At 39.0% G+C, this 72,089-nt stretch overlaps 3 protein-coding genes across 3 annotated transcripts; 1 reads left to right on the forward strand and 2 right to left on the reverse strand.

The window, feature by feature from the left end:
* Positions 1–2,197: 2,197 nt before the first annotated feature.
* LOC138190023 (neurotrimin) lies at positions 2,198–23,151 on the forward strand. The gene is made up of 5 exons (XM_069132434.1): positions 2,198–2,912; positions 11,326–11,477; positions 15,866–16,076; positions 17,201–17,497; positions 18,316–23,151. Exons 1-5 carry the CDS (start codon positions 2,843–2,845, stop codon positions 18,498–18,500), a joined length of 915 nt encoding a protein of 304 aa, XP_068988535.1. The 5' UTR covers positions 2,198–2,842; the 3' UTR covers positions 18,501–23,151.
* A 3,349-nt stretch (positions 23,152–26,500) lies between these two features.
* On the reverse strand, positions 26,501–28,989 carry Kdsr (3-ketodihydrosphingosine reductase). Its single transcript, XM_069132433.1, has 5 exons — positions 28,855–28,989; positions 28,392–28,545; positions 27,762–28,191; positions 27,444–27,685; positions 26,501–27,372 (listed from the first exon to the last, which is right to left on the reverse strand). The coding sequence occupies exons 2-5, from the start codon at positions 28,506–28,508 to the stop codon at positions 27,160–27,162; spliced, it is 1,002 nt and encodes a 333-aa protein (XP_068988534.1). The 5' UTR covers positions 28,509–28,545; positions 28,855–28,989; the 3' UTR covers positions 26,501–27,159.
* A 768-nt stretch (positions 28,990–29,757) lies between these two features.
* pck (Claudin superfamily protein pickel) lies at positions 29,758–31,176 on the reverse strand. Its single transcript, XM_069132435.1, has 4 exons — positions 30,847–31,176; positions 30,718–30,784; positions 30,235–30,572; positions 29,758–30,159 (listed from the first exon to the last, which is right to left on the reverse strand). Exons 1-4 carry the CDS (start codon positions 30,881–30,883, stop codon positions 29,897–29,899), a joined length of 705 nt encoding a protein of 234 aa, XP_068988536.1. The 5' UTR covers positions 30,884–31,176; the 3' UTR covers positions 29,758–29,896.
* Between the last annotated feature and the right edge of the window lie 40,913 nt (positions 31,177–72,089).

The following is a 72,089-nucleotide window of genomic DNA, read 5'->3' on the forward strand; positions in this document are numbered from 1 at the left end:
CGTTTAAGCTGTCGCGATGAAGGCATCTAAAATGAAGTTGATGACGAACAATTAAAGCACTTCTGCGTTTCACGATGCAACGCGGTGGAATGTAATACACCGTTGCATATTTCATTCTCGCGGGAATACGCGACGGCGTTTCTTTAGGAAAGACATTTTTAAAATATGTTTCGTCGAGCAAAGGGCAGGAAGATGGAGGTGCTGGTGCTAGGGGCAGGAGAAAAAAAAAGGAAGAGGAAGAAACGAAAGTACTTCTTTTACGAGAAAATATGTAGCATTTCGGTCTACCGGGAATAAGGTTAACGTCGTAAAGGACACACAATTTGTCCGCGACAAAAAAGAAAGTCGGGGCTTACAGGAGAAAAACCGGCAACGGAGAAACGCTCAAAATACTGAACTCGAAGTAATGTTTGTCATAATTAAGCCGGGGACTAAATAAACCACCCGACCGAGCGGCGGAATGATCAGTCTACGCTGGCGAGGTCTCTCCGCGTTTGTTTTTGAGAAAAAACAGTCGGTGCAATCCAACTTGCACGGATAATGCACAATGAAGAGAGTCGACGCGAGAGCAGTAGCGGAGAAAGAATCGAAAGAAAAAGAAAAGAAGAAATATCGGAGAGAAGAGAGCGGCGAATAGGAGGAAAGAAAAGAAGAATCGAATAAGAGACTGAGCGTAATTGAAGATAGAAAGAATAGAGAACAGAGTCTGACTTTTATTAGAACGAAATTAATTCGAAATCCTCTCGTTGGGCCGAAAGACCGGCCATTAATCACGATCGACCTTAAACGTATGTACCCTCGAATTCTAGCCGATGAAGATCAATTAATTTCGCCGGCGAGGTATCTCTAATACCGTGGGCCGATCCGGTTTTCCCAATTGAATAAGATTAACGCGGCAAGAAGCTGGAGATCGGTATGGGCGGAGGAGCGAGAACCCGGAACAACGCGAGCCGAGCTACCGGAGAAAAATGCAATAATCCTAAGCGACCCGAAAACGACAGAGAGAGATAACAACGGCGGCGAAACTAATGGTAATCACAGGGAGTCGAAGAGAAACGGAAGAAAAGAAGAAACGACAGCTCGACCGTGGGCGAAAAATAGGTCGAAAGAATTCTACGGAGGATTCATTGCGCTTTTCATGGACGCCGTCTACCAGTTAATCTTCACCGGCGACAAAAAAAGAAATAGACGCGGCAAGCCGTGCGATATTTTCGATGAGATAAAATTCCATCGAATAAGAGGCAGGCTGACCGGCCGCAATCCCGCGGATCGTTTTCTCCAGTTGCTCCCTACTAAAGATGATACAAAGCGTGGAGAACTCATTGAGGATAAAACGACGCTAAGAAACTATGAACTTCCGCGGGAGGCTGATGCCACGTTAAAAAGGAACGAGAGGAAGCTACATGGAAACGGAGATGGTATTAAAAGCGTCAGGGAACAGTAATCAGCCGGCTAAATTAAGAATCGTAAACACCGAAAGAGACCAGGCAACCCAAAGCGAAAGCTGATTAAAAGACTGTCGTAGAGGACGGAGCAGGCCGAGTCGCTTCCAATCGGTCAGAATTTGTTTAAACTCGAAGCCGCTGACTAACGAAACCGCTCCTGGTCAATCGACGAACCGCAAATTTACAAATCTCCCCGAGACTTCGTAAAAGAAAGCCAACAAAAACTTTTCGGAGCCTGTTATTTTCAAGCTGGGTAATCCTGATCGGTCGAGCCGAGACGAGAATACAAAGGTTAACATTGTAAGAAGCGTAAAATTTGTTCAAAAGATGCACGAAAGACGTCGCAGAGGTCAGAAAGAGGAAGAAGCGTGGAAGATGACGAAGCAACGGGACAGCGACAGAAGCAGCGGAAACAGCAAAAGCAGCAATAGCAGGAGCCACGTTGATCAGTGGTAGTAGTACGGTGAGCAGCAGTAGCACTGTCGGTGGCAGTAGTGACGACGACACAACGAGAACAGCGAGGAGGAGGACGACGTCGACGACGACGACGACGACGACGAGGACGACGACGACGACGACGACGACGGCAACGACGGTAGTGGTAGTAGTAGCGGTAGTAGTAGTAATCAGAGAAGAAGATCGAGAAGGAGAATGGAGTAAGAAGAGACGAGGATAGGACGAGAGTAGGAGGCCTGGAGGAAGGAGGAGGCTGACTGATCGGCAGAGTAGAGGAGAAAGAGCACGCCTGCGCGGAATCCCCGGGCGGGCGCGGGCAGTGCCACTGGAGGCCCGGCGGTTTCAGAGCTTCGCCCGGGACGACGAACCGCAGACGACCCGTACGCAAAACTCGGTCGTAGTTAGCCGTGTTTGAAGGATCGGTCGGAAAAGGGGCCATATCACGCGACGACGTATAAGCCCCCGTAGTGACAGCCTCGCGTATACGACGTCGCGTTTCGGTTGTCCGCCGTCGAGAGGAAACGTGCTACAACCTTTGAACACACACGTTGAGGAAAACGTACCACGTCGCCTCGAGCAAACACGACACGGTGTATAAGAGGTACATCGTTCAGGATTGGCGTGCCTAATCGACGACTAATTGGGAGATAATATGTGATCAGTGCGACACCGATACCACGGTGGTGTATCCGTATAAGAGGCATTGTGCGTGACAAACGAAAGAGAAAAAAAACGTCGAGGGTGATAAAGAATCGTACTATGCACGAGGTCTGGTAGCATCGAGTCAAGGAGGATGAACAGAGTGATGACGGAGGGTTAGGAGTGAGAGGGTGCACCGATCTTTGGTGTGCTGGTTGTTTTGAGATGTCAGTGGACCCGTCGAAGGCAACTGCGTCGTCGTTCTCGTCGTCGTCGTCGTCGTCGTCACTGTCTTCGTCATCATGAGGAGATCCTCTTACGTGAATTACTACGTCCTGTGCCTCGTGTGCTGGATTCTCCTAGGCATCACCGGTAAGATCAATTTCACCCGCGTGACATATGTTCGTTCGCTCTCGAAAGAGGGTTCGAGCTCTCGCGGATCGTGCATCGATCTTTCGAGATTCCCGCGGGAAAGTGCACACGCGTTGACGTCTGGTAGTCGCGTCATAGGATGGCTGGCAAATCACCTAACCAGGTGGTTTCTGGTAATCGTGAATCTCGCGTATCCTAGGTTCGGATCACTGATGGACTAGCAACACGCGCGTCTTTTCAGGGTGATAAGGGGGGGGCCGCGTGACGTGAGAACGACGAGGGGGGAGGAAAGGGGCCAGGCGGGGCTGTACTGAAGACTTGTACTGCGGATGGATCGATCAGATTTTGGGGTGTAACTGTGCGTACGTGAATTAGCACGCGTGCATACAAACCTGTGTCGCGTAGGTCCGACTCAAACGTGAAGAATTCGGCAGCTGATCGTGTGTATTCGCGATCGATGGACGCGAGAGGATCGAGATACGCGAGTGGAGGGAAAAAGGAGGACTCATAGGCAGGAGGAGGGAGGGGGCTGCTTCCGGACCCGGTCCAGGGCTGTATCTAGCGCCACCCTTGTTTGTCGCGGCGACAGTATTGTATTTTCCCTATTCTTCCCTTTGTCTCTCGGATCGCTAGATTTTTTTTACTCTTCGCCATCCTTGTCGGGTCACCGTGTCGACTCGATGATTCCGTCATCGTGAACTAGGGGGCGAGGTGATGACAGAAGGGTAGCGTGTTCCCTCATCTTCGCTCTGACGTCGTTCAGGGACGTGTCTATCGATTTCATCTCTCGCGCGGCTGCATCGCGATGATACGGTTAGTTCCTTTTTATATACACTTTTCACTGAAGATTTTCGTAGTTTGTCGATCGATCCGACTCTAACATCACAGACGAGTAATGCGAACGAAGATCGTGGCAGTCGATCGTGTGAAACCGCTCGTATCTATGTTGCTCAGTTTACACCTGATAGCCTTCCTGGCGACAAAATAATAACTTCAAACTTAATTATATCAGTTAAAACGCTATTCGCGTTTACTGCTTCCCGTTTATGGTGTTACGCCGGTATCAAAAGAATATAGTCTATGGTCCGTCTCTTAAACAGGTCACGCCGCGATAACCGTGCAATTACCCACATCTTCGTAGCAGCGAAGCGTCGATCTCGAGGCTTATGTAACTCTTATGAAAATCCCTGTTAGTCGCGCCATAAGCGTGTTAATTACTTCTTCCCTCCTCGCGTTAGTTCTTTCCTTCTTTTTTTTTTTCTTTTTTGCTGATTCAATGGATAGTCCATTAATTCACGGATCGCTACCCTCGACATGTTTTATCTTAATGATCTTCCAGGATACCGTTTCCCCTTGATACAGAGACTACCAGCACCCTCGTCGGTCTTGCAATAATTTCTCCTTTGTATTGGAGAACTCTTCTCAGGACTCTTGTATCTTGCACGAGAAAAAAAGAGAAGGGGCCCGATAAAAAGGATTTATCAAGCACGGCCGTATCAAACGGTGCTTTTTTCTTATCGATCGACGTAGATGCATGTAACGTGGAAACATTTTAGTATGCAAAGTGGGCATCAAGTTGTTGTCGATCGGGTCGTTCATTATCTGCGTCGGTCGCTTTATAAATACGTTCCATTCGTCGCTTTCGACGCGGTTGTTATCGAACGAACCGCGACGGAGTAAGAGAGAAAGCGGGAACCGTTGAAACACACACGAAAGGCTGCCAAACCGCGAACTAAACGACACTCGTAGAACTTGCGAACGGAGCACAAATCGATGCCATTAACGCAACTGACGTACAGTCGGTAATTTTGTTAAACAATTTACCGTATTCTGGCCCACGTCGTTTTCTATCCCCATCTCATACTCTTAATTGGATTCGTCTACACGCCCAACCGTACTCGAATCCGCAACACGAAAACAATTTCTATTGTACGTATCGACGGGATACATTATGCACTTTCCACTCGTAACATAATCGTAGCACAGCCACTGATTATACCCCAGGATGATTAACCGACCAACATTGTTACCTCCGAATGAGAATTTCGGTGTTTCAACCATCGCCACAGGAAATCGCTTTCTCGGATGTCTGCTCGTCTAAACTGTATCGGGGTTTGATCTTACACGATGTTTCGGTTCCATTATTCATGAACTCTGTGTTGCGTTAATACGTTACATTGCTCTTGTTCAAACAGATTTTTATCAAACAACGTGAAATTAAATGCAATTATTAACGCGTTTTGTACCGCGTATCGGTGATTGATCGTTCGTAGTAGTCACTAGAAAGTGAGGAAAATGTTCTTCGAGATATTACAAGTAAATATGTTCGATCGAAAGTGAAAAGAGATGAAAACGTCGAGCATTCCTTGTTATTTCTCTTCTTATACAATTAAAAATCGTAACTTTGGATTTTGTTTGAACCAAATCGGACGATATCGCTGGGGACGTAAATAATTATTCGCTTAATATCGGCGGTTTTAAGCGACAATCGAACGATAACCATTAACTCGACGTGCAGCGTGGAAAATGTACGATGGAAGTAGTGGAACGTAAATGTTTGATGAACTAGTAAGACAGAAAATCGAGTTAGCCTCACTGGGAGGGCTAGGAAGAGCGATCTTCGAGGGAACCGAGAATCCAGATTTATGTCTGAGATTAGTGTCCGATGACGTCGTAAAATTACATCGAACACTTGTACGTGTAGTTCTAATAAAGCGGCGAAAACGCAACCCCGTCGATGCTCGATTTTCCGCATCGACCGTGCTCTATCGTCTCCTGGGAAATATCTGTCAGAAATCCTCTTTCTGTTTCCAAGAAATTTATTTCCACTTTCACCCATCTTTCGACGTAGATTCAGGTATTTTTCTTTTTTTTCCCCTTCCTTTTTTATCTTTTATTATTTTTACGGACCATTTCATTTGATTGCGCAACATCCAACAGAAACCTATCCGCATTTATAATGGTTCACAGTTAATAATAATCTATCGGTGCATCATTCTCTTTGCGCTCAAACGCACGATAAGCGCATTAACATTAATCAGTACGTTGACACGCAGATAAGCCATAAACATGTTTTAATTACATATCGGTTTAATTCGTAATTTCACTCAATCGTAATTACGACGAAACAAGACACATGTATGTATAACTTTGCCGAGAGTTTCGTTTTGACACGCGCGTTTAAATTTCTCACGGATAACCATCGTTCATGTCAAAACAATCTAGATTCGACATTACTCAAGGAAATTTATGGAATATGCAAACCTCTCTATGTTGGCGTAGTACCGATGAATTCTCAGATCTACCAGGTTATTTGAAATGTAGCAGTATCGTTGGGCCATTTATTTTCTAAAACAACATAATTTATGGATCAAAAACATTTAACAGTTTTGATCGTGGATTCCTGTGTTGTTACAGATTCAATTCTCCCTGCGCGATTATTTCTCTTTGTATGAAAAACAAATAGTTATTAATCTTCAGTTTGCAATTCATCTTTCCTTCCTGAATATACCTTTCAAGAATCTCTCTTGTAATCACATACTCTTTTTCGTAATGGGTAAGAGGATGGTTACATAGTTCCGCAAATACACGCTTAGTACTGTTGATCATAGATTGCTATGTTATTGTAATTTGAAAGTTTCTCTCATAACATTATATTCGTTTTATTTTAAAACAAATAATTTTTATCAGTCTCTATGTTGTAAATATTTACTTCAAAAATCTTTCTCTTTCGAGTTGCACTCTTTCTTCTAAACCGTAACAAAAACAGGAATGTAGTTTCATCACCCGATGTATATACAATTCATGTAAGTACATTTCCGTGGTAACTGTATCTCTTTTGTTTAAAGAACAAACGCTTATTAATTTCATTTTGTACTTAACCTTTCTTTTCGGTACGCTTCCTTCAAAAATCTCTCTCATAATTATACTCATCTTCTTTCAAAGAAATACTCACGTACTCTTAGTTACATATTCCTTATAAATGCAGCAGAGATAGAAATATAATTACACCTGCAGACGTGCAATTCGTGTTACGATTCAGTGTAGTGCACAGCTCTATCGCTAACAACTTCAACCCCCTTCTGTTTGCCTTCGTGAATGATTCATTCCCTCTGAAATTTACGAACGGTCATAAGCGACGCGTTGCACCAACCACACAATCAGCCGCTTTGTTCCTCTTTCTCTCTTGCTTCTCTCTCTACCTCCCATCCCACCTTTGTTCTTTCTCTGTAATCTTGGCGTGAAACATGATTTCCAGGAATGTCGAGAACGATAATCACCGAGCACGTCGAAATAATTCAACTCGCAGCTTAGAACGACTCTGAGAAAAAGAACAGAGACACACGGTAACGCTACGTTCACGTCTACTTATATTCATTTTACGACGAGTCTCAGCTTTGCGGGATTCCAGTTCGAACCGTAACCCTTGCGCCTAATATTTTGCATTCCTGAAGGATTCTTTAGTCCGGAGGACCGAGTGTCCTAGAAGGATGAGCCTCGATTAGTCGTGCGCGTCTCCAGTATTCGCGATACCGGGTCGGTGCGCACTGATTGCCAATCCAATTCGCGCCGTCTGAACGGAAACGCGTTGGCAAATCGATTCATCGAGCGTGTAGCGATTGCCCGAGATGCAGTTAAAAGGATATCGGTTCGAAACCGTGAATTAGCGGGATACGATCTGATAGACTCGTTCATGGATCGATCATCGAGTTCGCACGACTTGGACGCTTGTCTGTTACCAAGTTCTCTCTTACTGGTTTTCTATTGATTAGAAAAGCCATCGTTCACTATGTCAGCGATAATATTTTTGTCCTCGGGATTCTAGCGACGTTCCTTTAAGCTTCTCATTCTTTCGAGTGGTCAATGGAATTTCATCCTCCGAGTGCCCAGGCGGCTTGACTCGCTCGAAGTTAGTTCGAATCGTTTTCAAACAACGATGAGCAAGATGAACGTCGCTAATGCCCTGTATTCTCGTTGCGGTTGTGTACGAGCCATTGTGACAGAAACGATAACTTCCGTGTGTTTAAAATCACGTTCGAAAATAGGAGCTATTTCGTCGACGACGTAATGCGTCACATCGGTGCATTTCGCCTCGCTGTTAAAAACCGGATGCGCTCTGGACGACGAAACGCTTCCGTAACGGGACGTAAGTAGCGAGCAGCTAAGCATTCGTTGAAACGTAGTCGTATAATATCAGACCAGAATTGCATCGGCCAATTGCGGATATCACGGACCTTCGATATATGCAACTGGCGAAAGCTCGGGCGCGCGCGCCGACGTGAGCCCGGTTTGACACACTCGACCCGACCGCTCGAACGTTTACCCCGATCAAGCGATGCCAATAATGCAATAATCCGTGCACTCTAAATGTTATGAATACCGGCATTATTGAAAGGGTGTGGATTTATCTGGCCGGATGTTATTTGCCAATGCGGACGTTCGATTTTTGCAGACACTGCTCTGCGCGATGCCGCGTTTTCGATCGATTGAACGTCGCAGGAGTTCCTATAATTCACCGTGTCTCGTTGATCCTGTTTTGTCTTTGATCTCACTAAATCCTTTTCTGTATAATTCTATCATATAGGTAACATCGATCTGTACGATAATGTAAAATTAGTATTTGTATGATATATGAGTCGTTCGAAAGCCACGCATGTTATAGTCATAGATTCAAAAATAGAGGAAAGTAGACGATTAGCTTAGACACTAAATGAATAGCTTAATGTCTGAAACAAGTTTCTATGTAAATTCTATTTCATTAATTGTATTTTTACAAAAATACGAATTCGCACAAATATCTGCAATATCTAGTGAAATTAGTCTTTCAAATTTATCTTGGAATTGATTTATTTATTTATATTATTTATTAATGTCATCTATCAGCGATAAATTTTATAAAACTAATTTTAATGGCAATCAATTTTCTTATTTTTGACAGCAAATGGGCTTTATTATTATACAATTTCTAAAATACCGAAATAACATTATTCAGGTATTCTATATGATTTGTAGAAATCAGTAGATATATAACAGATACTTATGTAGCGTGTCATGATACATTCACATTTTACTTCGTTCGTGGTTAAATACAGAAATACTTTCTTTATATTTTCAACAACGAAAACGTTCTGTCATTACAAGATATCCAAAATGACGAAGGAATGTTATTCAGTCCTTAGGCGTAATATGCAGAAATTAGTGTAACTGAAATATATCGTCAACTTCCTTATCTACTCCGTCGGCTGTCATAATACATTCTCATTATACTTCGTTCGGAGCAGCGCCAACATAAAGAGAAAGTACGAACACGATATCAGTTTCTTTTACCATTCTTTCATTCGGCCGCTTAAAATATGTTGAATAATACAGCAATACGGTTAATGCGTTCTCCTTATACTCCCTTAACACGTTCCCTGCAATGACGTCATTTGCGGCCGACCCGGAACTTTTTGTTTGTAATGCGGCAATGACTGGCACTACTTGCTAGAAGCAAAACTACGTCTAGAGGAAAAGTCACTACGTCACAACTAAATCGTCATATTACGTTATTAATTAATCCCGATAAACTTACAAGGTCTTTACTCTTCCACTGAAATAGAATAAATAGGAAAAATAAAAAGCAAATAAAAAGAAATATGACACCAAAGGAAAGAACAATAATATCAGTTAGAGCAGCGAAATGTAGGTTCCACGATTTGTCACCGGGGCATCAAAAATACAGCAAGGAAACGTGAAAAGTAATACGTCGATAGCAGCTATTTTCGAGCAGCAGACCGGGAAGAAAAAGTTGTTGATGACCTGAATAACTCAATCAATAGAGCGGTCGTCCAATAAATGAAGGAACCGTATCCGAGTCCCCGCGTCGGCCAATTGTTTTTCTCGTTACGGATGCCATATAAATAACTATGAATTCGTGAATTACTGCAAGAATGGATACCTCGGTCTCAGGCAATCCCTTATTATCATAAACTCTTTATCACGATGTGTCGACATTCATCGAATATTTCCTCTATTCCTGCATAACATCCTGCAGAGTCGTTTTGGCATCGGCGTTAAAAACGAATAAACCTCTGTTAAGCGTGCGACGAGTTGCCAACGGTATCTTACGAAGCGAGTGCAAGAAAGTTCCATCGAATAGCTGTTTTATCGAGTTCTTCCACTTCGACGTTTCTCGCATGTTCTCGTGTGGACTTTCGAGACTTTCAGTCGACGATAAATCGAAAGGCGCCTTTCAATCCCCGCAGACACACGGGACGCACGGATTTTCTACGCGCCGTGATATCGTTCTAAGCTGTCCATGAACGTTCTCGACGAAGCACCCGTATGTCGAACCTAGTAATTTCCGGATATGCGTTGATTTTCTGATACATTTCCAGAAGATGCGTTCGAAAAAATAAACGTAGCCAAACGCAGAATACATACGATACCATATCGCAGTGCAACGCATGAACGAGTACGGGTTTCCTTTTATCCCCCGAACGCTAGTCCGGAAGTGGGTCCTCAAGGTCGTTGGAACGAAGCCCACGGTTGCTTTCCCGGGGCGAATGCTGATCCGACTTTGGATACCCAGGATCGGAATCCCCTGGATTAGTATCCATTTCCTCGATGCACGATGGCCTGGTAGAAGCTCTCTGATAGGATTTATTCCGGAAGGTAAAGGGAAAAGGAGCATAGATGCGGCCACAGAGAGAAAACGGGACAGGATGGCATCGTACATGGACGTCACGAATGCGAAATACAGTATAGTACCGCGATCCTTTTATTATTCCATCATGGAAACGCTACCCGTACAATGTAAATTCGTCAAGAATAACCAGCTCTCGCGGTCTAGCCGCCGTGTTAATGTATTCTTCTTAAACGTAACAAACGTTCGGATTAGAAGCGAACTGTGACGGAGATTCGTGCAAATGTTTCGTGCCTATAAAAAGATTATGTGGAAAGAGAAGGTGTTGAGTGTTGCAGTGGCATTCTGTGAATTTAACAATTTTTGGTAAAAATACGACGGATATGACACGGAAGATGTTTTTAAGTTTGAAACGGACATTTTAAATTAGCGACCAGAGAGATAGCTTTTCTGCATACCTTACGTCAAATAAATGAAGAGCAGAATATAAATACCGAAACTTATATTAAGATACAGTCACAGAAATACATTCTTCGACTGTTTAATTTTTCAAATCCTACAGATGAAAAATGTTATGTTTGATTCTACATTCGTGGAAGATTAAACATTCCGTCTAATAGAACATGGATACAATTTTAACATATCTAAAATACCTGAATTAAATAAATTGATTTATTAAAATGGAACTTCTTTACTACTTTATATTTAAGTTTTTGATTAAACCTGTGAAGAATATACATTTAGCCTGTGTACATACGTCTTCGTCTGAAAATCGATGAAATCTTGCAGGGGTGAGCACAAGATCCCATTCGTTAGTGAAAAGGTTCGACGGGATTTACACGGGGCCGTACTTCGATTCAAACACCCCCACGAACATCACGGCTCAACTGGGAAGTCATGCTTACTTGCCGTGCAAAGTACGGCAGCTTGGTAATAAATCGGTAAGTCCTTTGCTCCTAATTATTCTCATTTTCCCCTTTGTGTCCTTCCATACAACAAAACGCTACCAATTAAAACTTGGAACATTCGCGTAACTCTCGTTATATACAAATCTTAAGATCAGACAAAATTTACTGAAAGTTCTACGAACGTTTGCAAACGTTCAAAACAAGTACGAAAAGAAGTAGTTGCGGCAGACAGGACAGGTGAACGATTGCGGATGGTGCGCGGTCAAAATTACGAATCCCTAAATTACAGATTCCTTAATTTCGATTCAACTCCGGCGAGAAACTTTGGGAAAACTGTTATCTCATCCCAGTTCCTTGCAAAAAGCACGACCGGATACCGACGCCGCCTGCTCGCAGATAAAGCGAATTTATTTGCACGCGAATACCCAGTTTTCTGTGAGGTGACGGTGGTGTACCGATAGTATCGTGCCGTTGGTTTCCATGAAGCCGCTGATTCGCCATCGAAAAGTTGTACTATCGGTCCTCCGTTTCCGTCGATATTCCGCGTCGCTAAACCGTCCGGTTCGCGCTATTACAATAATCGAAATGGCCGCGATAAACCGCCGATCCCGATACACATCCTGACTCTATCTGCGTGGGAATTTATGCGAAACTATAAAAGTCTAATCTGTCTGCGTTCACGACCGTTAGGACGGATTATACGAGCCGCGTGAATTTTACGATTCACGAAAGAGAGAGAGAGAGGCGAGGAAGAGAAAGAGAGGAAGAGAGAGATTGAAAGGGAATAAAGAAGAAAAGAAGAGAGAGAAATGGCCCCCACATGGAAGTAACCCAGATAACGGTGACAGGGGGCTGGTTCTTTTGGGAGACTGACGAGAGGACAGAGCGGTAAATGTTTTTGTGCGCGGCCTGTATCACTCGTTAGTGAGATTTTACCTTCACTGGCGTGTGCAATAACGAAACTTGTATGTCGAAACAGGCAGGACTAAGTGTCTGGCGACACGCGACCCTTGTATAATCGTCCGATTGCGTACTTAAGGGCCGCGAACCCATAGAGTCGCGACCCCTTTACACCCCCTTACCTTTTTATTCTTTTGATATTTATCGCGCGTAAAATTAAACGTACCTTTACCACTGACTTTCTATCGGCGACCATTGTACCACGCTACCAAGAAACACGATTGAAAGCGATTACTCTCTACGGACGATTTGCGGAACACGGTCGTGCCGGTGACTTTGCATTTGTTTCCACGTCTTTCGTTCGGTGGAATGTGAGTGGAAATATACGAGACGTACCTGAGCTATAAATCAATCAGGCGGAAGGCGGAATATTTTTGTCCAATATCACATGTTCGATCTTGCTTTACATTTTAACTAATTTAAAAATCCAATTCTTGGACGTTGGTCGTTTAGATAAAACATTTTGTATTGTGTTATATACTTATTCGAAGATTATGTTGTTTCATTTTCACAGTTAACTCACTAACTTCTACAGTGTATACGTGTATACTTGGTACAATTAAAAACTATTAATAATATTAAAATTGAAATTTAGATAAATTGATTTTAGTCTTCGTAAGTATAAATGTGATGTAATTTATTTTGACAAAAAATGAGAAGATATATCAAAGAATAGAAGATCTATTTTTACATGAAATTTTATTAGCCTCTGCTAAGATAATCGAAATATGAACAGTTGCTTATCTATAGATTCCTAAAACCTAACATTTTGAAGTTTTGCCACAACACTAAAGTATAGAACAAAAACGAACGTTTGTATACTAAACAAATTACGCATACTAAACATTCGTTCATCCATTCGTCCTTTAATCGATCTGTAATTATAAGACACCTCATATATTAGATTGCAATAGAGAATAAAATAGGATAATCGGTCCGTGTTCGTGGAATTGGGTGCGCAACCGAATGGTCGGCGAAATTCGAAGAAAGGATTTCGAGATTCATGTCGATGCAATTAAATCCCTTTCGTATCTGGGGATCGGCGAAGTTAAAAGTCCCGTGAAAGTTTCGAAAGAAATTCCAGAAAAGCCGGAAGGCGATCGATGGAACGTAACGCAAAGCTAGAAACGGGATTTACTAATTTATTGCTTTCTTCCTGGAAATTAATGGCACGACAATCGTAATTGAGCCAGAGAAAAAGGTAGAGAGAAATAGAAAAAGATGGGAAGGTCGGTTCTCCTCGGTTTCAACGCACGCCGTTCGCCGAGATAAACGAATTCCGTTCGGTTTGGAATTTCTCAGATAACGATTGCGCTTCAGAAACCAACCAAGAGATTACATTTCGCCGATTACTATCGATGCAGCCGAGTATATACTGCTTGCAAATATTTCGCGCGTGGCTTGAATTGTAAGCTCTATCCTTGATCTTTTGATCGCCAGACACGAACAAAGAAGCAATTACTCTACTTTGTAGATTACAACCTTTCCTCGATTGTAAGTCGACGTCACATCGAGGGAAAACATCGCGTAACGTGCGGCGAATCGACCTGTTTCTGACTATACTTATCACGTGGATAGATTGAATGTACTTCTAATACGGTTTTCTTTCGTGTAACTGCCTGGAATCGACGGTAAAAGAAAGGAAGAAACGTCCGCGAAACCGTTCGACGCACGATAAATTAACCCTAGACAAGGGAAAGAAGATTGATCGAGCGAGATCGAAAAGTCGTGCCAGGGGTTCTTTTTCCATCTCGGCCGGCTCGCGTATTCCGCGCTTTTTCCGCAGCCTGGTTTCTCTGTCCTGTATTCAGTCCAGGGAGGAGTTTGCGAATTTTCAGCCAGACACGGTTGAATTTCACTTCGTCACTGGAAACGTGTCTGTTGCTTTATTTCGCTTTTTGTTCGCCACGACGTGGAAGAAACGGCCGCGCTCCGGACCAAAAATCTAACAATAGAGCCACGCTACGTATTGGAGAAGGGATTAATAATTCTCGCAATGCGTCCATGCCGAGCAAAAAGCATCGAATTGGAGCGGATTTTTCCTCTGCTCGGATTGATGAGGGGGATCATATACGACTGCTATTTCCTGCTTCTCGATTTTCCTTCAATCGCTAATGAATATTAATTGCTTCGTTTCGCTAAAATATTGCTAGTTTGATAAATAAAAGTGGGACGAAATGTTTACGTTGTTTGTTAATTTCTGAGCTTACTGTAAATACATGTTTATGACGCAAAGTACGACGGATCTAATATGCAAAGACAATAAAAGAAGTTAGAGTATTTTATGTAAATTCGTTTTTCGATTACAGTTACTTTCTTGTTTTATAGAGTGTCTACTTTTAAACGAAAGAAATCGTAAAAAGTGTAATAAAAAGTTTTAAAGTGTAATACTGTGTAACATGAAGGATTGTCAAGTTTCGAAACATATAAATTGCGAAGGTATAAAACCTTCGTAAGAACTTTATTCGTGTTAAAGTAGTCAAACAAATGTATACTCGATATCAATGAATATCGAATAACTTATAGAAAGTTAAATTTTTGAATATTTATGTTAGCTGTAATTTATATAGAAAGAACTAAAAGTTAAAGAGAAAGATCGATATTATGTAAAGACAAAGTTAAATAAGATATGCAAATAGAATTTCTTATATTCTTTTGGCATGTTAAAACACAATAGAAGCGTTGCTGTATACTTTACACGTTTAGATTTAAAAAAAATAGAAGTATACACTATCTCGGTTCAAATATAAGAATATAGAATATTCCGAAGTAGGTGACCAAACTTTCAAACCATGTTCTAGTCACTTTAAAGATGAAAAAAGACCATAGAAACATGACTCGGAAAACTCTTCCTGTCCGAGTTCTAAACAAGTTTTAAACACTCTTCGTCTGTGTCAAAGTTTCGTAAGAACACTTCGCAAGTTTATCACCTTGTGTGTTGATATGTTACAGCGCTGAAAAATAATCAGTATGTTGTCACACGAAATAATTCAGATCATATTATCTTCCTCTGGACCGTAAATACCTTCCAAGAAAAATGTATTTCTTCTAAAGAATGCTTCATATTTATACAAACCTATTGTTAGCTTTAAAATAAGTAGGACACGCTTCTAAAGTTCCGTCACGTATTTCGGACGGAAAATTTTGGATTTATAGCACATTCCTATATCTACATGGTACATCAAATCTTTAATATTAACATATATAATCTTTAATATTAAATCCTTAATATTATTTATGTAACATTAACATTGAAAAGTCTAGCAGGACACAGTTGAATCAGAGCTAATTAAAGTTGGTCAGAGATAGAGTTAATAATAATTATATTGATATATTAATACTGTGAGCTTCAGAATTTATAGCAAACCATTGTATCATAATATTAATGAGACGATAACATACGAATATAATATATTGACGATATTATTAAAATTAATCTGTTTGTTTCTCAAATATGAAAGGTGTCGTGGATCAGAAGAAGGGACTCGCATATCCTCTCGGTAGATAGAACAATGTTTATCCCGGACGAAAGGTTCCAGGCGCTTTTCGTAGACGCGTCGGACACCTGGACCCTGCAGGTTAAGTACGTGCAGGCACGTGACGAAGGCGAGTACGAGTGCCAAATCTCGACCGATCCGAAGAAGAGTCACATCATCAAGCTCAACATCGTCGGTGAGATCGCGTGAACATTCTTTGATAACAATAACAATATTTTTCAATATTAAGATGAATAATTAGTAAGATACGATCGAAAGTGTAAATAATATAATATCCTTTTTTTTTCAATGACATATCGGTATTTCCGGTACATTTAGAAATTAACCATTGACCATCGTCGTTCAATTCTACGCCAGTGTTATTTTTATGTTGTCAGAGAAGAGCTCTGTCATCGATCGACGGAACACTTCGCGAACCATGTTCCATCGACGTGATAAAAAATTATACGAGCGTAAAATACAGACATTCTCTCTTTCACGTAACTCGTACGTGCGAGGCGCTAAAATGTTCGCTCGAATAATCGCTCGGTGTATTTAGTAATTAATTTTCTTTGTCGTTCGATCACCTTCTTGCGTTACATTTAACACGTTCGATGCCACATGGGCCACGGATGACCCACGGCAATTACCACTTCTCAACTTGTATTAACCCTGTAGAGAAATATTCTTTGATATATTGTTTAAGTAGAAAAAATTTAAATAAAAGATTAAAGTATCGTGAGTACAATACACTTACTATTTTTTTCTTTGATTAACATGTTCCGTGTCTCACGATATGTAGTTGGTTGTCGTTAATAATACGATAATCAGCAGAAATAAAGCTTTCCATCGCAAAAATAAACATATTCTTTATTATTATGTTGAAATTATCAAAGAAAAGATCATTCATAACAATGTTTTAGCAAAATTGTTATGCTCTCTCTCTATATACGATATCATATTAAATATTTATTATAACGTATAATATTTTCATATAATTTCATTTAAATATTTTCTAAGATACAGAACATGTTTTAGTACAACATTCTTGAATTAATTTCGTTTTTTGTTTAGACATTTCATAATTTAGCACGAGAGAATGTTGTCAAATATAGTGAGTAATCCAAATGTCGTATCTAAAATGGCATCATATAAGGGAATCATTAATATTTATTCCCTATAGTAATTTTTATATCTGATAGCAGGAATACAAAAGATCTGAAGAATGAAAAATAATTATTTCGAATTCTTTGTTATTTCATTACACTGTCATTCATTAAATCGTAAGGAAAAGAAAAATATTGGCTACCGATTTTTCAGTGCCAAAGATCGAAATCATAGGCGATCGTGACATGTACGTGAAAACCGGAAGCACAGTTGCCATACGGTGCGTGATCAAGCAGTCCCTTGAGGGTCCTTTCTATGTTTTCTGGTACCACGAGGGCGATCGCGTTCTGGATTACCAATTAAACAAAATCGACATCCAGACGAAGAGAATCGATCACGACACGGTCAGCAGTCTCGTGATCCATAAAGCGAGGCGGGAAGACTCGGGCAATTACACCTGCAGTCCGAGTAGTTTGGACAGCGCGAGCGTGCAGCTTCACGTGTTAAATGGTAAGCATTTTCGCGTTTCAGTAACTTAAATTACTTTCGTGATCGCTCTACGTTGCAGTGACACGAAACGAAAAAGCATCCTTCCCTTTTTAATAGATCATTCCTGGTAAACATGGAACTTTACTAGGGAAGGTTTGTAGGGAAATCTTTTACGTTCTAACGATATTACTTTGCTAAAATCAATCTGATTTAAAGATTTACTTTGAAACTTAATACTCTCTGTTTGAAAAAGTTCTATAACGAAATATAATGGTAAATACAAATTGCATTTATTGAAGAGACTAACTCGGCAAAATTAGTTCGCTAATAATTTAACACAGTTTCTATTTAATCCTTCGTCAACTTCTTAAATCTAATCGCGAATACAAACGGAACGGACATAAAATACAATCTTTGGACAACGCAAAATTAGAAACGGTTCATTAATCTTTATCTGGCCTTTACTACGAATGTCTTTAAAATTAATTAATTTTTGTAAGTATATAGAAATATAAAAGTATTTCGTACGAGCATAAGTAAAAATGGGAACGTCAAAAAGACAAATTCTACTAAACTTACTATGCTATTCCAAACTCTCAACTTTATTAAAAGTTTCAAACACTCTTCAAAGTCCCATATTTTTCAAATTTCAAGAAAGAAGGTCAACTTTCTAACTGCAAACGAGCATATCGATCTGCCTATCTAGGAAGTTTTCCAAATTCTTTATGATTGCACGTCCGCTAAAAAAGACGATCGCGTTAAAGGAAAGAAAATTGCTAAATACGTCATATTTCCATCGTGATAAAAGTAGCTATATAAAAATCGATTCTCTGATATAGGCGAGCATCCTGCCGCGATTCAAAGAGGGATCAGCTCGGCACCGGGTGGCTGTCCGACGCTATGGTGGCTGGCGGGCGTCGTGACGCTGTATTCGAGTCACGGCAGTCGCCTATTCGTCCTCGCCCTTTTGATCCTCATGGTCCTTTATTCGAAGAATCCATCTTACTTCGCGCCGGAACGATAATCAGAAACGATATGAGAGGACTATGTCGAAAAATGATCGATTATCTCCTGCTACGAGACCTGGAAGGCGCCTCGAGGAACGTTCCAGCGACAAGAGACGAGAGAAAGTGTACGTGCGAGGCTTCTTCGGAAAGACTTCGTGACCCGATGAACGATGGAAGGAGAGAAGTTGATCGAAGGACGCGAGCAACCGCGAGAAGAGAACCACGACAAGAAAATAACACGAACGATTCAACGTAATAATCTACGTCATTTTGGCAAGCTGCTGTATCGTTTTATTTTCGAAGAGACATGGAAGCCAAAGGAGATCTTAAAATTCTCAGTCAGCTAGTAAAATAGTCGATTTTTATTGTCGGTCACACATAACTGACAGATTTCCTTTCTCTAAGCGATTAACCAACAAATGATCGTACAGCGAAAACTACTGTGTTTCGAGGGAGAAATCTTCACAACGAAGGATCGAGTCCGCTTTCCGAACGACTCGATCGTGATCACGGTCGTGCGCGATCGAGGCATCCGTGAACGTGACAATCGTCGATCGCGGGTGTCCCAACGACGATTTTACTCTGTGTATGAGGAAAACTCGAAGGTGTAAGGGCGAGAAGGAACGCGTTTAACATGTCGAGATAGTATGATCCGGCCGTTAGCAATTAGAGGTTAATTAATCTCGGGGGAGTACCCGTGAATTCGGCGCGAGTTCTTCACGCGGTCGAAAAGTGGTTACTTGGTCGCGGTAGGAAAATGAACGACACGAAGCTTGCGAATTACCCTTCCTCTCCTTCAAAAGCGGGATGAGAAGACGAATTTTTTATAGGAATTATATATAAATACACGATCTTCCAAGTATTTCAAACACGCGCGATATAGAAACCTTTTATACCCTCAAGTTTTACGCAACTCTATCGTTCTAAACAATCATTCTAACTAATCGCTAAACATCATATGTGATCATTGTACATATTTGCCTAAACGAAATGCCATCGTGAGAATGGATCGTGTAAAACCCCCCTGTAGCTGAAAACAAACGACGACTAAGACGTAAGTTTGAGAGACGAGTTTCACCCTTCTTATTCATTATCCGTCATTGTCAGAGGTGTTTCGCGATCTTCGTGTCATTCTCGCGGGAAGCCAAACAGTAACGAAGTCTTCGTGATCGATCGCGAGATTCTGTCGGGAGGGTTTCGTAGTTTCTTTCACATCGAGATTAACTCGACGACGAACGAGTGTGACTTTGCCAGAAAGAAAAGGGAAATGAGGTTGGATATAGATCGACGGGATGGGGTTGGGAGGGTTGAAAGAAGGGGGGCGGTAACAAAAAAGTAAAATACGCGCAAAGTAATCGTAGAATCCCGACAGAGAACTTCGTCCGCGCCGCTCGATAGAATTGAAACTTGTTCGATGAAATTTTTAAAAGCGATGTGATTAATTATATTCGACTAGAGAGACGATTAGCGAAATGTGTCTATACTCGACCGTGTACCGCATGCACTCGGGATCGTCTCGAGAGAAAGAGATGCATCTCGACGATCGTCTCCGATAGACGGTCCGTCGAAATCGTCCGACAGCATGAGGTACGAATAATTTCCTCGTTTTTCCTAATCCTTTTTCTAAGCTACGAGGATGTTTTACGGCCATTCTATACATCGAATAAGAAGCGTAATTAATAAGAATATGGAAGCTTCTCTATGTAACTCGAAACGCAATAGAGTAACGTTACGATTGCCAATTATCAGTCGAAATTAAATGAGATTTGCAGAAGCTGAAAAATGATAAAGAATTGCAGTATTAGAATTTAGAATTTTTGAAATTACGCTTGTTTGTTTATCTCTCAAGTCGATGTACTGAAAAGTTTCTCCGAAAGATCAAACGAATAGGAATTGTTTAATTTTAAAAACTGCTTGTGATTCTATATCGTAACTTTATATGTATTTTACTTAAAGACGTAAAGTTAAGATCATTTTCACTAATTGGGAAGAAGTCATTAATTGCATTAAGAAGCCATTTATATCATACAACGAGATCGACTCTTCTTTCTCATAGTTCCTGAATATTTTTACACGAACCTAAAATCGTTTGATGTTTGATGACTGAAAAGGTAACTCTTGTCCTTGTCATATTTATCGATTCCACGACGAAAAATATCACTGCCTGCATTATTCAAAAGTGTTCTATTTCAAAATACGTTCAACGAGATTAGTTCTATAAATAATATCGCTGGCCGTTTTTCTCAAAGAAAACCGAATAAAAAGAGAGGACGTAAATGGAACGTACCGATTGCTTCGAGACGATCCACGGTGACAAATTTTGGTACTTGAAGCGCATTGAGTATAAACACAAGCCAATAAAAAAGTGTTATATATCCGTGCATGCGTGTCAAGTTTCGTAACGGAATGGGTCGCACGAGAAAAATAAGATTACCAATAATTACTACCGAATAAACGCTACACGTAAAACGTACATATGCTACATGTTCACTATACAAGCTCCAACGCGACATTCAAATATTAAAAACAGTATAAACGATTTCTTTCACCTTTTTTTTTATTAATTCTTAAAATTCTTTATAAATATTTGAATCGAAGGGTTGCCATTGTCGATCGATAAAGGTACCCACAAATATGAGAAAACTCGTAATTTGCATATTCTAATCTGCTTCGAAATATATCTGATACGAAATAACGAGGATGATCGCTATAACTAACAAAGACCCAGACCGTTTTCTCGTTCTGCATGTTCGGCTGTATAAACATACGGACGGACAGCTTTTTGGGTCGCCTGAGGCGTCCTATAAATTTGCTTTCTTCTCGCAAGCATTAGGAAATACTGTTTTTTATATTATATATAAATATATATATAAATATATATATACAAACGAACAGATAGATATATATATGTATATGTGTGTACGCGCGAGAATACGTTGCACAACGGTGTTAAAATATTGAACAAGTTTCAGCTCGAACTAGAAAAGAGTGGCGCAATAAATAACACGGGAGAAATAGCGAGAAGATACAACGTGGGATTAAAGTTAGGAGAAAAAAATAAAAACGTTTTATGGGGAATATAATCGGGAATAACTGTGAATAATAACCGTGAAGAAAATGAAAGAAATCCAGGGTTTTGGGGGGAGAGAGTGAGTCGAAGAGTAGATGGCACTGGAAAGGAGGATAGGAGATTAGTCGAACGAGACGAACGATACGTTAGAATATCTACGATTCATGTGATTGTAAATACATAGTATATAAATAACATAACGTTAATTAACGATATGCCGTACGTGTTACATTAAAGAAACAAACAAGAAAAAAAAATAAATAACGTTACTGTGTAATTTTTCGGATCGTAAACGCATTCGAATGGGTCTGGCCGCCCGTGCTAACCGGCTCGTTCAGATCGTCTTTGAAGGCAACAGCTGATTGTGGAAGCTTCATAGAATTCACGATCGAGAATTCTCGTACCGTTCGATTCTCTTAAATTACGCGGATTTTGTAATAGATCGATTGTCGCACCATCACCGACTTCTGTTTATTACCTCGATCGATAACCCTTGAACATTTATGTACAATTTCCACGAACTCATTAGAATTTATTGCATAACATGCTCAAGAGATCCTCGATTAAGCGAAGACGCTTGCAAAAATAAATATAGCAAAACAGGGTGAAAACGAAGTGAGAAAGAAGAAAGAAATTAACGGACGACAGTGCAGAGACAGGAAAGATAGAAGGAGAGGAATAGAGGGTAGCACCGTCGCGCATGCTTTTTCTGGCACATCGGTGCATCGAGCAACAAAAAAGAAGCGCAACTGTGTGCAGTAGCGTTTCTGGATAGCACGGGCCGGCCACACGCGACTAGATGTAACACTAATTAACGCCTAGCGTAAGAACTAACGGATATAAATGAAGGATTATATTATCTGACATAATATAACCAGGTGTGGACGTACACGTGTATAATTGAATTTTTCGCGGCAATTGGTGACAGTACGTGCATGAAAAATTACACGCGTGTCATATATGAGTGCAAAGAAACGAATGAAAAATTGGAGGCAAGAGAGAGCGTGTATGTGTGCGTGTGCGTGTGCGTGTGCGTGTGCATGCGTGAGTGTATGGGTGGGTGTGTACATGCGAACAAAGAAGAAACGAAAGGAAATGAAAGTGAAGGAGAGAACGAGAGAAAGAGAGAAATAAGAGCGTGAATGGGTAAGTAAAAGAAAAAGAAATGCATACACACGCAAGGAGTAAAAAAAGGGTTGTTCGTTGGACTGACGCGCTAAGGCGTTGGTCGAATGACGCACTTTAAGATAAAAAGGGACGACCGGGAACAATCCTTCTTGTAACGTTTCTTCCCTTTCTTCTTCCCGCGCCTCGCGAGGCTGCTCGTGACGAAAGATAAAAAGAAAGGGCTAAAGATAGGGCTCACCTCGAGGCCACAATTAAAGCTTGCCAGCTTCCTGCACCCTTTTTCTTCTTACAACAGCCGAGGCCTCCCCTCGCCAGGTGGAAGAAGGAAGTTGTAATTTCCACGCTCGTCCTCGTCGCCCCTTTATTATAATGTTGCTAACAAAGAGGAGACGAGAGAGATAAAAATGATGATGATGACGCTGGTGGTGATTATATTAATGATGATTTAAATAAAAACGTTGTCTAAGGTATACTAACGTCGTAGGCAGCATTGAATTTTTGTACCATTGTCTATAGTAGCTCTTAAGTGTCGCGAATTTTTCTGTTCTTAAGATGCTCGCCTTTGTAGGCTTGAGTACGTATACATACTTATGTATTCTCGGTTTTGTCGATGGCTCGCTGGGCGGATATTGATCTTCATTTCTAGTGACGTCAATCGAGATTTTAAGTCGATTACTTGTGTCAAATATTTATTCTGAAATCAAATTTATATCAGTGGTTCTTCGATTAAAATATAACCTTAAATTGATTTATAACATTCTGATATATTAAATTGAAATACGAATTTAGGCTTTTGATTTTCCTATTTTATTTCAAATATATACTTCTTTACAATCAAGAAGATAGAAATGTAGACGAAAGTATTAATAGAGAACCACTGATAGATGTATAAGCAAGATTTATACTGCCAATCTATAGTTCATTAATTTAATGTTTGCTTCACAATTCTTTCTGAATTATATAATGTTGAAGAAAGTTAGTTTTTCTTTGGATAAAGAATAATTATACTATCTTTATAATCAAAAATCAACTATATGTATCAAATCCGCCTCAGCGACAAATACGTACCCGTTCCCGAGAGTCGCGGTACGCGAATATCGAAAGATCCTTTTTCGTGTGATGATTGACCGTCCTGACAGTTCGTCGATGTGCTCTTACGCGTAGATATTCAAAGTTAGTTTTTTCGATAGTAAGTAATACGAGTAACAGATGGCGATGCGATTCTACCGAAAATAAATCGGAACCAACGAGCCGGAAGTCAGTTTCGCATGTGAAATAATTGCCGATTCGATTATTAAAAGAAGAAAAAGATAAACATTAAAAATAATGCTGTTAGTGCGTTATACGATAAAAGTCGTGATCAATGGTGGAAACTGGATTACCGGTAAGACAATTTCATAAAAAAATAAATTTTGTCAAAAGAACATTGTATACTGATGCGGCGTGAACTAATTCCCTGCAAAATAGTGAATAGGTTATTGATTTCGTGAAGTGAAGAGTGTGCATGAATGATTATTGTGATTTTAACCCTCTACCGCTTATTATTAGTAAAATATGCTATACTTGTTTGCGACGATATCTTGACGTCTTGTAAATAATTTTTAAAATGAAACGCAAGTACGTATTGTAGGAAAATTCTATATAATCATATATCTATTTGATATCTAACAATGTGATTATTTCTTTCTTGATTTCATCCGTATTAATTTTAATTTTCTTTCTATCTTTACACACCTACTTCTGTCACAAATCTATCATTTCACTTATACGTACATAATTGTTTTACTTTATATTCCATTGTGTTTATATCTTTCGTATGTAGTAATTGATTCTGTATATAGATGAACTGTAAATGAGGCAAAAAATAATGTTAGCTGTAGAGGGTTAGAAATAAATAAAAGGTATACAGTCGTCGATCGAAACCCTCGGGACGGAGAAGATTTTATCAATCCCTCATTATCGGCGATATATTAATATACGACTCGTCGCGCTTTCCTTGTTACACGACTAATAAATAGGTAGCCATTGAGGCTCCTGACCACTCATTGATATCCGCGGTTCTTCGTTCGTCAATATTACACAACGAAGTTTCAACAAACTTGCAAGATAATAGAATGACTTCTGTTCGATGGAAAAAGTGAAAGATTTAATTTATCAGGAGTCTCGATCGCGGCAGGAGAAGATCAATCTATCATGAACGTGTTCAGTTTTCAGAGAAACCTCCCATAACGATAGTTACGTTTACAATGCGCGACAGATCACACGTAGCAATGGGTCTAATTAATCGTTAACGCGTGCCGTTTGCCGGTTCGAACGTTCGACGAAGCTGATGACAATTTAAACCACACGCAACGTACAATCGATTTAAGATGTAAACGATCGAAAGAAAAAGAAGGGTATATCGAGGAGATAAAATGATAATCGACGAAGAGGAAAATGAATGATGAAAGCGTTTGTCGAGCGCCCGAATAAGCGAACATCGATTTAAAATAAACGTAAATAAATTAAATGAAAACAGAACTCGAAAATAAAGAAAATAATAAAATGTCCCTCAAATTAAGCCTCGTCTCGCAGATTCCCTAATGTACACCTTGAGCGCTTTAGGATAAATCGGAATAGACTTTAACGAATCCGCGAGATGATGCCGAGGAAAAAACTGCGTGGATGTACGAAGGATGACGAGCGGGAAGTACGAACGCGTAGCTGCTATGTGTGCGTGAAGAAAATGATCGGGTTGAGAGAAAGAGAGTGAGAGAACCGGAGAGAAAGGTAATAAAATCAATGTTAAACCGATCATTACCAATTTACAATTCTGAGAGACACATCTTCGTTATTCGCCATTTCTCTGCATAAGTTCAACCTCGGTTTCAAACGTTGGACGCTGCCCTCCCGCCGGCATAGATCACAACTGAATCGACCGATGCTTGTGTGGATTTTTTTCTTTTCTGAAGACTTAAGAGCTAATAAATTATTAGAGATATTCAAACATCGGTGCGCAGGACATTTTTAATGCATCGGAAAGTGACCAGATGCAAGCGTTATCATCAATGGGGCATCGTCCACACTGAAATATACATTACACACGAAGTCTCAGCGTTTCCGTTTTTTCAAAATATCGTGACGGTAGGGACGAGGAGAACAGTCCCGTTCTATGTGTGTAAGAACCATAAAGCTTAATGAAGAACATTATACTATGAACTTACGGGATACTAAATAAAAGTAAGCCAAACCGTTAACGATTGCAATGTGTCTTTTTACTTCCGTGTAATCAATCGATATGTTTCCCGTCTTATTTACATTTTCATTCTATCTTTAAACATTTACAATAGACGGTTTACTTATTAATATAACAGCTTCATAATTCTTGATATAACAAATTAGTAAATGAACTGGTCACATTGATAAGAGAATACAAAAACAACATCTCCCATAGTCGCTTGTTTATTATGCATATACCGTAAAAGTTACAAATGCAGTGTATTATTTCTATTATATAAGTTCTTTTACACGTAGATTGATTTCACACGACGATACATGTATCGGCGAGTCGTGTGAAACGAGTCGCGATACGCGTATGAGATATGATTTCGTTTATTCTTTAATTGAAATTGAGAGTAGCTCGTCTCAAGCATATATTTTAAACGAAGATATTTTCTTTTAGAAATGCAAAAGTTTGAGGTCCCATCTATGTGATGTTATATAAAAGAGATAAAAGAAAAAAAGGAGTGAAAAGGAAATACTGATTTAGTATATAAATAAATAAGTGGATACAAACGCATAAAAAATGTTTATAAGAAAAAGGAAGGTAATTTAAAAGTGTTACAGATTTAAAAAGCTATGTGAGAAAGTAGGCACAATTTTCTTCAAAATACATTAATAAACAAAATATATCCCTCTCAAAGAAGGAAGTATAAAATATTACAAAATTTTCATGCATATTTATCATAATTTTTCAATCTATTTATCGCGCCGATTTTCAAGTACTTTTGTATTAAAATAATAAAACTCCATTACTCAACTTATTATAGTTAATAGATTATGTTACTCACTAAAAATTATTAAACAACGAAATTGAATGTATTTAGTTTATAAAAAAGAAAAACAGAAACATAAAAATTAGGTGTGCTATTTTGTAGGACCAAAACTATACTGAATCTCTCGTGTGAATGACACAATTTGTTTCGATGTTCTGTTCTTTTTTCTACCGATTTTATAAAGTGTCACCAGCAGCCGAGCTTTTTGGGATATACGAAATTAGTATCGCGATTCCATTGTGATACATGTACAACAATATACATATATTCAGCATATATCATACGCATATCGCAACATACATATCAGCGTGTGAAACCGACCAAGAGGCCGAGGTTGTTAAGATACACGAAATGAGTATCGCGATACTGCGTCTCACGAGAATCGTCATACATATTCGGTATCTATCATACGCGTATATATACGCATAGGCTTGTGAAAAATCATTATTCAGATTTTTTGTTTCTATCGCGTGTCTTCATACAATTCTGAATGATTGTTCGAAAATGTACAAGATAGCAGGCACTTACAAGTCGAAAAATACCCATTAGCATCGATTGCAGAAATAATTCTCGAATCGAATTAAGCGGTGACATTCCGGAGCATAAAACAGTTAATATAAATCCTTCCATACCGACAGTAGAGAAAAATTTCCCGGCCTAAAATATATTATTATTTTATTAATTATCCATTTCTAATGTAATTAATATACAATCCTGCTTTTACTTACTAATGCATCTTTAAAAAGTTTATTTGCTACTACTTCTGGACTGACAAGAGCACTAGTTTCAGATATAAGCTTTGTTTCGAGTGGTTTAGATAATTCTTCTACAGCAAAACCTGGTGTATCAGTATCTGGAGGTAGACTAAGAGTTACAGAAATATTATATGGTGCTAATTCCATAGATATACTTTCTGCCAAACCGCGAAGTGCAAATTTTGTACTACAATATGCAGAATAGCCAAATATACCTAAAAAGTAGAAATACCATATATAAAAATATGTTATATAATGTAAATCTATTTAATTGAGAAACTCGAAAAATACCTAATAATGCAGCTTGAGAAGAAGTTAATACTATAATTCCTTCCTGAGAAGCTTTCATTCTTTGGACAACAGCTTTGATACAATAATATGTTCCTAAGAAATTAATACTAATCATTTTCTGTAGATCTGCTATAGAGGTATCTTCTATTTTGCCACAAATTGCAGTTCCAGCACAATTCACCAACATATATATTGGACCCATAGTTCTTTCTAAATCACTCAGAGCTTTTTCAACAGCATTATAATCTTCACCAATATCTAAAGATAGATATTCAACTTTTTGAACATCCTTGTTTTTGCATGCATGAATGATTTCATTTCTTGCAACTTCTAATTTATGAACATCTCTTGCAATTATTGTTACATGTGCTCCATACTTTGCAGCAAGAATTGCAACACATTTTCCTATACCACTTGATCCACCAGTCACCTGTCATAAAATATTAACAAATATTTTTGTAAGTAAACATTTAAAACTTATAAAATCATGCAGTTATAATTAGTTTGAATATAATTGTGTAATTTATTACTAAAATAAAATTTGAAGTAATTTTATTTACATTTTAAAAATATTTTAAAAATAAGAAATCTTAATAAGGGTTAGGTATACATTAGCTTTTAATTACTTACAACAACATGCTTTTTATTAACATCTCTTAGTCGTCTTCGCCAAAAGAAATATCTCACAAACGAAACAGCAATTAGTAACACTATAATTATTAATATTACATTAAATATCACTACCATTATTTTTGTTCTATGAACCTTTTAACAATATTAACTCCTGAAGAAAAACAAATCCAATTCATACATTCAAGTATTACTATTATTAAAAAACGGCTTATATAAATATCTTCGTTTATATTAAATATTACGTTCTATATTAAAATTAATCTTTGGAGCGGTCATATCTCTTGATATGGCGGTAAAAAATGAATAAAAAATTGATAACATTCATTTATCATCATAACCGAACTTTGTTAAGTTTGTATGTAGAATTGTATACGGACGGATTATAATTTCATGTAATTTGTAATCTTTATACCCCGGATATATAATTTTACGATATCAATATTTCTCATAATTGTATCACCTGGTATCACATAGACAGACGATACGTAAAAGTATAGACAAAATATATACAGGATATACCCACAGATATGTATGTATACTGTGGATACGAGGTCGCATAAAACTGCGAGAAACAAATTGATCGCAATTATATTCTGGTTTTAGTACGTAGCGCGACTATCGTTTAACCGGTGTACTTTACTCTCTAGTCTCTCTTCGCGCACGCAACGTCGCGAAGTCCCACGTCGTGTCCATTAGTGACAAAGTGTTGAGTGCTACGACTGCGAAAGGGAATACAGAAGAGTGAAGTACTACCAGTCAAACGGTAGTGGCGCCACACACTAAAGCCATAATATGGCCAAAAGTCAAGTCGCTTTCACATCATATCACATCCATGTTCACGGAATTTAATATCCATAGCAAATTCCATAGTATACCATTGACGAAGTATTCAGTCAATAGTTTCATGTACATATTTCGTATAAAACGTGCCTCGAATCGTCTTCTTTAATTTTAGATTTGATTACAAGAAAAACTAATGGTTATTTCTAATTTGAGAATAGCTCGTAGGTACTTTTACAAGATTTTGCTTCATTTTGATATTTTTCTTTATTCATACATTAATCTCATAAAATATTTATTGTACTTTTAAAACATGTATATGATATAAAATCTGATATGATACTAACGTTTATTATGTAAACCTGTGCAATAAAAAATAGTTACAGAGGTACGTTATTTTTTGTCATTTTGTCATTTTGTTGTATTACTAGACATTTGTAACTTCTAACATATTTTAAAATTATGTATATATTTATATTATATATATATATATATATAGAAATGTAAGAATAGTTCTCTTAATCTATAAATACAGGTTCTTGTAAAAAATGGACGGAATTAAATACTATCGCTGAAAACTCAATTATAAAACAATGTCATATAAAACAGAAGAGTTTGAAAACAGATCTACAAGTATTTACTTAAAATTAACATTACCAAAAATAGTTTGAAACTTATTCTGTAAATAAATCTTGTTTGGATACTATCGATATAACGGGCGATTATATATATCCTCCCCTTGATAATCCTTGATGACTTTGTAAATTGGGCTGCATTTGCATTACTAAATTTCGAGATTCCTTACGCAATCTATAACCGGCTTTCGCATCTAGATATAACAAACTCGAAGCTAACCAGTGGAACATGAATGAAACAACTGCTAAACCATATGACCATGATAAATGGTTAAAGTTTGGGTACATCAACCAGTCTCTACGCCAACATTGCCCTCCAAATATTGATACTGCTAAAAATAATAGGGTTCCTAAAATTTAAAGATTAGTTGAAAGTCAAACTTTTTTGCTATAGTGATGTTACATTATTGAAAATTTCCATTTACCTGCTGTGATACAACACACAAAAGCAAAAGCTGAAAGCAACCATTCATAATTCAACACAAATTTTAAAGGCCAACGGACTAAGGTCAATGCAATCACAACTTGCGCAAAGAACGAGAGTAAAAGAGAAAGAGTAACAAATGTCTGCACAACCATTAACCACCCTGGCAATAACCATTCTCTGATCACATAATATTCTTCTGAGAAAATGTGGTGACATCCATCAAATTGTTTGTCAAACTGATAATATGGATATCTAAACTGTTTGAAACAGTATTCCCATAGTCCCATATGTTTAAAATTACTGAAAGTCTCTTGGTAAGATTCAATCCAATAGGGGCTAAAATTAAATTAATTCAATAATTAAGATATATTTACAAAATTAACGAAAGTTTATTATGTATTGAATAGTATTTAAAGATATGTATTTTCTTATAAAAAGAACTAATAATATGTATTAAATTTTAATGTTTGAAAATTATTACCTAGTAAATGCCATAACCAACAATAAACCTGCAATATATGTAATTACTCCACCAAGTACCACCGCGTCTAAAAAAAGAGATTATGAATGTTTTTAACGCAATGCAGGTCTAAAAAATGATATTGCTTACTTGAAGCACGATGATAATCTTGTTTATCAACAGACATGCTGATTGTTTGATGTTATCAGTATATAGACGTCACAAATCGTTTATTTATAAATCTCAAAAATATTCTCTTTATCACAAACTTGCCACACCTTTCATTGTTTCAGTACTGCCAACAATGGTAATAATATAACTTATTATTACTTAATGCTGACATGCTATAGCCAGATCCACGGCCATATAAGTACATTCGTATACACTGCAGTCATAAATTTTATCTTACGCTGAATGGATAACGTCACATGTAACGCAAAAATGATCTGAGGGTTTGGTGATTCCCGAAATCTTGTGACAAACAGTAGTATCGCGTATCAGATCTATTATATATCTCGTTTATGATTGAATATAATTCTTAAACTCACCGCTCTAAAATGTACAGCGCATAAGAAAGCTTCTTATTTTCAACACGGTCGGTATTTCAGAACATGGGATTCCATAAAATTATAAATCTATATATCACTTGCACCTCTACTTTGTTGCACTACTTTGTGCAAAGGTATATCATATTGTTCAATAAGTTTATTTCTTACCATCTTTGTGTTGGAAATGAAGAAAAAATTGTAACATTGTATGAGAGAATCTGGATGGTGTAACGAAACAATATATTGTTCTACTTTACAACATCCTGAAGTTTATTTTATACCACTCTTATTACTGTTTACGTGTATACATCGTTAATTATTATATTATATAAATTGCAGTCGTGTATGTTTATCTTAGATACCTATTGACAGGTGGCTCCATGCGTTCGTTTTAGAAACTTCTTCGATATTCCCTCTTTGCTCTCAGGATAACCATAATCCACTGATAAGAATATCTTTTACAGCAAAATTAGTAACTTCTCTTTCAAAGAAAAATCTTTAATTAGTAAATTAATGATCTTTCTTTGTTTTATTCATTTCCAAACGTAACTGTTACACACGAGACATGAAACATATACACATATCAATTATAATATATCTGTTTTTAATATAGACTGTCACATAAAACGAAATATATTTTTTATCAACGTTCGTTATTTTCCTTTCTTGGCAAATATTCACTGAACGAAGAGAAAAATCTGAAGCATAAATCATAATAAAATATATGTCCGAATATATGTGTCATTATTCAAACGGGTAGCTTAAATGCATTGCGCGAGAACCGTAGTCGAGATGAAAAAGCTTCCGAAATGCGGATCGATCCTGCGCTCGGTGCACGGCTCCAGGGCGGGTTGCATATAAATAGGTTCCGACGGAACACGATCAACTTAAGGAAGTTGTTGAAATAAAATTAGTCTGTTGTCTGTGCATGATCTGACTTTTTCTTCTTAACTCGTGTATTATCGACCGATGGCGAATTGACCGGAAAGATTATTAATTAGCCAACCCCGGGAACTTGAATAGTTCGGTGCTCGTAGAAAGGGGTGGGGGTAGATGGGTCGTACGTGCATTCACCCCCGTTACCGAGGGGCAAAGTCCCCGCTTCACCCTTGCCGTTATCCTTCGAGCAAAAGGTCACGTACCACCACCCTGTCGATCGTTCACCTCGTCCTGGGAGTCACTCCTGGTAGTCAGGTTAAAGCGGAAGGTATGAAGAACCTCTTTGCACTTGGGATATGAACGACGCGAACGTGAAAAGGGATGAGTCGCATTATCTCCTAGCAATTTCTACCTGATTAAATGTAAACCACTGTCGTTTCAAACTGGAAAATAACAAACTTTAGAGGACGGATTTGCAAGGATGTTTAGGTTAATTATACTAATGAAGGAGCATGGATTACGGTTTTATACGACTTTCCTTTTTAAAGTAATCGTATTATAATTTTATTTATAATATAACCACGTGAATTATATTTAAAGGACAATAATGGTGGAAATTATTATTAATTTATTATGTATATGTATACATAATTTATATCTGTATATATATACATACATATATACATATACGTATGTCTGCACATATGTTAATTAAATGTATTATAAATGATAATAAATAAGTGATATTTGAGGTGAACGAAAGTGTAAGGTAATGTGTTGTATAAATGATTACGTATTGTACTAATACGGGATAGAAATTTATTGTCACTGATGCTTATTTCACAGAAGGTAAACATACGCTTCGCGATATAAATTATCCATTATATGTTTGAACGTATTGCGCAAAAGCATAATATATTAGTTCTTTAACACATTGTACGTCATTCACAGATCGCCATGTCATGAATTATTGTTCCGCACGGTAACATACATATGATATTTCTTGAGAATAATAAAACAATACTAAACAAACAAAAACTTTTCAAAAATCGTAAAAAGAAATGTATTTCAAAATATCGTTTATAATATCCTAAGAGGGAAACGGATTAAGTTGTCCCTGCACTTTACTCGTTACTTTCTTACTCAATAACGTGTCATTCGCATTTTTATCATCGCGTAAACGCGATCCTGCTATCTCATGGCCAACAAGGAGCAGTTCGATGGACTTCGATATCGTGTTTCGTGCCTTCCGAACGGACGATCGAGCACGAAACTCTCGACGTCGGACAAAGACAAGGAATAATACGACGTGGCAAACAATGAACCCCTTTCGGTATTATGTTCCCCGTTCTGACGAAAGAAATATCCAGTGTCGTTCGTTGGCCACCGTGGCGCAGGCGGCGCGACGCGGCGCGGCGGCGCGCTATTTCAAGACCGCGACAAATTATTGTTCGCTCGATACTCTAGAATTTTATATTTGTCACGAGTATATTTCGAACGTAATGGCCGTTTATTACGCAACGACTCCTGGTCTCACGTCAAACGTGGGTGGCCATGTGAAAATTACGTAACGTTAACAGCGTTACGATGTAACTCTCTGTGTCCCTTGGATGTCCGTAAACGGACGGGGGACCGCAAACACCGGGAAACACGAACCTACGTCCACCGGGAGTCGCTAATCCTCGAGGTGAGGCAACTTAGTTTCCGACTCTCGACGCCCTCGTAAAATCCGGAATGGATCTTAAGCGGTCACCAGCAGCGATTCTCCGTCGTCGAAACGTTTCGATCGTGCGGAAAATTCGACACAGGAGAACATCCTGCGGTGAATTCGCGACGCGACCCTTGTCCCTTTCGTGGTGAGCTCCTTGTGTGCATCGGTTCCAGCTTACGGAACGGGTAAAACCGATACAGAGCCGGGCCACGAGGAGAGGATCGTAGAGCAGCGTTGGTACGATTTCGGACAGAGAAGCGTACGTTGCACTCGCCAGAAGGGAGTGTCCCGTGCGACCCACCCCTCCCCTCCGTCCTTCGCCACCGCCTCCGCGTCAGTACCCCTCCTGTGATACCCTAGCTACGACCCTGGGTTCCGTGTCTCCCGGGCTGCACCGGGGGGTGAACGCCCTCGCCTGACCCAGACTCAGAATCGATCTCCATTCGTTGCACTGTTGGCAACCCTCTCTCCCGCCCCACCACCTCTCCGAGGCACCCTCTGTCCCAGGGAGGCTCGTCACACTCGTGGATTCTCCACGGAACCAGCTCCCTGGAACGTTAAAAAAAAAGAAAAGAAACCCAGCTACGGTGGCTGGGCCTGCTGTCTTCGAGCTACCGAAGAAAACCACCCTTGCCATTTGCGGTTCTGTTTTTTTCGTTTTTACGCCACGGCCAGTACTTACAGTTGTAGGTGGTAATATTTTTTCAAGAATTCAAATAGATATTCGATTAGAATCTTCTACGAGGTAGAATTATAGCGATGTTTCAGGGAAGGGAGAATATTTCTGTTTCTCTTAAATGAGATTGTACTTACCGAACGTCCGTTCACCCCCGTCAATAACCGCGGATGATATTCCGAGAATTTATGCAAATTCGTCTAACAGTAGAAACCAAGAATGAGAGATAGAAAATCGCGAGTTTCTTCGAAAATCATTGGCCTTCAGATATCGAAACCGATTTCATGGGATCGTATAACGCTAAAGAATTTTAATGGATGGATATATGCTATTTGTATCCCTCTGCAGCTCGTGAATTGTTAACACTGTGCTATTTCAGTGAACGTTCTCTCTCTTATAGGCTTAAACGCAGCTTTGAACATCCTGGCAGGATCTATAGAATGCCGGGTAAAAGCGACCGCCGATCTATTTTCCCCTGGTAAGCAGTTCCACGTGTTCGTATCGCGTTCGCGTAATTTCAAGCCGAGTAACAAGTGTAAGCCAAGTAACTGTGTAAAGCTGCTTGCAAATATAGTCACACAGTGGTTGGACAGCGTGTCATTTCGTATCGCCATGAAAATTCTTAAGGATGCTACGTAATTTTATCTTTCCGATATCTGAGTGACGTAAGGATGTCATTTTTGTAAAACAATCTATACACAAAAGGAAAAAAGCGCTGGAAAATGATAGTGAATCAAGCAAATTATTTTTTTATTGAACGACCGTGAACGTCAAGGGATGAAACAGTTGCTTTACGAGGAAAAGTAACATCGAAGTGGTTTCACGTCATTGTAGCTGAGACATTATCTGCAATATCACCGCGGTCATTTTACTCGAAGCACCGTAACTTCGTATAAAATTATTAGCGTGAGCTTTATATAAGAGCTGGCTAATGAAAATAAATCAAAGATAATGACAGGCTTCCTAAAGTGTCCTCAGGGTGTGAAACGGTGGGAAGTTTTCATCGCATGATATACGACGGTGAATTAAAAAGGCCGCTCAAAAACCGGGATCGGTTTATCTTTTATCACTCTTACGAGTGTTTAAAATTGAAAGAAAGCGAGCCACTATTTAAATTAATTTTCTTGTCACGAATAAAATTATGGATCAAGTTATATGAAGTATTACCAGAGCTTGAAGTTCCAACCATAACGATACATTTACTTTTCTTTTTTTTTTCACATAATATACTTGAAAGAAATCATATTTTTCTCTTAAAGTTTTACGCAAAAAGAAGTTTTAAACCATTATCCATCACATTATCCGTAATCAAAATATTTCTTCATTCAAAATTATTATACACATACAACTGTTATAATATCGATATATCAAAATTAAGACCTGAACAATCAAACAAAGTGACACTAATTTCAAATCCATCTCGTAAATTATCATTCGCTATTAGTGAAACAGTAAAGCAAAAGTGAAACAAAATTAGTGCAATAATAAAAAGACACAGTCCTGAAGTCCATCGAAAACGTTTCTCATTCGCATCCATCTAAAGAACATTTACATCCCTGCGAAGTCCCTCCGACTCGTACATCATCTTAAGTACTGTCCGTACATCCCGTAAACGAAGCACCAACCCATCGAAAAGGCGAAAGAGAGACGAGATAGAAGGCGAAAGCAGAAGCCGTGGCTGGTCTTTGTTCCCATTAATATCCAGGAAATAATATCCCACGTAAAACGCTTCCGATGGCGAGCGAAAGAAAGTCATTTACCGGCCCCGTCGCGACTGAATTATAGGAGTGGCGCGAGTCAAAGGGACGCGCATCGAAGCGTCCTGTGCGTGTATTACCCCGGCTAACGATTTCATCCGCCATTCGCAGGGGGTGAGAAGCCGCCGGGGAGAGAAGCGATGCGGTGGCAGCACCAGAAGAAAAAGTCACTCGAACGAGAGATAGAGAAGGAAAGCGAAGGGTGCAACGCCGCGTAAGTAAGTAAGTGCAGCTCGGCTCGATGCATTCTTCTCGGTTTTCTCTTGATTCCCGTGGCCGTTACGAGAGGTCCAACGGACTTTTTAACGAGCCGAACCGTTCCTACGCCTTCTAGCTGCTGCTGGTGCTCGCCACCTCGAAGGGGTGGATCGCTATCGTGGCCGGGAACATTATGCCAGCGCCGTCTGCGAGACATTGTGCGCGCCAGCTTCCACGGAATATTACGACCGAGGAAAGAAAGATATGCAGAAACAGCGCGGGGATGAAAGGGGGGAGTGGAAAGGGGGTGGCGGCGACGTGGGGTTGGATTCGATGGGTCTCGCTCTTTCTCTCCCTTCCTCTTGTCTTGATATTTCCGTGGCTCTCGCAGTCTTTCAGCCAGCTTCGTGGGAGTGGTTCGAAGGAAACGCGACACGACGTTGCTTGTTTATTTATTTATAACGGCGCGTTTTGATGGATGCGACATAATGAATGGAGGGTTAAGAAGCGGACCGGTGTAACGCCAGTGACTGATTTCTGCTGGATGTCTGGAGCGGATTAAGGCAACAGAAATAGAAAAAATCGAATGGGATTGTATCGCAGCAAACTGCGAAACCGTGGATGCTAATCGCCTAGTTTTATCGAAGCTTGGTATTATTATCTGAAATTAATTTTTTTTTTAATCTTGGTTTTGATTCGAAGAATATAACACATTTCGATACTTAATAGTTTGTTGCTAATTGCGTAGATATGTTTAAAAACATTACACAATATTCTTTATATAGATATTATGTATAATATTGGTTACATATAACGAAGAATGAGTATCATAAATTCCGTGTTCAATCATAAATTTCTATAAATCAAAAACTTATTTTTGAGTACAAGAGGCATGATGTAATCGAATATTGGGAACTCCTTAAAACTACGTATATCATGTAGAAGTATTCATAAAAAATAGCTTCGGACAACGACTATTTGTAAACAAATTCTGCGAAATTTTCAATAACGAATCAACTGTGAGACAAATGATAAACAGCAAACGACAAGCACAAAACATGAATTACTATTATCAACCAAGATGAATGAAAATTCCCGTAATATCGTTGGCAACATTCCGCATAAGGAATGAATGCAACGAAATACTCTTGCTTCTTGCTTCGAACAGAGCCATTGTAGCAGCTTGCTGCGCAATTACAGCTAAGTCGCGAATGTAACTAGAATTTCCTAATCTCTGAGCTATCTTTGCGAACAAATATTCGTCTCGTCGGTATATCTAAATTTCTAAGTGGAAATCTCCGTAGATGGATTTGTCTCTAGAATAATTACCGTATATATCTATACGTTCGAACGAACGATATCATCTGTTCAACGTTGGATGACTTACTTGTCCATGCTAGACGTTTTCGCGTTTTACGATCGCTCATGAAATCGTTTTCAGAACCAGCGTGCGTGAAACGCGTGCTATTGCCCAACGCAAATCCCTTGTCGCAGTACTTTTACAATTGCAACTATCGTTGCGTTTTTGAAAAAATAAAAAATCACAGTCTTTAATCTGTAGCTATTCGGTGCATTGCTTTTTACGATTATAGATTATTTATAACTGGCTTATTAATACACCACCGCGTCTCCGACACACCATCAGCGTGTATTGATTTTCGTTGCGACACGTTGCTCGTTATTTTTAAGCCGTACGTTCCGGCCGTAATTAATCCAATTGAATCGATGCACTCTCACGACGTGATCATGCTGAAAACATGTTAAACGCCATCGGTTCTGAGTATTTTTTAGGAACGAAGGAATTCTTGGAAGAGTAGAACGCATTTATCTAGAGTGATTTTATCTTAGAAAATCAACGGATATAAAAAACATCTGCAATTTTTCTACGTGAAACACAATTCAAGAATACATCGGTTCTCTAATTCGTACCAATCGTTTTAGTCGAACGGCAAAATACTTAGAATCTTACTATTTTAGATATTTAGATTGTTAATATTTTTTGACCAACATTTCCACATACTTTTATTTGTCATTGGTAACCTCATATATAATATATCAGGTCGTCCGAAAAGTTTCATTCGTTTTATAAGGAAATAATGGATGGGCAACATGTTTTGTTTTATATTATTTATAAAATAAAGATCACAATGTTCGACAGATTAGGTTTCATGTTTGTATAAAGATGCGTCGTTGTTAAAGATGTGTCTGTAAAAGAAAGACACTTTTCGGACAATCTAATATATTGGATATATTACTAAAATATATAAATTATTAGATAATGTATATATAAAGGTGTATCATTGTTAGATTAGTATCCTTTAGTTGGTACCATGAAGGTTACCGAATTTAGTATTATGATATTACTTGGCAAGATATTAGTAAATTTTTGATCTAGTAGATTTCGTTAGTACTTCGAGGTTGTTGAACTCTTTTACTTTTTTGGATCTCGAGATCATTGGAATCATGATAGAATCCTCAGATCCTTGGAATCCATACAGTAGGGTTTTTAAATTGTTGAAACCCTAAGTATTTAAAGTTTATGAATCCTACTGTATAGGTTCCAACGCAATCTCAAAATACTATTATATATATGTGCTTTATCGACATCAGCATTCTATTTTATACCATATATCCCAATAAAATTGAGATATTAAATAGTGTGCGTTCCAAAGCACAGATGCAGCGATATTTTATGGAAAATCTTATTTTCCTTCTGTTTTATCTAAAATTCCTTTTACACAGAATAACGAGAGAGCTCGATCAATGTGAAGAAAAAAGCTTTGCTTCTATGAATGCATGGTTCCAGGAATTTAATTCATGTTCTTCTATAACATCTTTTTCTGACTGCGCTGAAAAGAGATCTACGGTGACCTATCTTGTACGTAGGACGATGTTAAAAGGGAATACGTGGATTAAAAATCGTGATGAGAAGAAGTTATAGGAAAATCATATCGAGCAATATCAAATAATTAATACCTCTATCTCAGTTTCTTAATTTCCGATATCTTGTTCGGTAATTTGCTTACTAACCCAAACGATCAGAAGTAAGTAAATGATTATTAATGAAGCTTGCGATAAAGCTGGTCAATTATCGTTTAAACGGCTAAAAATAAATTTCCATGGCCAATATTCACGTAGAGGATATGTGGTTGAAATAAAAAGCAATACGTTTCATTATTGGCCAAAGACTGCGACTCTAGTTTTACGATATCGTATTTTCAGTTTTCAAACCAAATCTGATTTTCAATAATGATACTGATAAGTGTCGATTCCGAATCTGCCGATTTTTTAATTTTATATATAGGTATGTCAATGAGATAACGAAGAGTTTCATAATTTTAACGAAATACGTGATATCGATCTGAAAGTAGAAACTCAATTCTCCTGTCGCGCATAACCATCAAACTGAAACTCTAACTTTATTTTCCTCTTAATTCCTCTGTTTTTCTAGTCAACCAATACAGAATCTCCCCCTGCAAAACGAAGATGCCGTATAACAACCCTGCAACTCCCGCCATTTGCCAAATCGAACGAATAATGAAAACTTCTCATAAACGCGTCAGAATCCGCAGTCCAGTTACAGTCGACCGGCGAGCTCTCTGCGACATCATCGGTCCGCATTCTGACGAGCGCGTTTTACAACGAGGCAAACGTTGCGCGGTAGCAGTGCGCGGATTCAGAGTTCCGCGAGGAAGGAGCGACGCACGTCGTTCTAGCTGCGAAATGAGGCCATTTCTCTCCCCTGTGTCGTCGCCGCGCACCGTCACGCCACCGATGCGCCCCCTTTTTCCACTTCGAGATACGTCAACGCTTTGCAGAGAACAATCAGGGGGAGAGAGTTCAGTGCACCAGGCCGGAGTTCCACGAACTCCTTTTCCCGGCGGATGCGCATTCGTCGCGGGAATATCAATTGACTATAACAAAGTTTCACGCTTTTGGAACAAACTTGCCACTGAAATTTCAGCGATACCATGCGCGACACCGGGTTTGTTTCTACCAAGATCGTGACACCGGCGACCTGTTGGCGGAAACGAGGCTTATCACCAGTGTAACGGACACTGCTTCTCGATCGATCGCTAGGCTGATGGACGATGTACGACACGGTGATCTGACGTAGAATCGTGCTACTTTTAATGGAAAATTATTGCAAGGATGTTATTAGTGGTTAATGGCATCGATAATAGAAAAGGAAGAAGTCAAATGTTGATATATTTCGTAGGTATGAGTTTTAAAGGTGTCGAAGAGCAGAAGTAATCTTATGACGAAGCAATGCATTATAACAAGCCACCTTATAACAAAGTAATAAATTATCTAATAGGAAAGTCGAGAAGTATAACGATCAAAATGGAGAACTTTTCAAATCTGAGACAATTAACACTAGAACTACCGATAGTTAACACGAAGCTATTTCTACCAAAACCAGTCAAAATGATTGGTCTTTAAAAAATACGTATAATAATAGAATGTTTGTATATTTATTGATTTACTACTTTCTTACAGAAGGAATTCTATGTCATGTGGTACATTTTTGGTATTATTAATCCATCTGGGACTATGATCCCTAAACGAGGGTTGACACATTTATAAAATTGTAGAATCAGTCATTTTCACTGGTGTGGTATTTCTAGTGTTAGCATCTAGCGATCTAGTGATCTATTCGGAATTTTCCTATTAACTGATATCATCATATTGAATGACACACAGTAAAAATTGTAAAAACTTGTGGGAAGTTGTACAAATTGAGGAAATTGGTTAATTGGGGTTCGATAAACACATTGCTGGACCCTTTTACACTTTGACAAATATCAGTCATTTTGACTGGTGTCGGTATAAGTAGCCTTAATATAAAATTATTTTGAGTTTGAATACGTAAAAAACAAAATAAAATTCATTGTATTATTCTTTTAGTTATCGTTGCGAAAGTCATTACATCATTGCAGAAAAAAATATAACATGAAGTAGGAATTTTAAAATAAAATTGTAAAACCAGTTAATTTGATTGGTGTGGTAGTTCTAGTGTTAAATAACTGTGTAATGGTACATATATTAGGTTGTTCGAAAAGTGTCTTTTTTTTACAGACACGTCTTTTACAACAACGCATCTGTATATCTGTCGAACGTTGTGATCTTTATTTTGATAGGACAAACTGGATCATACGTAATTCGATAAAATAATATAAAACGGAAGATGTTGTGCATCCATTATTTCCTTATAAAACGAAAGAAACTTTTCGGACAACCTAATCTGTATATAATAATACGTGTGACAATATTATATAAAAACACGATTATCTAGGAAAAATCAATATCGAAGACGCACGTTTAAAACAAACCAGCCCACGCTTAAAATAATTAAATACGGAATACAGTGGTAATATCAGAAAACAAGTTAAAAATCTGTATCGATAAATAAATATCATAGTATGACTATTTATAGTAACATTGCGTATATCGTAAACGCTTCAATCAAACAGCAAATATCACCAATTGCGTATAAGGACATACTTCCCACGGTCGTAGAAAAATCGACATTGACACATCGATATCCGTATCGTTTAATCTGTGTCGCGTACTTACTTTGTACATGATAATCGTGAAATCTCGGTTTATCTGAAACCTAGTTATAGTAGATAGTAGGAAATAAAATAACGATTTACAAGATGTACGAAACGTAAAAAGATACACAAGCTGGTATCTTGAGATTTAAAGCTTCCGATCTTGATATTTGTGATCCGAAGTCTGAAATTTGTTTCAAGTCCTCATGACTAACGTTTGATATTTGGAATGTGGAATCTAGGATCTGGTATCTAAAGTTTGGGATAGTTCATAATTCCATGGTATTGAGACTTGGAAAATGATTTCTTAGTGATCTATTACTGATTTACAATCCTAAGATCTAAGTCGCGACATTAGTTTTCGCTATCAATGTGTTATTGTTCTCTTTTCAGCGGAATGATATCGTATCTTTCTTTAAACACAGTTATGAGGTTCTGAGAAAAACCATATTCATACTTAGAGACTCGATGCTAAAATAATTGTAATTTCAGCATAGTATAATTCAACTCGGATCACGACCACCACATCAGATTGTTTTAATTTATATTCTAAAACACAATTAAACCATATAATTTTCCAAAAATTATCTTTCAAAACGGATGATTAATCTTCGCATACATAAAGTTTACAACAAATCCCAAACTCAGCACCACCTTGCAATCTTCCATTATGGCATAATCTACATAACCAAAATGCTTACATAACACGTGTCATATAAGTTTCAATCTCGTCTCGCATTTATACGAAAATAAATTACCAAATTCGTTGCGAACAATTTATCGACGAGACAACCTTCGGACATAAAGTTTATTCAGAAATTTCGAATGCAGCCCACAAACGACACGGACGTAAAAACGCTGTATTCAGAAATCTTTGGTAACTTCCGTTTGCGTGGTCACAAGCGGCCTTTAAGACGATCGTTCGATCGATAGGCGAGCAAGCAGTAGCAAAATAAAAATACAAACAGCCGATATACCAGCCATGTATATGTCCTAATCCGCGTCAGCCACAATTTCGAAAGCTCGTTGCTCCATACGGTCACCCTCCACGCCCCAACGTTTTACCCTCCAAATTGGAGCTCGTGTATCATTAGCTATTCAAATTCATTTCTACGCTGTATTACGCGACTGAAATATACGCAGCGTTATAACGGTAGCGTGATTGCCTCCACTTTAGTCACATCGTTGAAAACGAACCCCAACGTTGGCCGTGCCTCTGCTTAAGGGCGCGTCTGTAGCGGAGTAGCTCGGAGTTCATTGCACTGGAAAAGTTTCGCCGGTTTTCGCTCGATCGACGAGCGAACGGGCAGATCCCGGACGTTTCGACCAAGACAAAACGTAAACGGAACGTGAAGGTTGCTCGAAAGTTATTAGGTTAGACTTAACGCTGGGTAAACTAATAAGGGAAGGTCATGATCCGGACGAGTATCTCTTCCACAGGAGTGTAGATGGTTAAATGTGCTTGTTAAAGTGGACTTTAAGGGTGTTCGAAGTATTCAATTTGTTAACTTGCTCGGAAAGAAGATCGTTCGGAATTGTTGACGACTTTTTCGAACTTTTTCTTCGATCGATGGTGGTGAAAAGTCTTAAAACTAATATTTACGAATATATTGTACAAATGTGTTAATTTCATTAAAAAAAAAAAAAAGAAAACAGAAGCTATTGAAAATTTGTAACTAGTAAAGATACGAATGGAAATATAAAATTGATATTTTGATGCAAAAGCTGAAACTTTGAATAATCTTGTAAATTTTGGCTTTTCCAAAAATTGATCGCTTTCGTGTCAGTTGAGATTTATACTTGTTTCCATTTTATATCGATTTTGTACTGCATTTGTTAATTAAGCAATGGATCGTTGAATAGATATTATGGTAGTAGAGCATGCGATCAGTTTACAGCGGAATTTAAATATCACAGATTTCGTTTCGCATGGAACAGATCACGGTTTTAATGGATTTGCGTTTCGAATTAAATCGAACTGATCGGTCGTGGCACCGCTGCAGCGGTCGTTCTACATTGGGGCGTTACCCTTTACCGATAAGAGTTTCCCTCCTTTTTGTATTATTTCCCTCCTGTTTGATATCGTCTGCATATCTACTTAATATCGTCAGTAATCATTGACTATAACATCCCACTGAATATTTAAAAGAAGTAATTTTCTAAGAGGAAAATTATTTCATACATTTCTTATTTCCATTACATGTGTACGGAATTTATGTTATACGAGCCAAAGCAATCAACACTAATTTCCAGAGATTTTTTGGTTTTCAAATTTTGCTTTTAAATCCACCTAAATACCTAGAGTCGATCAATTTGTTTTCTCTCGTGGTACATACGACAGATAAATATTTCATACCAAATTATAGACTAAGAAACAACAAAATAGATTTCATTCCGAGACCTTACGAAACTCCTACGTAATAAAACCTATCAAATTCGTTGTAATGTAAAAAAAAAAATAAGTAACTCTTCGATTATCAAACAATTTTCGCTCTGCACACGCATTTTACAAACTATTGCTGATCGCTCAAAGCAAACATCTACGAACTTCATGTTTGGAGTCTGAAATAAATTGATTACGGAAACCTGTCTTCCGTAAGATCATCTGCAAAAGCGCACGGTAATACGTTTGATCGAAATTATTGCCACGCTATCCGACGATTCGAATCTTTTCTTTCCTCGTTTTTTTGGACGAGGAGAGAGACGAAAAGAGAATTGGCAATTAATTGTTAAAAATGCCTGAGGACAAGGTATTACGTTAGGGGACGACGCGCTGGACACTCAACCGTATAGGGCTTGTAATCACGCGCCGGTGTAACATTACCAAAACTTATGTCCCTTTAGCGGAGAGGAAAAATTACGAGAAACGTTAATGGCCGCGAATTATTTACATGTTCTCCGCCAGCCGCGGACGGGCCGAACCATACGCGAAAACCGGCTGCGCGATGATTTACATGAATCGTAATTCAACCCCGCTAGTTTCAGTCAGCGTAACTCGTGGTCGGCCTCGCAGCCCCGCCTATAATTCGCATGCGCTCATTTCCCAGACATCGCGGCCTCAGCAACCACGTTGAATCAATAATTAAGATAGCATCCGATCGCCGTGCGGATCCACGAAATCGGAACCGTTTCGATCACGCCAACGTCGATTTCTCACCGGGTACTTCATTGGCGGGAAATTTGATTATTCTGGATAAATTGAAGATAAACGTTTTTGTAGGTAAATAGAGCGTAATTTTGAATAACGCTTGGTTTCGTGTTAAAAAGTTGTTTCCGTTTAGTTATCGCTTGGGAAGTCTTGTTTCTTCTCTATCTTTCTTTGCAATTCGACAACAAAAGCAGGGTTTGAGTGTTGGAAGAGATGAAAATGGCGGTTAAAATTGCAAAAGACAAGAGAAATTTGATAAACTTTGGAGATTTATAGATTTAGAATTCAAAACTTTGATCTTCCTAGCAGGTATTAATAGACGAATTTCGCAAGCGAGAGTTGGATGAACTTGCAAACAATTCGCAAACAAGTATCTCGGGAGATGATATCCGGCTACCTTGTAAACTATCCTACATAACTCACGTAGCGTGATAACTGGCAGACCCTTGAACTTGCATTTCGAAAATTACAAACGATCAGCCAACAACGTACTAAATGGAATTTTTTATCCCTCCGATCTCCCAGAACAAGTTAAAATAAGAATTAATATTAATATCCTTAGATTTAATCATCAAAAAATAAGGAACTCGACTGACCCTAGAATCAAAGAGAACTGCAAATCCCAACACACTTCCTTCTCCCATAAAAATCAACTCAAGCTATCTCTGTAAAACAGTGGAGCCATAAAACCGTGAAACCAATAAAATCTCCACGACACCATTGCTTCCAACATCTAAATTTCTCAGGACGATATATCCACGTTCTTTGTCCCTTCTTCTCTCACCGTCGACCATTCGATACGTTGAAACATCGTGTCGCGATGTCTTAGATGTGTCTTAGACATCGCCGGCACCTGGCAAAATATCGTTGTTTACAAAGTCCCACGTGTCGCGTTCAGCTCACATTCTCCCCGATAATATCGATTGCCCGGCACAGTGGAGAGCAGGAATTTTTAATGCTTTCGTCGTGTCGTAACTCGGCCCGGCGGCGGCCCGATCCGGCACACGTTCCTCCTCTCCCTGGACGAGGAGAGCGCGCCGCCTTGTTTATCAGCCCCGGGGATTTCTATCGGGTCCGAGCAAACTCTCCGCCGGCCGGTACACCTGTCTATGCGCAACAACGGGCACAGGTGTCCGCGCGCGCGGCGACAGTCACGCGGCAAGGTGCAACGGCCGAGCGTGACTTCTGCTGGTCGAATCTGCGCAATGGGATCAGCGCACCTCGGAACACCCTGTACGAAATTCGACACGAAGTTCGATCGCCAAAAAGAGGGATCTTCCTCCGTTTCGATTATATGCTACAAAACAAAACGGAAGAGACGTATGTAAATGCGAGGACGTAGAGAAGCAGCGGCGCTCGTTGCGCCGTACTAGTACACCCACGTACAAGCACGAGATGGGGTGAAACACAGGAGGCGAGACGGAGAGGTACGCAGGAACCTTGGCGAAGAAGCGAGAACGATGGATAAACAGAAACGGGATCGAGCAAAAGACCGTGGGGGCGGACGAAACGAAAGGTGAGACGCAGAGAAAGATAGAGAAAGACGTTAAGTAAACGAAGTAAAGTCGAAGAGAGACGGCAAGGAAGAGGGTGTCCGGGACGGTGGAAGAAATTAAAACGCCGAGACGTGCCGGCCCGTACGCTGGTATAATGGATGTGTACGTAATATGTACGTGTATATGCGTTCGCGATAAATCGGGACGAGGGATGAGAAGGGGCGGGGAGGACCGGAGGGTAGGAAGTTGGCTGGGTGGCGCACGTTGCGATGTCAGAGGGGCGTCCTGGGGACGCATGCGTACCTGCCTCGGCCCTGACTGCACCGCAGGGTGGTTCAATGTTACGGGAGGGCACTGACCCGAGCCGGAGAATCCACCCATCGGTGCACCGAGGTGGCTACACCCCTGGTATACGTAGGAGCCCGCCGGTCCCTGCAACCAGCCCTCCGACGATTCACTCTCCTCCAGCTTCTCTCCCTCGTCCCCGGACACCTTGTCTCTCTTCCACCCTCGTTTGGTGTTGCTCTATACCCAGCACCGTCGACATCGACTGATTCTGTGCTACCACCACTACCATCGCCGCGCCGCCACCACCACGTCAGCCCGGTATCGGCACCGATATCGGCGTAGCTACCGTCGACGAGGGTACGGAGCAGCATCGTGGCCCGGGATAACCATTATCCACCTCTCACAAATCACCTGGACCCACCGTTTACCACGGCGTGGCTCGTCTTTGCCGTGCTATGATTTGATGCATGGCGCGTGGGCCTTCGACGACCGATAAAGCCTCTGGCTTGGACCTGGCCCGAATGGCAACTGCAAAGGTGGCTGGTAAATGGAACGAGTCCCCGTGCTCCGGCTAGTCGTCTGGAAAGTCGATTATTATTCATTGGTAATTAAACGTTAATGGCGGGACGGTGGCCGTTTTAATAACGGACGCGCACGCCGCACAACGATCACGATATTGTTAATCGCGCGTGCTGCGTTTGTTTACAGAGTTACGGCCCTGTGCACGAGGGTCGCCACTTTGTAGAATAGCAATTGTACGGACGGATGACGCTCACCGAAATGTTCAAACCGCTCCGCGCTCCAACGTCTGGCAATAATGAATCTACTCTGCTTGTTGAAATTTTTCCTACGATTTAGCGTTTATACGAGAATCGAACATTCTTTCGGAATTCGGTATTTATCTCCAGATATTTCATTATCTCTACAATATGTTCTCGATCGTATAACGGAAATGTACAGGCGAGAACATTCTTTTTGGCATTTAGGTTAATTAAATTCTTGTGTTAAAAAGAGAACGAATTAACCGGGCGATTAATTCGTCAATATCTTCGATATAATAAGTTCACTATTGAGATACATATCCTTTATTTCTTTATGTATTTTTTTATTTCAATCGAGAATAAATTTGATGATATCTATATTTCTAAAGAAAATACCTATTAATCCGAGATTGATTCATTATTACGAATTTTCAATTTTTCATTTGTATTTTATATATTTATAGGAAATTTAAATATGCAGAGTAGACGATATATATAAATAAGGTGCTCATAATATTTACAAGATGGAAAGGCCCTTTCCTTAGTTTAGCTGTATATGTAAAAACCTGAATTTGCATAAACATTTACGATCATCAAACTAGCAATCGTGAAAGTCTCTTAAGATACAATCCAGTTTATATGTTGGATATCGGTTATTTAAAAAAAAAAAAGAAAGGAAACGAACGATAATATCGAAACTAAATTATAAATCTTCTTACGCTTGATTTAAGCCCAGCGAGTGCTTTCAACTTTATTGATGGACGCGTTCATTCAATTTTCAGCGATGCTTTCACAACGCGTCCACCTAATCGGCAGATTAGGATCTCAGAGTGGCGCAGTATCGGTCGCAACGCGGTGGTCCACGCGGGTTCTTCAACCCCTCGGGTCGCTACCCTCTCGGAATCGTTCGTGGTCGACCCTGAAAACGGCTGTCGCTTTTTGTCGGTCTAACTCGAAAGAAAAGCATGCGCGAAAATAAAACTGCGTGACGTAGAATCGTTCTTGGGAAAAGTAGGTCTCGTTTTGCGGCGTTGCTTTTTCCACCAAAGGAGAATAGAAAGAAAGTCGTTAGTAGAAAGAGTCGTTTCGATTAAATGCCATCCTTTTCGTGCCGCGAAAATGGCATAAAGATCTAGGAAACCTAAGCGTAAAAATTTTTCATTCACGATTCAGACTATTTTATTTTGTAAAATTCTATAGTAGAATTATATATATGATTAATGATCTGATATGATAAGCTGTGTTTATAATAATATTCGTAGATTACCCCTCAAAGATATGGATGCAAACACAGTGCATCGTTAGATGCAAGATTTGTTCTCATTTTTTTTTTTTTTTTTTTTATTGATGTTCTAATAAAAATGTTTAATTGTTCAATGAGGCACTTTTTGTTTCAAAGTATCTTCTATTTATCGGTTATATTCAAAATGCCCTAACTGTCAATTTTCATATATAATTTTTACAATTGTAAGAAGTTCAAGCGCTCGGGTCATCAATGACCACCGTGGCGTCACAGGAAAAACCATGGCCGGTCATATATGACCAACAGGGCAGTCAAAGTGTTAATAAACCTCGATATTTCGTAGGGCTATATCAAACGCTTGTTAAGTGTATACGAACTTTTTACTAAATATATATTTGCAATAAATATCTCGCAATTTCTACATACATCTTCAGATTGCTTTCAAATGTTACCAATAAAATCTCATTCCGGTACTAATGAAATTTCAAAATGTTTCGTACAACATATACAATACAGACATTAAACTTTTCCATGGTAAGTGTTCAAATACTTAAACATTCAACCTTTCGCTGAACAAGCCATTATAATAATTTCCTCGACATTTAGACATAGTAATAAATGACATATTATCCGCAGGCAAAGCACGAAGCTTCATTATTCCATTACCTAATCCTAGAAACTCTATCCGCTTTCCTTAACTAAACATCTTTACAAGCAGAAATCGCAGAACTGTCGATTCTCAGAGCTTGCATAACGGTCTGTGATCTCGGTAGCCTCGGAGGTAGATCCTATAATCTAGATCCGCAAACCAACCAGTATCGACAGGCGATAAGCGTCAAAGATCAAAATGCCGGCCTAAAATAATTCAATTCGCCAAGTCTGGCGGCAGTCACGAACGAAGTCGGTTGGTGCAAACGGGAACCTTTGTCGCGGTTTCGAACGTTAAATGTCGGATGTTGGCTTCCACCGATGCCTATATAACTAGCACTTGAGACGACCTAGCAGGGGGTTTCCAGTGGGGGTTGACTCCGCCGGTTGGGTCGATTCCCTGTTATGCTAATTTGTCAACGGTCGGGCTCGGGGTAGTCGACCGAGGCTCAAAAATTATTCCACGCTCGGCTGGCTCTCTTCTCTTTCTTCCTTCGTTTTATTTCTCTCGGTGTTCCGCTATTTCCACGTTTCTTTTTCCATTTCTCTGCCAGTCCAACAACGGCCTAACCGCATCGTGGCTGGCCCACGAAATCACGAAACTGTCGTTTGCTCGACCGCGAGAATTCGTTCCGGAAAATCGTTCTCCTCCCCTTCTGCTTTTTCAACCCTTGTTTCGAAGATCCGTGTGCGCGACGTCGGTCGACATTCGTCTTCTTCAGAATAAATGGGTGAGCAGAAGGAATACGCGCTCCTGTACACACGTGTTGGTGGAAAGGTCGTCTTATTGGGCGGGCAGGACAGGCCGCAGGGAGGATAGAAGAAATTACCGACGATTATCGTCATCCACGCGAGGCGAACGAGAAATATTGCCGGGAATTCAACAGCGACCGGGCGATCAGGCTAGGATAATGAGCTCGCGGACGTGACTGGTAGACGTGAGACGCGGCATTCCTCGCCTTTCGATCGCGTTCCCTTGCGCCGAACTATTTACAAAGTAAACGCTCCGAGCGGTGAAAAGGATACGCGTCCGGCTGATTTATACCTCGGCCGGTAGTCATCGACAAAGAGATGCATGTTCCGCTCGTCGCTTCGAGGGTGTGATTCGAGGTACGCGGAAGCCTGTGTGGGAAAGGAGCTTTAAATAATTCGAGAACGAGCGCTTGTTGTTTGACGAATAGAGTTTTCCGGTATCCTTGGCATTGGAAATGGAATGCAATCTCCTGTTCGCTTAATTTCACTTCGATGCCGTGGTTATAAAGTTCTTCGCGGAAATTTATGGCTTCTGAAGAAATTATGGGAAATGAAATTGGCCCAGAAAAATAATTTATAAATTGCTTCCTGCAATGGGAGTGATTGTAAGACAATTATTTTAAAAGTTATTGTATTTTATTATTTATATTACACTATGGTAGATTAGGCTATATACAGAGTGTCACGGTCAATTTATATTTTTACGGCAGAATTTTACCTGTCTGTACTCATCAGAGAGCAAACAGTTCTATATTTTTATATAATTGAAGTTCATTGATTCTCCTCATTATCTGTGATTTTCCGTTTACATACCAGGAATTCGTGTTTAGATAAGTAGATTTAATCGGTAAAAATGCATTTAGTCAGACACTAATTAAAATTCCATTCCATTAAGTGCAGTTATACTCTATAAATATCGCGCATGAATCGTTCATGAACCGCACAAATATCATAGAATATTTTATCGATATATGATAAATATCGAGGAGAATAGAAGCATATGTGTCTAGCATTTGCAAGTCAAATACAGATTCTTATTCGTATCCATTCTTAAGCGACGCTTCGTCATTAATTCCTTTCCTTTCTGCTAATAGAACTTTTATGAATATACAAAAATATATACTATATTGTAGTGAAAATGAATTCAGATTGATTTTCTCCCATTTTGAACCTTCTAAGGTCTAGTAAAATTCGAGAACAGTGCCAGTAACACTGGTTAAACATTCGAGTGCCTAGTTTCAAGATAGTGTACACTTTCAAAAGTATTCGGATAAAAGCGTTAATACTTCTCAGAGATTCACTCGCCGGTAGAGACAGAGGATGACTTAAAGTGTCATCCAATCAAACCTGATTGTAAGGTACTACAGCTACCGCTTCGTCCACAAAGACTTAACCTCATTATGAGATTAAAGTCCAGCAATCAGTGATCTTGTCTTTGTCACTAATTGTTACAGTTCTTCGTATCATCTTATGACTATGATATTTACATTACAAACTATTATTATGAACATTTTGTTTAAGACATCTTATTTTAATATCCAATACAATGATTCGAACAGACGTTCAAGGAGAAATTCGCGTTATATTCGTTTACTTAAAAATGAAGTAAACAATTTTCCTGTAATCAAACATACTGTGTAACTAAATATTTAAACATGTTCCACGTCACATGGGACGCCGCTAATCTACAGTATTTGTCAGAAGCGTAATTTTCATTAAATGTGCGAGAGAGAAAATAAAGCGAAATTGTGAAGAACTCATTGCAATTACACTTTTTGCACCATCGTTATGACGCTTTTAAATTTATTAATACCCTCTATTTCTAACCTGAATTTCAAAATCTAAAACTATTACATAATTAAAAAAAGACTAAATATTAGTTGCTATAAATGTACAAAGCAGACCATAAATTCAAATTTTTATAAGAAGCAAAGAAATGGAATTTAAATAACGATTCATATCTTCTCTAAATATTCTAACAAATACTTTCCTCTCGATATTTTGCATAGTTTAGCATATTACATAAATTCTGTGTATTCTTATACGATTGAATTCCCATCAAATGCATAAACATTCGCTCTTATTACCAACCAATCTATTTTTCCAAGCGAATATCGATTCTCTATAAAGCACCGAGGAACATCGATTCCTCCATCCTTCGACGTCAGTCTCGTTTCAGCAGATTTCGCTGGCGAAACCAACCGTCTGATCTAGGAAATTGCGAGCCGGAATCAGTAGCGGACAGTTTCCGGAGAAGCATGGTTATGGAGCGTGGATCCCCGGGGAACACCGGCGGTCGTGTCGACGACCGGGAATACCCAGGCAGCGCGCGTACGTCCCGAACTTTCCTCGTTTTCGCAGACGACTCGAAACCGTGTCGAGTTCAACGTGTTCCCGTCCGGCCGGCAAACTCCCTCCCTGTATGTTCGAAGCTTCAGGAAAGAGAACCGCGCGAGGGAAGACAGCGCGGCGTCGCGTCGGTGGTAGCCACCACGCGACGATACGTTGCTCGTTACTCGTTCCTCATCTGGTTCTCGATGAGATTGGCTGGTGAACGGGCGCAATGAGAAAGAAGAAAGCCGAAGATGAAGAGAAAAGAGAAGAGAAGCATACAGGGGCGTACGTCGTTATTTCGCGGTGGATGCTGCGGGATCAATAGCGTGGAGAGCCGAAGAGCTGGCAGAGAGGGAGACGACCGGAGAGAAACAGAGAGGAACGCAGATTGGCAAGAGTCCGTGTATTGGTGTGCGTACATGTGACAGGGAGGAAGCGAGAAAGGGAAACAGAGAGAACGGAGAGGGTAGCTAGAAAAAGACCGGATTCTGGACACAGTGGGGTTGGTTAAGGGGTGAGAGAAAGACAGAAGACAAAGGGTGACTCCCCTAGTCTCTCTGCTATCTACGTCTACTCTTCTCCGTTCCTCTTACCGTTCCTACCGACGAGTTCCTCTCGCTCTATCCACCACCCTTACCACCCAACAACCCCAGGAGTCGATGCATCCAGGGTCGTTGCTACCGGCAGCGAACGATCCAACCTTCCATGCGCTCTCTCCACCCCGCTCATGATCTTGCTCTCTCGATTCCTCTCACGGTTCCTCTCGCTCCCTTTCCTCTCCCTCTACCCTCCTTTCTTTCTCCCTCCGAGTCATCGGTGCGTCTGCCTCTCGCTCGAGCCGCACATGCACACGCATCGATATGGGATAATAAACGCGCGTACGCGGTGCAGGTGGAGTACACCTACCTCGCGCTCGTCCGTGCCCGCGTTTCTCGTACGCGTGTGTGCACACAAGCGTGTTCACGGTGTACACCCGGGTCCGTGAGTTCGTCCGTCTGTACGTTTCGCGCGAATGCACCGGCATGCAAGCACGCGAGAGAAACGACGACAACGACGACGACACCGTCGCCGACGACGAATGCCAGCGGTCACATCGCGTACGCCATGCGGACGATTTTCAAGGACATGGGATTGGAAAGAGGAGGAAAGCGGCCACGCGTCTACCGGCGAACCTTTGCGTGTCTTATCGTTACCAGGTTGATCGAGCATCGATCCTTATCTTCTACGCGCGACCGTTTATTTTAACATACTTGGTGTTCTTTTTTTTATATTTGTCTCTCTTTTTGCCTGGTAGCGGCATGATGTAAATGATATTTTTGGTTTTATAACCCTTCTCAGCAGCTGGCCAAATCACATGTATGTAGTAGTCGTGTTGCTTTCGGTTCGTGTTGTATGAAATATAGTGGCTATAAAAATTGCGCAGCATTGTATTCAGTGCACCATTTACGTACTAATTAATTAGGTCCAAGTATATTAAATTTTGCATCATTTGGAAGTACACTCATATGAGTATGTTAACAAAAGTTGAATATTATGAAAATGGACGGTAGAAGTTAATTTAAAAAACGCTTCATTCGAAAACAAGGCCACGTGTAGATAAAAAAATAGTTACCGTATATCGACGAGACAATGTGTTGGTAATTTATAGAGATGTAAATGCTTGTATTGTTATTCAATACTTTGTACTACTTTTTTTACCATGTTTTACTACTTTTTACCTTATTTTTATTTTACGCGACGAATATTCAGGATAGCGCGCAGATAGAACTTTTTCTTCTATCCTTTGTTGTACATGTATATGCACGCTTTGGTGCATGTGGACGAGCCCGGTTTAAACAATTATGGTGTCACGTTTCGGGTTTATAGGTTTTGTCTACGACCTCCCTCGTTCTTGCTTCACTGCATTGGAAAATTTTATTCCGTTAGTTACAATATATTAGAAACATCGAAACGAGTTTAGATCGAAGATCTAAAGATCTTGGAAACTATCTTTTTCTAAGTTATAAGAATTTTCAATGTTAAAAACAAGAAATCACAATTAATTATACAAAAACACCGAAATATATTTACATGTATATCAATCCGAATAAAATTCACAAAAAAAATTTTCTATAAAAATGCCAAACCAAAGGAAACGAAATATTTTAATAACAGAAACTCTGATCTAAGGAACCGCCGTTACCTCAGATCACGTGGAAACGAAATTAGCTGCGGTTAATGCGCCGTTTAATCCCAATCGATGTTGGTTGCCTGCATGTTTCTCGTGTTTGCGCAGGATTTGGAAGAAAGCCTCGAAGTAGCAACGAAGCCCGAGAAGAGTTTCGGGTTTGTCTTAGCCACAGGACTTCGTCGCCGGAGGCTCAGCCAGTATTCCCGTGGCGGCAGACTCTTTCTTCAATCGAGCAACAAGAAGGAACCCACAATTTCTGAGGGCATCGTTTTCGTTCGTTCCCTTTGTTCGCCTCATTTTGCCTCCAAGGGAAACGTACCAACTTCACGAAGTTTGAACTTCCACGGATTATTCGAAGCGTCGTTCACACGCCGTCTCGTGCTCCTGTTCGGTCGATAAAATTTAGCAACAGTCGTGGTTCGTGCGGTAACACTCTAAGTACGCCGTAAAGTTGTCACCAATTGCTTTCACAAGCGTTCCTTCCTGCAGTTTACGTTCCGTGGATTGATATTTTTTTAATAATTTCTAGAACGGAGTGTGAACATTTTTATTTTGTTTTATTTCTTCTGCTGGGAACAGGGAACGATTTTTGCCGGTTACGATGATTTATTTGATCTGCCGTGGGAACAATAAATATAAAGATTGATATTGCAACGATCGTTTTAGATTGATATATATAAAATTTGGAGAAAAAACAATACAGCTATCGCAGCAACGGTATGTATTTAGATAGAAATATGATATTTTAACATGAATGTTATCAAACCAGCGGACGTAATTCTGTAGGAAAAAATACATTGAATGTGTATGCATGTACATATATTTACAATAGTATTTAATTAATTTTTTGAATTTCGTTTTCGGAACAGGAGTTTTCAGTGTTCGTCGAATGTATGTATGTTTACGTGCGATTTCAATTAATCCTGAGCGTAATAGACACGCTACAAATTTTTGATTTCACCATTTACATTTAACAAACTTCGTAATCAAATAGATATAACCCGTGAAAGAGATCGATTTTATTTATCAGTGATTCTTTTGTAACGCAAAATATTTTACAAGACATTTAAATTTCAAATGCGTATAATTAAACACAGATTTATTAATAGTAATTAATCGAAATCCAAGATGTTCTATATTTTTCAAACTAGCTAATAACACCCTATATATTTTCGCGAACAAACCTTTGTCAAGACATTTAAAATTATTTGTTTGATATCCAACGATTATCTATCCACATTCAGCCATACATCCCGTAACATAGCGCAATTAGTAATCACGATGTATCTGTATGATTTATAATATAATAATCATCTCATAGCAATAATTTCACTATTTAGTAATAATTATTACTCTATCAAATCAATGATCATGAAATCTGTTTACGACACAAATATTAGGTTGTCCGAAAAGTGTCTTTCTTTCGCAAACGTGTTTTTTACAACAGTGCACCTTCATAGAAACGTGAAACCGAGTCTATGAAATGTCACGGTGTTTATCTCAACAGAACAAAATGGATCGTACGTAATTCTACAAAATAATATAAAACAAAAAACGTTGTGCGTCTATTATTTCCTCATAAAACGAAAGAAATTTTTCGGACAACCTAATATATAAAACCCTATTATAGTTATGATTATGGTACGATCTTTTTCACGGTCGAAGGTTAGGATAGTGCACGTCGGTAATTATTAAAATCTAGATGTCGGACCAAAGTCTTCGAATACAAAACGAACAGTCCATTAAAACTATAAGCCCAATGAAAAAAGAAAAGAAACTAGTGGCCGCCTTCTCGAGACCAGTTTCGAATTTCGCGGAGCATGAAACCCATTTCCTCAACGATCTCTTCTTTCTCTTCCCTCTTCCTGTTTCTTTTTCGTCCCGACAAACGAAGTTCGACCGCCTGTCGGAACGATCAGCCAGCGAAACATTCGGGAACGTAGTTTCGTCCCTGGATGGCAGGAATCTGCCGAACGAAAGTATATTATTACGTTGGAAAAAAGATTTGTAACCAAAATCTGGAAACTCTTGTGGGTGATATTTTTTACATATTAAAACAAAAAACATGGAAAGAGAAAAGGGAATATTACAAGTCCTATTCGATACCGTCTAGTGCATCCTTCATCATGCGTGACCTGGGTTAACAGGTAACACAGTTTTTAGATTATATTTTCTGCTATTGAGATATGTTACCATTTTCAGTTTGGTTTCGTCTTGCGACTTTTATTTAAATCGATTTATTTTAATCATTTTGTTTTGCTTGAAATAAATGAGAAACTTCCTAAGAAACAGTAAAATAAGATAAAACGATAAATAGAATAAAACCTTTTCGCAAATTTTACTTCTATGTTTTAAAATATTAGCTACGTCTTAATTGATAATTATTATCCTTTCTACATTTGTCAAATAAATACAAATTTCATAATAACTCAGCTATTCGACAAGAAGATAGATTTCTCTTCTAGGTAGATAGTAGATTTCTCTTCTAGGAAGATAGGTTTTTCTTCAGACAGCATTGTAATCTTTTGTTTTATACGTGGAAATTAATTAAGAACCTGGCGTTTATTGTCTATTGGATTTCCACTACCATATGGAATAAATATTTTATCTTAAGATCGCCAAATTGAAGAAATGAACGGAGCAGTCTTAAGTCAGATCGAATAACGGAATTATAAAGCGAAACGAGTGGCGGCAACATAAACGCAACTGGAAATATATATTCCAATCGAGCTAATATCTCACGTGGCGCAACACCATGCCCCATTAATTAGATTCTAAACATAGGAACTCTCTTACTCCGTTTCCTATAAATCGAAGTCTGTGTATCCGGGGACTGAGCGATCCCCGCAAAATAATTAATACAACCCTACCGGTTCACGCGCCAAAGATTTACACGCGACTGCGCGTACCTTTTCTGGAAGCTGACTGGCTACATCGCGCCTTTCCGGCCTCCACTGCTCATCTTCGGGATATGACATTATTACATTATAACAGATTCTTATCGAAGAGCCAAAGATTCGTGGAACAGAAGCTGAGAACGTAACATAAAGCACATTTACTCTTCAACGTTTAACTATATATTTATTAATTACATAAATGGACGTAGGAAAGTTAATTTGGAAAATTGATTAACAAATATGGGATGTTGATATTATATCACGTCGTTAATTTCTTGCATGATTAAATTTCTGCTCGTCAGATTTCCAGTTTACATTATATAATAGAATAATTTTACAGCGTACAATGGCTCACGTAAGTATTTGAATATTTACCGCGGAACATTTTTATGTATGTATCGTATGTGTGATATAAATATATTCATTTTATTCGTTATATTATACAAATAATTTCATCAGTGCTGTAATTAGACATGACTGTTACGATTATATTGACAGAGTTTGAAACATATGAACATGTACATGGAAATTGCAAGATATTTATTACAAATATACTTTTAATATAAAATTAGTATACTGTATAATGTAATAGCTATTTTGAACATCGAGTATATATTTGAAGATGATCCCATTTAATATTCAGGCTTATTAATATGACGAATAATTGGATTGTTTAAACACTTTTGCGATCTCTACGAAATATGTACTTACTACTGATATTAAATATCTTGTAGCTTTTATGCGCATTTTCAGATCTGTTCCAAATTTTAGCAATATAACCGTAGTAATCGGGTCTCATTACAACCTTAATGAAGTTTCAAAATGTTTCGTATAACATACATTGATAAAATATATTCATAAAAGGTTTTCATATGCATTCGAATATTTTTGTGAGCCTCTGCATTTTACAGAACGATAGTATACCTAAATGTTATCAGTTGAAGCGAAACGCTGCAACTAAAATGGAAATATTTATTTGTGTTTAATTGATTTTTCGCAGGAGACGGCGTAAAGGAATATTCAGTGATTTATTAATATCGATGGAAAAGTTTGCCCCACAATATACAGTAATATCGCTTTGCTACAAAGGTGCGGCTTTGATAAATACGCTGTTATCGAAACTTTATATGCCAGGAAGCTTGATTGCAAACAATCTGAAGGTTCATAAATTATGAAGGATTAAAAATAAATGGATTATTAAAATTTTTCATAATTCATGGAATATATAATACTGTACGTGTAACATTCATGTGTAATAATTAATACAGCAAGGAATAAAACGTAAATAACATTAATGAAATAAGATAAATTTATTAACGAGAGAAATGCACAATTATGGTAATATTTAATTATAGTATATATATGTCAATTTGTAGAAGTTCCAAATTTTGTTTTATGATTTGCTTTGTAGGTGATTAATTAGTCTTTTGCAACCAAAATATTCTCTTTCCTTATGAGATTACAGTTCTTCGCGTTAATGCGATATCCAGTAAATAACATTGTTACAATAATGTTGCTCTTGTTGATGATATACATTGAAAAAAGAAACAACAATAAAGCGATAAAATAGAAGCAATAGTAGAGAGATAAAATGAAATCTAAAAGATATGAATATTTGTATACTTGTATAATCTGTAAGTTACTCTGTATTACAAAGTTTGAAACCTTCCCAAGCAAATAAAAACAAGGAAATAAAACGAAGCAATACGATTTATCCGTCCGTAAAAGCTAATGTTCCAACAACTTTCCAATCATTTCTTTTTTCCTAAAGAAATAAGACCGAAAGAGAAACCAATATACCAATCTAGTTAGAAATTTGAAACCTGTATCTCTTTCGCCTCGACCAATTAAGCCATCCAGTTCAAACTTTTTCTTGTTCGTTCTTATACCTGAATCGACCCGTCGCTTATATCGTCTTTAAAATATAAAACCTATCAAATGCCAATAAATGCAAATCCGCCGATCAATCGAAGACACACGCGCTATGCGACACCACGAATTCAAAGCTTACGCGTCTCTACTAAATAACGCTAGAAGTCGCAAGAATTATTCATACAGCTTTAAGTACACATGGACGCAGTTGCCGTGCAGGTCTGTGTGCTCGCGTAAACGTATCGATACGCAAATGAACACTGAGCAAGCAGATCCGCGCGCAAACAGACGGAGCTGTGTGTGCACGTGCACGAGAACACCGTTGTTACAAGTCCTCGTATACACCATGTCGATACTTGGTTACACGTATACGTGGCCCGACGCATATTCGATACGATCCGTGTGTCATCTTCTATAATAATTGCGCGTACGCGCGCGCGACCACGCCAGCGCACGGACAACATCGTCAAACCGGCGCTCCCGCATAAATAGATGCACAAGAGCCACGCGTAAACATGAATATTTATTTTGCCGAGCGCCACTAAATATTATTCATTACCTAGTCGCATTTACATGAAAATCGTATAAGGTATACGGAGCTTTGGAAGGGAAGAAATTAAATACGACGGAGATAGTGTTCGATTGGCGAAGGTTGCAGCTGGATCGTGGTGTCTTTAGCGTACGCTAAGAGGAAGCCTCTCGAAGAACCGCGTCTTTTCTTTTCCATGCTGTTACTAGCATCGAAAGTACATTAAGGACTTCTATATCCACGTCCGCGAGTATGCATATTCAGACTCGTTCAACCTCCGATACGAACATTCTTCTTATCCAGTGTACGGTTCTTCCTTGTACTTCGAGATCCTGTCGGATAAAAATTGAGTTTAAGGGAAGGGATATTTTTAATTAGCGGTTATAGGAATTAATCGGAAGCGTGCGATTTTGTATACGATTCAGAGGGACGTCGATGGCGTATCGAGTTCCTGGATTGTTGCCCGTTAAGGCGAGTTTCCACACGTGTTACGCACGCTGAGAGTACACAGGCAAGGCACGCGAACCATTTGAGGTTGAAATCGTGTTGCAACGCATACACTATACGCGTATAGGAACAGTTTGAAACTTCCGTGTACGTAATTTGTCTTTTTGAAAGTGCTTTTCGAAACCTTGTTACTATAGTAATTACTTAACTGATCAAAGACATATCGATGCTGGTAGTACGTTGGTCGCATGGATGCTGCTATAGAAAATTGTTCTGTAAAAATTCTATAGGATTAGGTTCGATATCTTCCTGTAAGGCATTAATGTATAATGTGGTGTGTGTTTTATTTAATTCGCTTCCCTTTAAGACAAAATCCAAACTTTATTTGTGAAATTACAAAATCATAAAGATGTTTCAATCTGTAACACGTAGTTGCTCCAAATGGGTAAATTCAAATGTACCAAATTTTCATAATTGATAGGATACAAAAATTAGCTTAAATTAGTTAAAAGGCGTTATAATCTCCGCCAAATCACTTCATTAATTCAACGTTAAAGAAAGGACAATTTTCTTACTAATGACCAACAGATGCAAAATACTGCCATTAGTGGATAAAATTGGTAATTAAAGAAAAACGAGAAAAAAAATAAAAGGTTAACGTACGAATCATTTTCAATCAAAAACAACTAATTCTAATTTCAAATATATTTTCAAATCCTCAGTCGCGTTTGTTCTTCCGCGCGTGTCTCAATCTAAAATAAAGTACGAAAACACTGAAACAATTCTTGTTGTTTCTTTTGACGATGTAAACACGCCTTAAGAGGCACACAATTATCCACATGAAACACAGCTGGATTTCATCGATCAGACAAGAATTAATAACATTTACACGATCTCACGACCGTGAGCGAATCCGTTAGCCCGAGCAGAGAGAGATTAATTGTCACCTTTCGATGCACACGCATATTTGTTTGAACAGCGCGATATGGAAGAGTGTCCTGTCACGAGATTTCATCAGTTTTATGGACGACGTATAATGGCAGAATGGTGAACCGGTGCGCGCATCGGTGAATTTCTCGGGAGGGACGGCTACGTTTCCGCCTAAGCGAGATGGCGCATCAACAATAGGACAGGATTTTCGAGGCGATAACGCCGATGAAAAATGTATCGCGCGAAGATGAAAATGCATTGTAACGATCTGACGGTTGAAACGTTTTTCCCTCATTGTCTAACGGAATGGGCGACGCTGTTTCATCGTCGTCGTCGTGCACAAGAGAGACGACAGGTTTTGTAAACGGTGTAGGATCTCGTTTACCATGGAAAAAGCTTGTCTGTCTCGTAAACGCGTACGAGATGGAGGAGGACGCGACAGGGAGGGTAAAATACTGGCAAATATTTAAATGTGTCGGCGGATATGCGGAATATCTCAAGGCACATGTGAAATAGTTACACTTTGTTTTATCGAGGATCGAACGTTTGAAAAAAAACAAAAAAAAGGAAATATCTCTTATTGTCTCGTAAAATTGTTTAGTTCGGTGCTGGCTTTGCTTTTTCGTCCCTTCTTTTTTATTTTGTTTTGTTCAAATAAAATACTGGTTTTTCGGTTTTAATATCGGCGACGACGCAATGGGAAAGAAGTAGGTTGAGCGTATGCACGCGCAGAAACTTTTAAATATCTCACATCGGGAAATTCGCCAGAGAGTAGAAGTAATTTAGAAGAGCCAGGGAATCTCATTCTGTACTTCATTTGCGTGACACGTGCAAAGTTTATGACATCAACAGCCAACTGGAGTTGTTGTTTCTTCCGACCTTGAATTGTTCGAAGGTCATTATACGATTACACGGTTCTTCTTCCAACTTTACAACATTCGCAATTTTATAATGGAAAAGAATCGTTATTAATGCTTGCTATTATAAAGTACAGTAGTATCCTTGAAAAAAAGAGTACGTAGTTGATAATAAGAGAATAAAAAATCATACTACGTATAAGGTTGCTATATATTATATAATTTATCATACATGTTAAGAATTTCTTCTCTACACATATTTTTATCTATCTCCCGTATGCATACTACCACATGAACGAGTACCATTGCACCACAAACAAATCCTCTTAAGTCAATTACCAGCGTAACAAGCATTAAGCTTATTTCCATAAAAATCGTATCTATTCAAATTTTCGCTCTTCAGCTTCATTTGGGTTTACCCAAACAAAAGTTTTGCGGTAGTTTTGAAAACATTGAGCGAATCTTGATCGTTCATTACGAATAATTTGGTCGCGTGAATTCGTCGATAACGGTTCATCAATTTGACGTTCGCGGACGCTAACAAAAACTACATGGCGCGTGATCACCGCCAAACCGACATTCGTTTCGGTACTTCCGGCGAAAAGAATCGCCCGATTGGAATTGCGGTGGCGCACACCCATTAAAACACATTCCGGAAACCGATCGAAATTTTAGCCGCGAAACCGCGATACGACTTCTCCGCAAATTAGAAAACCGTTATTTTTTTCCTGCAAAACGAATGGAAAAATAAAATGGAACTCTACGACAGAGGGGACGAATGGCAATTTGTTCACGGTTGGCAAAACGAACGTGGAAAATTTATGAAGTTGTCCACGCTGAAATATTGAAAAGCGAACAGAGTTTCTCGCTTACTGATTTAGTTGGATCGATTCTTGGTTCAAGTTCGTTCTTGAACGCTACAGGGCGTCGTCTGGCTGAAAAACCACCAAGAACCTTGAAATTCCAGCTGATTTACAACGTAGCGCGTGTCAAATTCGAATTTGACGCGTTTCATTGCGTAACATTTCTTAAGACGTCGCGACGTTCACGCGAATCTCGCGCGTGAAAATGGCAGCGGTATGTTTACGACACGTCGACGCTATTATCGTCGAAATAACTGTCTTCAGTCTCGACACACGCGAAATAAGACGTACACCGTAAAATTTTATCACCTTGATGAGGTAGTAATCTTTTCAAATTGTTAAATCGGTAAAAATTATGTTGCATAGCTTTTATATATATTTTATATATATTTTCGAAGAATAGAATTTCCTTCGTCGAATTACAGTTGATCTTCGAAACGACATTATTATCAAATAATTGATAATATAAAAATAATCATATCGACAAAAATTATTCCAATTTAATACAACAAACTAATTCTATACTCGTTAACTATATTACCTCGCTTGATAATCTACTCTTGAAGGCTTACTCGTAATCCTATTCAAACGATCGTCTCACCGCGCCACCTATCCCAAAACCAGAGATACCAGACCCATGTGCTTTACACCTCAATCTTCATATCGCCAAACCACGTGTATCCAATTAGTAGCCAACTATGCAATCTTTCCCTTCCAACGAAAATCGTTTAACTCCTTCCTCACATCTATCCATCTCATATAACTATATACACCTGTGGTACACCTCGATCAACCCCTTTCCGCTCCAAACAACTTTTTATCTGCATTCCTAAATGCCTGCTTAAAATCCACCGTCTAAACGCGTGTTCGCCTCCATCCATGCAGTTAAGCAATTGGATCACGTGTAACTTCCGACGTGAGGTAGAAATTTCGTGCGTGAGGAGGGTTAAGGACGTGCCAGGCCAGCGACATCAACCAGGTGGCGGCCGAATTACAAGGTTTGCGCAAACGTGGCTCGAACACCACGTCTTTTAAGTACGTAACGCACGTAACACGTGAACCAACGCTAACGTAACAATGTTGCGGTAACAACGACAACGACAAGGGCAATGCAGTAATAGTAACAGCAGCAGCAGCAGCAGCAACAACAACAACAACAACAACAAGGCAAACGGAAAAGGCAAAGCCAGATCGTGGCAAGTCCCAGGTGGGAGGCAGCTGCCAGGCGGCCGCAACACCTGCTCTTCTTCGTTCCTTTTTGGACGGACAGGACCCGTTTCGAGGATCCAAAAGGGATTCGCCTATCTGCTCGAAGGCATACCTTCCTCTCTCTTTCTCTTCTCTTTCTCTTCTCTTCCTGGCTTCTTTCATCTGGATGATCTTCTTCTCTCTTTTTCCTCGAGAAGAGGCGCACCGTTGGCCTCCTGCATGCGGGTGCACCGGCAGGTGCTGCATTTTTCTTGCACCACCTCTCTCTCTCTACCTTCTGCTTCTTTCATTACTATTATTAGTGTGCTTTTCTTCGACAGCACGGGGCACGGCTGACGCGTGGTACCCGCTTCATTTCTTAATACCGGATACGAACTGCGCTAAATGGCCGCGGGCGAAGCTCTTGGGCGAATTTTTAATCGGCGACTGAAAATGAAGCTTGTATCGAGCCTTTGTTTCGTTTATGATATCGATGAATTTCAGACTGCAGACTGAAGACTGGATTCTGGGTTGATAATCACTAGGAATTATTACAGGTGGTGCGCTAGTATTATTGATAGACGCTAATGATACAGGAGATAAGATGTTTTGAATAGATAGATTTGATATTATAGATTGCGTTTATTTATATTTTTCTTTTAAGACGTCTACTTGTTCCTTCCTCTTTACTTTTTAGTACCGTGACAGGAAGAACAACGTGGGCTACATGCGGGTAAAAAGCAGGTGCCACGTTAAATTCCCTTGCATCATCCTACTCGACTCGCCGTCATTCTTTCGCTGTTGCTTTTCATTATTCAACAGCGGTGTTACGTATGCTTATCAACATATATGCTTCATTCTCGTCGTAAATTTTTAACAGTTTCTATTCTTCCCACGCTGAGGAAATATCAGAGTTTTACAAACCGAGCTTTTACCATTAACAGATTGTACGTTAACTGAAATCTCTAAGAATAATAGCTGCATCTTTTGGATACTCGGGTCCTCAATTTCTCTACTTGTTAGATTTTCTTTATATAGGAACACGATTAACGTTAAACGTGCGATTTCCATATAACTTGTGCAAACTCATTTTTTTATGAACATAAACAGAGAAATAAATGCCACATAATAATTTTCCTCGTTTGCTAAGTATTATAACAAATATTTTACAATAAATATTTTTTACATTTCTGTCCTTATGTAAATTTTGTACAATTCTTTTATACTCTTAAATTTCCCATGGATCCATAAACTCCCGCTGTCTAGCGACTACCGATCAACTTACAAAACCAAATGATTAAGTTCCCTAAAATCTGTCGTCTGAGGATAATGCAAACAATATCTAACAGAATCCAAGGTAAAGAAATAGTATCATTGTTGCACCATCCCTTTCCTTGCTTTTCGATTTATAAATAAATGTTGCTTCTGTATAAAATCTACACTGACTTACAACAGCAAAAACAAAAGATGCGGAATGTTTACTTAAAAGAATCCGATCAATTCATCAAAACTTGGAAAAGTCGTTGCGTCGCGTCCTGCCCATCAAAAATCGCAGAACAATTCGAGAACAATTCCAAGCTACATCCATCTCCTCCCATGCAAAAACCGGACTGTAGACTGAAATCAGACCGAACGAGTGGAACCGAGGAAAGAGGGACGGTTGCAAGAAAACGCGAGTGGCCGACGTTGGACCGGCTCGTGGCTCAATTTCGTCGGCCGATGCGGGAAAAAGTGTATTATACGCTGGCACAGCCGTCGAGCAACGTCGTTTTCTTCTTCCATTCGGTTTCTGGTGCTCGTCTTGGTGGCCAACGTCTCCCTCCTTCCACTCTTCTCTTTCTTCGTTCCGTTCTGTCTCTCGTGGCACCCTCTTCTTTCCGGTCCCCCCATCGCTCCCACGTGGCATGAGCGCCGTCTGTATAAACGAGCACGCGCCACCACCTGCTTCTTATTATCCCCACCTCTCTTAGCTGCACCGGCACCCCTGGTCTTTCTGCAACCCTTCCTCCAGTCGGCCAGCGTTATTTCACACGCCGTTTTCCCATCACGTTTTCTTATACGTCCCTGCCTTTTCTATACACGTCCGGCGTTGTTCTACACGTCGCCTTTCGTTGCACGCCGATGTTCGATGCTCGGCGTCTACATTCGCGAAAATCACCTATAGATACGTAATTAATTCGAAAGTATTGCAGGGCAGGCATGAACTTTCGTGGAACGATAAAGTTCACAATATTGGAAAACGGTAAAAAAAAGGAAGGATTTGATGTGTTCAATATTTGAATATCTTTTAATATTTTAACGTCGTGACAAGTAAGAGAATGTAAAAATACAAAATCAAGCAAAGTGAAAATAAAGTTTTGGTATCATAGGATGAATTGATAACATACTGAATTTTAAACATACCGAATTATAAAACTAGTAGAAAGTGTGGCTTGTCACGTTCTTCGTCTGTGCTCTTCAAATGTATGTTGGTAACTATACAATTTTTGGTCCAAATATTATGAAACAGAATGGTAAGCGAAATTAAATAGTTCAAAAATTTTTATCCAATTTATGGAATCGTTAATAATAAATGATATAGAAGGCGCAATAGGATATCTAATATAAATGTAAGTAAAAACATAGTACGTAATAAGAGTATGAAAATTTTGATTGATGAAACGAATGTGTTTGAAAACTCGTAAAAATTGATGATATAGGGAAAAGTAGGGAATACTTAAATTAGAATTTACCATTATTGATACGATCAACTTATGGAAATAAATCATTTGTCTTTTTGATAACTGAATATTATTCATGCACTTATGTAATAAAATTAGGAAGTTAATAAAAAGTAAAGTTGATCAGTTCGGCTTCTAAGAGGGCCGATATAATAATTGACGCACCTAGTTTATGTTTTTTTAGGTCTCGATACTGGGGAAGTTTCACATGATACTGCTATATTTGTGTTCGCAGAAGTTGAAAATTACCAACATAATTGTTGTGTGTTGTAGAAAAGCAGGACGAAGTAAAAGTTGTAATTTGTTAATATGGTGTATGTTATTTTAAGAATTGTTTTGATAAATGAAGTCATGACACGTGGACGTTACACTGCGCTTTTGAATTATAGTTGCAGGTATTAATATGTAAATATGCGAATTGCTGATGCGCTACTGCTTAATTGGCCGAGACAAAGCTTTTAACGTGGCGCAAGGTTTTTGAAATTTAAAAGAGAATACCATACTTACTGACAATGTTCCGAGAGCTCTTATACAACCAAGCTGGAATTCCTGGAAGTAGTATAGTATACGCTTTCATGAACTTTAATTCACAGATCCTTAGCACTTTGAAATAATTGATAATTAACAATGTTGTAGTGTGCTTTTTCTTGGAAATCAGAAACAGAACGATATTAAATATCTTTTTAATTTAATATTCTTAAATTTACATTGAAAATTGTTTTATAACATCTACAAACTTTCAAGTACGTATAATAACATCGCTGCATAATTTTCGTCTTCTTTCTTAAATTTTAGTGTTCAAATATTCTGGTGCAATATAAAATCTATATAAATGTACTGCAATATATTCTAACAATATTTAACATACTGTGTACTAGAATTCTGACGCAAACAAAGACATAAGATTCTTCAGTAAAATATCACGTTCTTCATTTTAAATACTACAATTTGTAATAGATACTCTTAGTTACAATAAACTTTGCTCATATCTATTCTTTCATTAGTCTATACGATAATTCGCTTTTCTCTAACACATGATATACAAGGAGTTTAATACTTCAATGGCTTGCCATTTAATTACCTTTGTAACATCGCTGCAGCTGCAAAATCTAATATTCGCGAAACCCAAATGCCAAGCGATGTAAATTCGGTCGATTTCCAACGATTCGAATGTTTCGAGCTTTGCTGACTCCTATTGAACTCATTTATACGAAACGTATTAACACTAGCGCAATTTTTAATGGTCGGATGGAAAATATTCGACCGGTTCCTTCACGAATCTCAATTTTTTACTACTCATCCGCTAAATTATTCAGAACTAACGTTCTTTCGCTGCAGCTTCTTTGCATGCAGTGATTCGGCTGGCAAAAACTGTTCTTAATTTATTTTTTAGCCTATTTGCCCGGAATTCCAATCTCGTTGGCGAGAGGATGGAACTAATTAGCAGGGAAAGTAAACAGCGTTCGGAAAGTCGTAATTAGTTCCAGGGTTATTTCCGGAGACAAATGACAATTATTTCGACGAAGCAAACTTTCCAACCAGCCCTCTCCCTCTTAATCGAAATACTCCATTTTAACACGTAAACCGAACATATTTTGTATTAATAGCCTCTTCCAGACCGTTTCACGCGACGGTAACCTACGAACGCTGAATTCTCCGAACGTTTTGATTAAATTTCCCAGAAAGCTAGAATCTCGAGGGAAGGAATCGCAATGGCACAAGAGACACCGCTAATACACGCGTCTCCTATTTGCCGTGCGTACTAATTGCCACTTTACCTCGAAACATGTTCTAGCTATCAGCCGCAAAGCTCGATTCCTTCGTCAGCATCATGCAGCTTCATCGATGAAAGAAACACGAGCATCAGAACCGTCTTTGACAGGTCGCTTTGCACTCAAAGCGACGACCTTTGTCGTCAGTCGAAAATAAAGCGCTCGCTCGGGAATCATCGACCGATCGAATTAAGCCTCGCCATACGAAGAAAGAGCGCACACTGGGGCCAACTTCGTTCCCTTTGAGTATCGAGTCATCGATTCGCTAAAAGGTTTCTCGCTGGAGAAACGCGTTTGCGAATCGAAGGAAGAAAGACGATCGGCGAGAGGCAGCGCCTATTAATTTCATTGTCTTTGTCGCGGGGAACGTAGCCGGGGGCGAGGGTTGAAATTGCCCCTTGAAATATTCAGCAGTCTGCCCTTGGAACGTTCCGCTATAGGGGAGGAGTTGAGACGCAAGGGTTCACGCCGGTGATCCACTACGTTTTCACTAAACGTAGACTTTGGTGAACGGTCCGATGGTAGAAGATAGCGAAGGGTTGAAAACGTTGCGTCTCGCACGACGATGTTAACCCCTTACGTGACTGCAGCATCGAATTCAGCCTGTACGAGAGCTTCTTAATTACCAGGCTATAAATAAGAACGTCGCGAAAACGAGAAAAGAGGATAATTAATTTTGTAACGAAGTCGAGAGCTCGTCGTCGCGATGGTAGACTTACCGCTTTATAATTAATAGTATATGTGTACCGTGAGCCACGCTATGAGCGTGAGATAGGACAGGATGTTGTGGTTCGGAGGAAAAAACACGTGCGTTTTTTCTTATTTTGCTTCGTTTTTCTTTTTTTTTTTTAATTGTATACTTTTTATCAGGAAATATCGGAAAATTGCAGTAATAGCTTTCTAGATAGGTTAAAGAAGCAGTAGGTATTTGGATTAATGGTAAAAATTAATCGTACGATAGTCACGAGAATTTTATTCGCATTTCTGCTGTTTCTTTTGTACGCAAAACGACAGCCACGACAGGCCGAACGACGCCAGTTTTATTGTTTCGCCGATATCGAAACGGGTTTGCGGCGTTTCTTATGATTATTTTATTTGGAGCAGGATATCGAGCATCGAGCATTACGAAAACGTTATGAAATTTCGTTGCCTCGAAATGCAACACGGATTCTTATGTAACAAATTCCTGATGCGTAATTTTATGTTGTTAGTAAAAGTTACATATACGGAACGAAATTTCTGAGGTAAACTTTCTGATTGAATCTCGTAGTAGGTATCGCGAGGTCCGGCTTTTAAAATTAAACGAAGATGTATGGCGCTTTGTGAACGAAACTTCGAAAAGTCCTAAATCAATGTCCATACGAATCGAGTAAGAGAAACAACAGACATTTAACTTCAGTTGAATTTTTAAACCTGCTTTCTACTGGTATCTTTTACGTTAACAGAAATTTATATTGATATATTGATAGCAGATGAATATATATATTTCAAAAGAGATTGGTTAGACACATGTTACTCGAATAGAATACAAAACACATATATACGCAGGATGATTAATATGCCTTCTTTTATTATTATTCTTTTGTCAACATGTGAAATCATAATATCGTTTCATCTATGAATTTTGGAGGAGAAGTGGCATTCAGTTGAGTTCTTTCGAATAATATCATGTAAGAAAGATATCTAAGATAAGATTACAGTTCCAGTAAGTTTGATATAGCATTTTATTATTCTTTGATATAACACTTCGTCTTCTGTGTCGTATAACATCAAAAATTCATAGATTTCATTTTCGTTGACAGAATTACTAAACGAGATAACATTAAACAAATACGAAGAGCCGATAACAAAATACTCATTCCATTAAATTCTTCAGATACGTTAATTTCCAAAGACCATTTATCCCTGAAAAGGTTAATCTACGTGCTTGTTAGTCAAAGAGCAAAATCATTTCCTTTGTTACGTAAAAATAATATACACCATAAAAGATATAAAAGCAAATCACATCCATCACATCATTGGGAATCGGAAATGATTTTCAACCACAGAAAATAACTCGATTCGAAGTGTAAATTATTTCAACAGGGTTTCGTAGGCGACCACGCAAAATCCCCAGTAGTATCGTCTCGTTGGAACTAAGAAAGTCATAGATTACACCCGGTGGGCGTATATCCGATACTGTCAAACTATGCGGCAAGTGCATTAGCGTAAATCATCGGTGGAATATCGGCGATGTGGTTGCTTGAATCGGGTTGTGGCCTCGCGAAGCGAAGTAAGAGCTCATCGCGTCGGTCCGGGTTGATGATGATCGCGATCAAGAGGACGACAACGATGCACGTCGCACCTGAACCAAGGGGAACGTGTTTATAGCACCTGTCGAGACTCGTACGCAACGGCAGAAGTATATTTCATGCTGACAGATGCGATGTTCAATTCATCGTAAATACCTTCCGCAACATCGAACAAGCATTCTCTACTGGAATACGTTTCACGGCTGCCGATGTTCCGTCGATTTCACGGACAGAAAGACTCGTTGCTGTTTTGTACGACTTGGTATCCATTGATTGAAACGTTTCTCACAGACGTTCGTTATTGGGTTATACCGATCTCAATGCATAGTAGACGAATTGCGAAACGTCTTGAGTCGGCATCATGGTATTGTGTTCGTAACAGACGACTTATGCTTTTAACGTAATATTTCCTTGTGGAATCTTACCTTTTAATATATTAAAAATTTTTTAAACTATATATATATATTATCTATAATTATAATATATGTAATATATATATTGTCTACAATTATAATATATATTCTATATATATAGTTAGTCTATTAATTACAAATTTCTATAATTATAGAGTCGAAGTTGATTAAGTTAATGCAGAAAAATCAGGTTCAGTTAGTACATCGTCAATCAAATCTTAAAGATGTAAATACGATAGAATTTGCTTTTAACAGAAATGAGGTGATACCTGTTACAAAGGAAATTTAAATAGGAGATGTGCAAAGAGAGACATTATTGTGTGCAAGCGATTATTAATGCGACTGACATGTTAAATCGTCTTCCTCGATTAACAGGTTGGGAAAGTATTTATAAGTAAGTAAGTAAGTTTTATGTAAACAATGGGAATTATAAAGATATGAGACTGTAA

The sequence above is a fragment of the Bombus flavifrons genome, chromosome 2, assembly GCF_040668555.2.
Source record: "Bombus flavifrons isolate JBK064 chromosome 2, iyBomFlav1_principal, whole genome shotgun sequence".
Taxonomy (NCBI): Eukaryota; Metazoa; Arthropoda; class Insecta; order Hymenoptera; family Apidae; genus Bombus; species Bombus flavifrons.

What these genes read in the sequence shown, in the direction of transcription:
- LOC138190023 (XM_069132434.1), top strand. Translation starts at nt 2,843, where the DNA reads ATGAGGAGATCCTCTTACGTGAATTACTACGTCCTGTGCCTCGTGTGC. An exon ending in CATCAAGCTCAACATCGTCG is followed by an intron (nt 16,077 to 17,200) that starts GTGAGATCGCGT and finishes CCGATTTTTCAG; the next exon opens with TGCCAAAGATCGAAATCATA. An exon ending in GCAGCTTCACGTGTTAAATG is followed by an intron (nt 17,498 to 18,315) that starts GTAAGCATTTTC and finishes TCTCTGATATAG; the next exon opens with GCGAGCATCCTGCCGCGATT.
- Kdsr (XM_069132433.1), bottom strand. Translation starts at nt 28,508, where the DNA reads ATGGTAGTGATATTTAATGTAATATTAATAATTATAGTGTTACTAATT. An exon ending in TTCTCAAGCTGCATTATTAG is followed by an intron (nt 27,686 to 27,761) that starts GTATTTTTCGAG and finishes TCTACTTTTTAG; the next exon opens with GTATATTTGGCTATTCTGCA. An exon ending in AACTTTTTAAAGATGCATTA is followed by an intron (nt 27,373 to 27,443) that starts GTAAGTAAAAGC and finishes AATATATTTTAG; the next exon opens with GCCGGGAAATTTTTCTCTAC.
- pck (XM_069132435.1), bottom strand. Translation starts at nt 30,883, where the DNA reads ATGTCTGTTGATAAACAAGATTATCATCGTGCTTCAA. An exon ending in AGATTATCATCGTGCTTCAA is followed by an intron (nt 30,785 to 30,846) that starts GTAAGCAATATC and finishes CTCTTTTTTTAG; the next exon opens with ACGCGGTGGTACTTGGTGGA. An exon ending in TTGGTTATGGCATTTACTAG is followed by an intron (nt 30,573 to 30,717) that starts GTAATAATTTTC and finishes ATTTAATTTTAG; the next exon opens with CCCCTATTGGATTGAATCTT.